The 72,089-nt window shown below is 37.7% G+C and overlaps 2 protein-coding genes across 4 annotated transcripts; both read left to right on the top strand.

Moving 5' to 3' along the window:
- The first annotated feature begins 468 nt into the window (after window positions 1-468).
- LOC107762189 (COBRA-like protein 10) lies at window positions 469-3,075 on the top strand. Its single transcript, XM_016580526.2, has 2 exons — window positions 469-1,123; window positions 1,205-3,075. The coding sequence occupies exons 1-2, from the start codon at window positions 580-582 to the stop codon at window positions 2,614-2,616; spliced, it is 1,956 nt and encodes a 651-aa protein (XP_016436012.2). The 5' UTR covers window positions 469-579; the 3' UTR covers window positions 2,617-3,075.
- Window positions 3,076-46,082: 43,007 nt separating this feature from the next.
- Window positions 46,083-52,320, top strand: LOC107785796 (homeobox-leucine zipper protein MERISTEM L1). 3 transcript variants are annotated; one of them, XM_016607168.2, is made up of 12 exons: window positions 46,083-46,458; window positions 47,630-47,902; window positions 48,047-48,164; window positions 48,328-48,516; window positions 49,211-49,651; window positions 49,753-49,854; window positions 50,062-50,262; window positions 50,382-50,556; window positions 50,649-50,920; window positions 51,270-51,365; window positions 51,460-51,843; window positions 51,991-52,320. In XM_016607168.2, the coding sequence occupies exons 2-11, from the start codon at window positions 47,670-47,672 to the stop codon at window positions 51,829-51,831; spliced, it is 2,199 nt and encodes a 732-aa protein (XP_016462654.1). In that variant the 5' UTR covers window positions 46,083-46,458; window positions 47,630-47,669; the 3' UTR covers window positions 51,832-51,843; window positions 51,991-52,320. The 3 variants fall into 3 exon arrangements, with proteins under 3 accessions (XP_016462654.1, XP_016462656.1, XP_016462655.1); XM_016607170.2 differs by lacking the exon at window positions 46,083-46,458 and adding an exon at window positions 46,799-47,032; XM_016607169.2 differs by lacking the exon at window positions 46,083-46,458 and adding an exon at window positions 46,875-47,097.
- Window positions 52,321-72,089: the final 19,769 nt, after the last annotated feature.

Genomic DNA, 72,089 nt, shown 5'->3' with positions numbered 1-72,089 from the left:
CCGTAAATCTTTCATTTTTGTTTATTTTTCGCTCTAGTTTTTTTAAGAATCCAACTGGAAAAGGGTAAGAGAAACATAATTTCGACACTTATTCAATATCATTATCTCATGACGAAGTCAATTCTTAATATGATTTAGGCCTAATTCCAACAACAAAGAAGTTAAAACTCGTACCTTTCACTGTCAGCAGATCTGATTAGTTTTAGACAATTAAAAAAATCAAGGATGGAGGAAAAAAAACAGAAACGAAATTAAGGGCTGTATATTTTATGTAAGAATCAATACTGCTAAGTGATATAAGGGAAAAATAGTCAAGTTATTTATAACCAAAATACAAAAAAAAAAAAAAAAAAAAAAAAAAAAAAAAAAAAGTAAAAAGATTGAATAACCGTTGGTAGTTTGGTCCCGCCATTTCAGTCGTAGCTTACATGGAGGAAAAACTTTCATCTGACTAAGTCTTCACTTAATTCAAGATTATCATCCCAAATGTCTCTTTCTCCTCTCTTTTTCCCCCTTTTTTTCTCCTTGTTTCCCAAATCTTGAAATCTGATTGACACTTTTGAAAGTTGGAAAAACAGAATGAAGATGGTCTCAAAAACCACAATCTTTTACATAATCTTGTTTTCTGTCACTATTAAGGCACAAGATTATGATGGTAATTCACCACCTGCACCTCCCCCTGCAGAAAATGAATGCAATGGAATTTTCTTATCCTATGTATTCATCTCTAGAACCAAAGAGCTTCCCCACTTAAAGAATGCAAGTGCACAAGCCTGGGCCTTTAAAGCTATGGCAACAGTACTTAATGCTGGTATATATGAGCTCAAGAACTGGAAAATCTTCATCGGGTTTCAAAATCGCGAACTTTTAGTCTCAGCTAGTAATGCTGTGTTAGTAAATGGTGATGATTTCCCAGCTCCTGTTGGTAATGGAACTTACTTAGCTGGCTATCCTCAGACAGATTTGAAAACGTCGATTGATACTGCTGGTGATTATACACAAATTCAAGCCGAGATTGAGTTAACAGGTACTCAGTTTGGAATCAGGCCACCGGGTTATCCCATGCCTAAAACTATTAAGCTTGTCAATGATGGATACAAATGTCCAGCAGCAATTCGAAAATGTAAGTACGAAATTAGCTATGTGAATGAACATTTTTGTTTGTTTGAATTTTGAATCTTCAATTTTGTTTGTTGTGTGACAGCAACGACACTGCACGTTTGCTGTGTGAAAGATCCAAAATTTAAGGCGAAGAATTTCACAACCAAGTATTTCCCACGCCAAAATGGTGATCTTTTGATCTCTTATGATGTTATGCAAGCCTATCCGAATAACTATCAAGCGCAAGTGACTATACAAAATAATAATCCTTTGGGACGCCTTGATCAGTGGAACTTAACTTGGGAATGGATGCGAGGAGAATTCATCTACTCAATGAGGGGTGCATATACTCGCAAAAAGGACTACTCGGATTGTGTCTATGGTGCTGCAGGACAGTACTATCAAGATTTTGATTTTTCTAAAGTACTGAACTGTGAAAAGAAGCCAACTATAGCTGATTTGCCTCCGGATAGAGCTCAAGATAAAGATGTTGGGATGTTACCATTCTGCTGCAGAAATGGTAGCATCATGCCAAGTGTAATGAATGAAACCAATTCAAAGTCTGTTTTTCAGTTACAGGTATATAAGCTTCCACCAGATTTGAATCTAACAGCTCTTTACCCTCCTGAGAAATGGAAAATCAACGGTGTTCTTAATCCGGATTATAAATGTGGACAAGCCTTAAGAGTAGACGAGACACAATTCTCGGATCCAAGTGGACTTCAAGCTACTGTCACAGCTATTGCAAGTTGGCAAGTAGTCTGCAATATTACCAAGCCAAAGGAAAGAGCCAACCGGTGCTGTGTTTCGTACACTGCCTATTACAATGACTCTGTTATACCCTGCGGCACTTGTGCATGTGGCTGTGATAGTTCTGTTAAATGCAATCAAAAAGCACCAGCACTTCTTCTTCCCCCAGAAACACTGCTGGTTCCATTCGCAAACAGAACAGAGAAATCCGTGTATTGGGCTAAACTAAAGAACTATCATGTTCCTAGGCCTTTACCTTGTGGTGACAACTGCGGAGTTAGCATAAATTGGCATGTTGATTCAAACTATAAAACAGGATGGACTGCTCGGATTACTATATTCAATTGGGAAGAAATCAATTTCGTGGACTGGTTCGTTGGAGTCCAGTTCAAGAAAACTGGTTCTGGCTTTGCGCAAGCTTACTCTTTCAATGGAACTTTACTTCGAAATATGAATGACACAGTTTTCTTGACAGGATTACCTGGTTTAAATTACTTGATAGCAGAAACAGATGGACAAAAACCTGGAGACCCTAGAGTACCTGGAAAACAACAATCCGTCCTTAAATTTGAGAAGAAACGTTTAGGAGTTATTGATATAGTAAATGGGGATGGATTTCCAACTAAGTTGCTATTCAATGGGGAAGAATGTGCACTTCCCACTCATCTCTTGACAGCGGATGGAAGAAAACGGCGTGTAAATTCTTGGCTAATCGCCATCATAACGTTGTTAACCTTCTTGCTGATTCTAAAAGACCTGCAATGATTGAAAGCTGATCATGGTTTTGGCTGTACATTTCAAGGAAATGGAAGGAGATTCTCAAGTGAAACTTAGAACTGACAGTCTATCTTTGGAAATTTTCCGTTTCTAACCTCACATTAGTATACCACCATATTCAAATATGATAAATGGATTGATATTCTCAGTGTTAAGAACACTAGAGTCACGAATTGCAGAGTGATTCTTGAGGCTGCTGGAAATTAATGCAAATTGAAGGACTGCTAAGGGAAAATGAAGAAAGAACTGAGTTGCTTCATCCAAGAGCATGATCTAATTTGTGTCAAATTTGAAGATCATAAGCAGGCCAAGTTGTATTGGTACCCTTATATTTGTTCCTTCCTAGTCTCAATTGTGTTCAGTGCTTGGATTTTAAGGATCAAAGCTTCTCCTAAAAGAGAGTTTTCAGTTTGTAAGCTAAGCTCCATCTATCATATGCCTTTTTCCAGATTGTGTGAGCAAGATTTTCTTATTTCATGGCAAAGGTAAACTTTTTTTTGAAAAGGAAGTTTGTAATATAAAATGTAAGTAACGTTTCTCTTAACCAAAATAGCAACAAACAAACAAAAAAAAGGAGACAAACAAAATTGTACTTCATCAGTTAACTTATGTAGTTGATGCTAATGGGCTAATTCAATTAAGAAGAGGTTTTTTTCACTTTTAGCACGCGCCAGAAATTATTTACATTTGGTCGCTCATGTACAGAAGATGAAGGTAGCAGAGATGAGGATGTTGAGATGGGTGTGGGGTACACCAGGTTAGATAGGATCAGAAATGAGGTTATTCGCGACAAGGTGGGTGTGGTCCCTATTGAGGACAAGATGCGGGAAACGCGGCTTAGGTGGTTTGGTCACGTGAGGAGGAGGAGCACAGACGCCCCGGTGAGGAGGTGTGAGAGGAGTAAAGGTAGGCCTAAGAAGAGGTGGGGAGAGGTGATTAGGCAAGACATGGCGCAACTTCAGCTAACCGAGGACATGACCCTTGATAGGAAGGTATGAAGGTCGAGGATTAGGGTAGTAAAGTAGGTAGTCTAGAGTGTTCATAACAGTAGTATTGGCACACAGTCTTGCTTTCTGTTGGTAATAGGTTTTTATGACTAACCGTTGTTTTCTTTCATTGTTGATCACCTTATTATCTTGTTGTTTTTATTCTGCTTTTGTATGGATTTTTGGTACTATCCTTCTTATCTATATTTTCATTAATTTGGTGCTTATGCTTTCTTGAGCGGAGGATCTATTAGAAACAACCTCTCTATCCTCACAATGTAGGGATAAGGTCTGCGTACACACTACCCTCCTCAGACCCCATGGTATGGGATAATACTGGGTATATTGTTGTTGTTAGAAGCCGAAAAAGTGTATAATTTTTGTATATAACGTACAGAATGCATATATACAAAAAAAAATATACAAACAATATACATTGTTTGGCTATTATTCTGAGAGCGGCTACACGGTGTAATTTTTCCATTAAGAAGACTAAAGTCCAAAAACACAGTTTGGGCTTATTCTCTGGCCGGTCCAGGCTCGCATTAGACACAATCCGATGGGAGTGGAGTGAAATTTAAAAATAGCCAGATTTACAAGTGGTAATTGAAAAATAGCCACAGTTTCAAAAGTAATCGAATTTTAGCCACTTTTTATGTAAAGATAAATCTAAACGAAAACATTGTTCAAAATCCGAAAATAATTCCAGCACAATATACTAGAGTTCGAATTTTTTACATGTGAACTTCCAGCATAATATACTAGAGTTCCAGCATAATATACTGGTCCATCATAATATACTAGAAACATATACATAGGTGCTCCAATATCTAGTATATTGTGCTGGAACTTTCCGTGTGCTGAGTTCCACTTTAATATGCTGGAAGTTCATACATAGGTGCACCAATATCTAGTATATTATGCTGGAACTTTCCGTGGTGCAGCAAAATAGTGATTATTTTTCAATGACTTTACAAACGCTGGCTATTTTTCAATTACCAGTCCGAAAACTGACTAGCCCGTGCTATTTTTACACTAAAAACAAAATTGTACTTCATCAGTTAACTTATGTAGTTGGTGCTAATGGGCTAATTCAATGAAGAAGACTAAAGTCCAAAAACATAGGTTGGGCCTTTTCTCTGGCCAGTCCAGGCCCGCATTAGACACAATCCGGTGGGAGTTGTATCTTGTTGCATTTATGCTTGTGAGAGGGCAACATGACCATTGACCAACTATCTTAATGAAAATATAGTTGAAAAAAATAAAAAATAAAAATGCCCTACATACATTTTTCAAAAATAAAACATATCCCTGTTCAACAACACAACTATGCATTAAATAAATGAAGCTTTGCATTAATATTTTTAGTGATGATTTAATTAACACTTAGTTTGCGCTTGATCATTAATTATAATAAGCTTTATGTTTACCTTTCAACAACAAAGAAATGAAAGACATTGTTTCACAGTAAATATCAATGTAACACTCCAAATCTCGCAATTGTTGCTGTAGGAATTTAGATCGGATAGAAAAGAGGCTTTTGGAGGAGAGTTTAAGAGCCAAAGAATGAAGTTATGAAAACTCAAATGATTATTTTCTATCGTGGTGGATGGATATTCATGCGAATATAGTATCTTTTGCATAAATTTCTATATATATATTAAGAAATTTATTAAATTCAAAAATATTTGATTGTGAACATAATTACTATCGTATATTATCTTTGATGTTAATATAGGAATCTATAAACTACAAATATCTTCTGGTGAGATAGGCATTTATAGAAATCAGAGTATGAAAATAACTTCTGATCATCCTAAGTAGTCCTAATTAATAACAAAGTCAGCAGGCCACAAAAAGAATAAATGGGAAGGAAGGAAGGTTAATTTCAATATATAAGTATTTAAATATAATATATCCGAATTCCAAAGAAATGTGGTTGTGACTATGAAGTGCAGTTGGGATTTGGGAAAAAAGTAGGCAAAAGCTGATTTTAATTAATGCTACACATTCCAATTTCCATGCTTACTATGGGGAACTTTAATTTGAAGGTGACTTGCATACATTTCTCCGTTGGAAATGTCTTAATTGACATCTACTACAACTAATTATTTTAATGTACTCTATCATTAAATATACATTACCATTTTTTATTCACCACATAGCTATCCTTATTTTAAAAATTTCTTTTCACATAATTAATAGAGTGTAGGAAAGTCCGTTGGACACCAATGATTCAAAGGCAATAGGTGTTTGACTCAAAGCATATTGGAACCTTTTGGACAAATTAATTAAAAAATGAAGGGGTAAATCTTAGTTAGACATAATAAGTTCCAGATTAATGAGCTAATTGAAAGTATAGTATACGAGATAAAATAGAAGTAATCGATCTTTATTGAATCTCTTCATTGTGGCTCCCATTGATTAATGGGAGGGGTAGTTTTACATGTTTTTCTGGAGATTACTCCTTTCTTCTTCTTCATTGCAAAGATTACAAGGAGAGAACTCAGGAGAGAGGATGAAGAGAAGGTCCCGCCCAACTTAGGTTTTTCCCTTAGGGGTGGTTTGGTAGGATGTACAAGAATAATGCGGAATAATGCATGGATTAGTAATGCATGGATTAGTAATGCATGTGTTAGTAATGCAAGTATTAGTTGTGCATATATTATTTCTTATCTACTGTTTGGTGTGGTGTATTAAAATTATAATGCATTGCATAATTTTTAAGAAAAATAATTGTTTACAAAAATGCCCTCCATATTCTCTAGCTTTAAAGGACTTTAAGAATAATTTTATCTATAAACATACTAATGCATGCATTAATAGCCTTGGTATTACTAATGCCATGGTTTTGTATGCATTACTAATGCATAGGATAATACCAAGTATGATGTATAACTAATACAGGTATTAGTTATACACATGTTGAAAAAATGTACCAAGCAAGGTATTGATAATGCATAGAGCTAATGCTTGCATTGTTTTTCTAATACCTCCTACCAAACGCCCCTTACTATATAGAGTCAAGGGACCTTTGTTGTTTACTTGGTCTGACGCTCTCTCACACCAAGTCTGCCTTAGTCGTCCTCTAGACGTTGTTTCTCCTTGCTCGACAAGTATCGAGAGTGCCGGATATAGAGTAGGCCATGTCGTCTTTTGTTGTCTTGCTGCCTGGACGAGATGTTGGCCGGTTTAACCGCAACGGTCAGATTTTGACCAATACATTTAGTCCCTTCGTCTGTCGAGGTCGTCCCCTGTCGGGCCAGACAGACGGATCATGAGCGCTATAACTTCGAGAGAAATTTGACTTCTCATTCCTTGGCTATGCTTCTTGGGTTTCAAGTGAGGTGACGGTGTTCTTTTGATATCCTTAGACCGTTGCGGCTGTTTCGGAACCTAAACTTCATTTGGTATTAAAGCGTTGTTTCGTGATTGCCACCATTATGACACACGTTCCCGGGGAACCGAAACGTTCGTGCCCTATCAAATTCGATTGGTGACTCTTGGATTTCGTGCTTGGGGGGATTTATGTCTCTTATAAATAGGAGGAATACATCATTCGATTGACACACTTCTATGCCTTGTGTTTGAAAGAATTTTGTGAATATACTCTCTTCCCGATACTTCGAATTTTCATTCGCCCCCATTTAACTGAAAACTTTCATCCTTCCTTTCCGTTGTCTTTTTGCCACACCATCTTGGCGAAATGGGTGGTGATTCTTCTCGCATTGATCTTCCTGTTACAATTCCGACACCAGAGAATGATGCTCTGGCTACCGAAGGAGTAGAAGTGATGGAAAATGAAGAGGTACCATCGGTAGTCGAGATCTTACCTCGTCCTGGGAGAAAATAGAACGATTTCAACGATTGCACCGAGGTGGAGACGGAACCTGTCCCTTCTGTTATGAAAGAAGAAGACATTGCATAGTTGAAAGCTAGGTGGGGGATCCCCGGTTATATTGACATGCAACCGGCGATAGGGAATGACATAGTTCATTTTGACCGTCCTGGGTACTGCGTGTTTTACGTCTACCCCTTTCTTATTGGGTACACACTTCCTCTCCCTCTCCTGATGGTAGATTTCTGCCGCTTTTATGAGGTATGCCCCGCCCAACTTTCAATGTACCTGTACAAGCTATTTCTTATGTTTCTCAAGTTTGTGGAACTCGCCGGCCGTGAGATCACTCTGGGTCACATGCTCAATATCTTCGCCCCTCAACTCATTCGCGACACGATGCTTCACATGCGTCCTCGGGGGTCGAAAAGTCTGGTGGTGAAGATGGACGACAGGGCTAACCGTCATTTCTACGAGAATAACTTCTATGTACAGACCGAGCACATTGTGGCGGATCCAACGGGGTTCCCTGAGAAGTGGAACTTTGCACGTAAGTTTCTTATGTTTTTAGTCGAATAGATATCCGACCGCTTTCTGTTACAATACTAAACCTTGTTATGTCTCTGCAGCCAAGAAATTGCCCCCTCAATCATCCTTCTCCATACGGCGAGGGTTCGCACTTGGTCGACCTTTTATGAAATATTTGGATGCAGGCCCCTTACAGGTGAGGTGTAGTTTCTGTTTGCTATTTTTCCTCTCTTTCTACTAAGTGTAATATATGTTGTTTGTCGATGACAGGAAGAGTGTGGAGAGTGACGGCTCCTTCTTTAGCTTTTCGTCAGCCGACATCGTTTGCTCGTTCGGTGATAGTGCCTACCGCCCGGTCTTCATCGAGGGCTGCTTCAGTTGAGTCAGCGGCCATGGTTATTCATGTGGAAGCCACTTCTCAGACTGAGGTCCCAACTCGTGTTGCTCGTCTGACGGGTGCATCTCCCCGTGCTGAGGAAGAAGAAGGGTCGTCCAAGAGGCAGCAAGTGGAATTCGAGGCAGACCCTCCGACTGTAATTCACCTGGACGACACTCCCTTGGCAGAATCTGGGGAAGGGGTTGATATCTCTCCGCCCATAGAGATGGAGACAGCCGTCATATCTACCCCGTCAACGGAGGTTCCTACTACTGTCGATGATCAACAACCTGCCGCGATGGGGGGCCAGATTTCTAAGGTTGTCGTTGTGGGTTTAGACGCACCCTCAACCTCCATACCTAGTCGTGCTTCCTTCTCAGCTGCCGAAAGAGGAAAAGGCGTTGTGGTTGACGATTACGAATCTGAGTCGGACCTCGATCCTGATGATGTTAGGATGTTTGAGGAGGGTATTACCCACTCGGTAGTTCATGCGGGAGGACCGACCCATATTCTTGAGATTTCTTTGGATGTTAATCTCTTGGGGGACATGGAGGATCTGGTGCCGCAGTTTGACATTTTGTGTTATGCTACCGAGAATGAGGCTCTCCAGAACGTTCCTGATATCGATTTGATGAATGAGGTGGCCGCTATGGGCTTGAGAGTACGTTGCGCTTTTCTTTTATACTTCTCTCATTTTTCTTGTTGATTTGGCTTTAACTCCTCTTCTTGCTTTTCAGACGTACATGGTGGAGGTAGAGAGTATGCGTAGGGCCGACATTCGGGCCAAGATTTTCTTGAAGATGTTGGAAAAGTATTGACGCTATCGCAACAAGTGTCATGAAATGCACGAATGACTGAGGGAGAATCCTGGTGCTCGATCCCTCGGCGAGGAATTGGAGAAGAGAGACCACTAGTTGATGGAGGCCATTCGCAGGAACAGTGTGCTCGAAGAGCAACTTCGCGCGAAGGATGAAGAGCTCGAGGTGGGAAGGAGGTGGCCGCGGAGTGTGACTATCTGCACGGGAGACTGAAGTTAATACAGACCTAGATGGATCAGAATCTCATCAAGGTCGAGGCGATGATATGGATGGGAAAGATGGTCGAGTTATAGATAAAGGTCGCCGGATTGGAGAGTATCAAGAGTGCCTGGTCTGCGGCTTCAACAAGAGCGGTGGCCCTAGAGAACACTGTTTGCTTCCTCCAGTCCGAGTAAGAGTCAGAGAGAGCGATGGCAACGCTAATGGAGGCGAGGCTTGAGGAGCGCATCGGTGAGATCGACCGAGAAGCTTCGACCTTAGGAGATCGGGTCTCCGCTTTTGAGGTTGAAAAGGAGCGGTTGTAGGCTCAGATTGAGTCTTCCTCCACCACTGTTCCCCGCCGCTTACACGAGCTTTGGGTTCATGCTGAAGCTCAGTAGGATATATACAAGAGCCTATGGGAGGAGAGAAATGTTACGGAGGCCATATATGAAGGAGCACGGGCAAAGGCGCAAGAGACTCGTGTCAACTGTAGTTATGACTCTGTGACTCCGGAGGACAAAGAGGGCGCGGATAATGAGGGAGAGCTTCCTGGAGATGGTGGTGATGATGGTGGCGGTGATGACACCGAGTGAAGAATGTTGTCTTAGTCTATTTTCTGTTTGTTTTTTATTATTATTCATCGTCGGTTGTCGTTGTTCCTTTATTCTTATTTTTTTATTGTTGGATTGGACCATGTGTAATCTGCGACCGTTAGCGCAGTGACTTTGTATATAGAAGAATGTTTCATTGTTATTTTCCTTGTACTTTATCTTTGTTTCCGCTTTTTGTGATTTTGGTGCGGGGTAGATTCCCGCATGGCGAGTCCCAGTCTTTCCTTCCCTTTTTGCTTACTGATGGCCCATGGCCTTAGATATATTTCAAACTTTTCTCTTTGGTGAAGGCCTTTGGCCTTAAAGGGTGTTATTTTGAACTTATCAAAATAGTAGCCCATCATCATTTGATCAAGGTCGAACTCTTCTTTTTGGCGAAGGCCGTCAATCGATCGAGATCGAACTCTTCTTTTTTGGCGAAGGCCCTTGGCCATTAAGGGTGTTATTTCGAACAGATCAAAATAGTAGCCCGTCGTCGTTCGATCGAGGTCGAACTCTTATTTTTGGCAAAGGCCCTTGGACTTAAAGGGTGTCATTTCAAACCTAGCAAAGTAATAACCCGTCGTCGTTCGATCGAGGTCGAACTCTTATTTTTAGCGAAGGCCCTTGGCCTTAAAGGGTGTTATTTCGAACTTATCGAAATAATAGACTGTCATCATTCGATCGAGGTCGAACTCTTCTTTTTGGCGAAGACCCTTGGCCTTAAAGGGTCTTATTTCGAACTTATCGAAATAACAAACTGTCGTCGTTCGATCGAGGTCGAACTCTTCTTTTTGGCGAAGGCTCTTGGCCTTAAAGGGTGTTATTTTGAACTTATTGAAATAGTAGCCCATCGTTATTCGATCAAGGTCAAACTCTTCTTTTTGGCAAAGGCCATTGGCCTTAAAGGGTGTTATTTCGAACTTATCAAAGTACTGACCCATTGTCGTTCGATCAAGGTCAAACTCTTTTTTTTGGCGAAGGCCCTTGGCCTTAAAGGGTGTTATTTCGAACTTGTCGAAATATTAACCCGTCGTTGTTCGATCGAGGTCGAACTCTTCTTTTTGGCGAAGGCTCTTGGCCTTACAGGGTGTTATTTCGAACTTATCGAAATAATAGCCCGTCGTCGTTTGATCGAGGTCGAACTCTTCATTTTCGCGAAGGCCCTTGGCCTTAAAAGGTGTTATTTCAAACTTATCTAAATAATATCCCGTCATTGTTCGATCGAGGTCGAACTCTTCTTTTTGGCGAAGGCCCTTGGCCTTAAAGGGTGTTATTTTTAACTTATTGAAATAGTAGCCCGTCATCAGTCGATAGAGGTCGAACTCTTCTTTTGGCGAAGGCCCTTGGCCTTAAAGGGTGTTATTTCGAATTTATCGAAATAATAACCCGTCGTCGTTCGATTGAGGTCGAAATCTTCTTTTTGTCGAAGGCCCTTGGCCTTAAAGGGTATTATTTCGAACTTATCGAAATAGTAGCCCGTCGTCGTTCGATCGTAGTCGAACTCTTCTTTTTGGCGAAGGCCCTTGGCCTTAAAGGGTGTTATATCGAACTTATCGAAATAGTAGTCCGTCGTCGTTCGATTGAGGTCGAACTCTTCTTTTTGGTGAAGGCCCTTGGCCTTAAAGGGTGTTATTTCAAACTTATCGAAATAGTATCCTGTCGTCGTTCGATCGAGGTCGAACTCTTCTTTTTGGCGAAGGCCCGTGGCCTTAAAGGGTGTTATTTCAAACTTATCAAAATAATAACCCTTCGTCGTTCGATCGAGGTCGAACTCTTCTTTTTGGCGAAGGCCCTTGGCCTTAAAAGGTGTTATTTCGAACTTATCGAAATAGTAACCTGTTGTCAGTCGCAGCTTTTGGAGAGTTAGGCATCCTCCGGGGGAGTCTTGGTTTGCTTGATATTATTGGCATCGGATGGCGTAATATCGGGGAGTATGAAATGTTGTTGTTTCGCTTATGTTCATTTTGTGCCCATATTGAAGTTTCTTTGCCTGATTCCGGCCTTCCGACCTGAAGATGTTATCGGCGGGCGATATTTCGGTTGTCTAGTAGTAGTTTCTCATTCTTTAATTGAGATGTTTATTTGCTCACTCGCCCGCGTGGCATTTGTGTTACTGCTTGAGCAAAGAGCAGAAGGTGAGTTAAAATGATACTTTCCTTACCCCCATCCGATGGACTGGTGAATGAGAGTAGGTTTGTGACATTGCTCGTTTTTGCTTGGCATTTCGATGATGGGTTGAGGATTTCTAAATTCGGTGACTCAATTCAGCTCTCCTTCCCCTTCTATGTTGCGCCTTTGTCCTGCGTAGGTTGGGTTTTGCCTTAGCGCTCTTTTTGGTGGGTACTTATATTTTTTGTCTTTGATCTGGAAGAGACTAGGAAATTTCACTAAGAAATCCCCATAGACGGCGCCAAATTGTTTGACTCAAAAGATATTGGAACTTTTTTGGACAAATCGATTAAAGAAAATGAAAGGGTAAATCTTAGTTAGACATAATAAGTTCCAGATCAATGAGCTAATTGAAATATAGTATACGAGATAAAATAGAAGTGATCGATCTTTGTTGAAACTCTTCATTGTGGCTCTCATTGATTAATGGGAGGGGTAGTTTTACATGTTTTTCTGGATATTAATCCTTTCTTCTTCTTCATTGCAAAGATTACAAGGAGAGAACTCATGAGAGAGGATGGAGAGAAGGTCCCGCCTGTCACACCTCCTTTTTCCGCCCCCGCGAGGGTAAATGAGTTTTTCCAATTAAAGGACAATTGAAACGGGATTTGTTTATTTATTTCAGAGTCGCCACTTGGGAGATTTAGGGTGTCCCAAGTCACCAATTTAATCCCGAATCGAGGAATAGAATGACCCTATTTAACATGTCTGCGCACCAGAAATCCGGATAAGGAATTCTGTTAACCCGAGAGAAGCTGTTAGGCATTCCCGAGTTCCGTGGTTCTAGCACGGTCGCTCAACTGTCACATTCGGCTTGATTATCTGATTTTATACAAATATGAACTTATGTGCATATTTCAACTCTTTACCGCTTTCATTATTATTATTATTATTATTATTATTATTATTATTATTATTATTATTATTATTATTATTATTATTATTATTATTATTATTATTATTATTATTATTATCTTACAGGGAATTGCAACGTTGTGAAAATGTATCTCGAACTGCATCACAATCAATGTACCCGTGGTCGTCGACACACTTTGACTCCGTTGAGATTTGGATTCGGGTCACATAAATGTGCACCCGAGTTTAAGAAGATAAATTTATTAAAGGCGCGCCTAAAGTGGCTAGCGTATCATTTACTTTGGGTAGGGTCGTGGAATTTTGCTAAACGGTCCATCCTGAAGTCTAAGCAATTTTAAAACAAATATTTACTTAGGGCCCCGCAATTTTGTATTTTTATTTGGCAAGGCTCGTCTCATTTTTATTTAAAAGGTCGTCATATAGCGGCTACGTTTTCTATTTTTGTTTGCATCTAAAATACTTGAAAAGGTCCTAACTTATTTACATACCTATGAGTTATTATAGTTAAGTTTCGAACGTGTTTTGTTAAAAGAGGGACGTGATTCGAGCAGTCCATTTGGCAGTTATGGGCCCAGGCCCAGCGCACACTGTGTGGACTGGACCTAGGCCATTCCTTTTTCGATGAGGGCCTGTTTAATTTATTTGACTTAGGCCCAACATTTATAAGGCTGAAATGGGAACCGGTGTTATTTTATTCTAACGGTATTGTGACAATTTATGACGAGGCAGCCTACTAAATGAAATGAGATTAACTAGCAATGGATAGTTCAGCACTTAACATGCGTTAGAAGATATGCTAACTAACAAACATAGCTAAAATTCAAGATATTGCTTACTACACTATCACCCCTTTTTATCTACCAGCCTATATACACAGTATGATATTAAGTTGCCATATATGACGTTTAGTTATACATGATGGCTACCTTCATTATCCTAATAGAAGATGCGGACTATTATACATAACTTAATGTTCAATATACAGACTACGTATAAAAATAAAACAACTTCAACTCTTCCTTTTTGTATTCATGTTTCAACTTTCAGCTCACATTGATAGTATATCAGTGGTGTACCTGGTATTGAGAAAAGCAAAAGAAGAAGAGGAATGATCAGTGGAAGCAGTAGCATACACATCAACAGAAAACAGCAACAGAAAACAGCAACACAACCCCAGCAGTCAGATTTTTAGTTTCCAACAGCAAACCCAGTAGGAGAGACCAACAACAGATTTAAGCCAAACAGAAGTCCAGTGAACTCAGAAAACCCAAAACACTCAAATGAAACAGTGTTGTACCAGCAGGGAAACCAAGAAAACTAAGCTGAAAACTCAGCAGTGTCCCAACAATTACAGGCTAAGCAAAGAAGGAAACAGATGCAGAAAACAATAGCCTCTGATTTGTTATGTTCAAAAATCCAGCACCCTCCTAACTCTCTATTACTCTGAATTTAGGCTGACCTATTCAAGTTTTGGAAAGTCCAGCCTTGTTTTTGGCTTCTTCTTTTTTTTATCTCTTGGCACTCAAAAAAAAACCTCCCCCTTCTTCTAAAACTGTCCAGCCTATTTATAAGACAGAAATGGCAAGCCCCCAGGCTGCCTTTCCCCTCTGCCCATATCCCCTTAAACTAAACAAATATGCCCATGATATTCCTGACAGACTCCCCATACCGCATGCTTTTCTCTTTTTTAATCAAAATTATGGGTGTTTAACTTATTTTAATTAACCTCCCCCATGTCATTTAATCTTGTTCCCCACTATTGCATTAGTTTAAACCTATTTCAGTACCCTATTGTCAGCCCAACTTAAACTAAACATTTCAGATCTTTTCAAACCCCCAAACTAACACTGCTAAACCCTGATTATTACTGTATTACCTTACTCCAGCAGTAGGACATTTTGAACTCTTGAAAGTTCAAATTCAAAGCTGCCCTAAACTGAGTTCAGCTATTGCACTGTAGTTACAAACTATTCACAGATAATGTCAAACAATCCGCTAAACGACAATGATTCGATCCATCATAAGAAGTTATATGAATCAGAATATTTGCACATTCAGTCCTATAAAACTAATCGACGACATTTATCTAATCGACTGCACTAATTATAACATAGAACAATCAGTCGATCAAACAAACAAATGAAGAGGGCATCAACTGCCTTCAATAATTTTGCACGACACAGGGAACCCATATGAATTATCTGTTCGACGATGTTAATCAAATTGAATATGCATCTTATCATACGTATTCAAACATAAATAGAAGAACAATCGACCAAATAAAAGGTCTTGCGAAGACGGAGAACAAATTGGAAGGAAACATCAGAAATACCAAACAAACTAATCAAACACGCTGACAAACTAAAACAACATTTAAACAAAAATAGAAAAGAAAGAGGGAACTCACTCTGAAAAGCTTAAACACAGACGACCCCAGCTTTGACCGTATTTGCCCATTTTGAGGTCGAACAAACTTTAATCGGGGTGTTCTCAACCGAGAACACTTTGATTAAGGTCTATTAGACCCCAACCCTCTATTAAACTGGCCGGATTCCATGGTTCTTGTGTTCTAGGGTTCGAACCAGTCCGATTTGGGGCTTGAGGATTTGTGAGTAGATTCGGACCAAACCAAGCTTGGTTTGGTCACGAGTGAGGCCAGGGTGGTGACTGGTGTGAAAATGGGGTGGGTTGGTGTTGGTCAGGGTTGGGCTCGAACCTTCAAATTAAGATTCGAGATGATGGGGGATGATTCGAAGCAAGGGGTAGCAGATCCGTGTTCAGGGTGGTGAGGTGCATTAGGGGTGTTACTTTGGTGGTAACCGGCGTCGTTGCCGCCGGGTTCATGGTGAGAGTGTATGGGGGCGACTAGGGTTTGGAACGGGGGTCTTGGGTTTGTGTTTGGGACGATGGTGTACAGTGGTGAAGGGTGGGGTTTGGTTTGGGGGCGTGGGGTGTGATGGGGAGCTTATATACGGAACGGGGCAATTGATTTGAGCCGTTAGATCAGATGATCTCAACGGCTAGGATCAACTAGTGAGGGACAGGACGGGGTCGTTTGGTATAGAAACGGGGTTGTTTGGTTTTAATGAAGGGCTGGGTTGACCCGAGTAAATAGGTCGGGTTACGGGCGTGAGCGTGGACCGTTGGATGAGTATGGATGAATGGCTCAGATCAAACGCCCTATGCGGCGTCGTTTTGGGGCGTGCCTGGAGGGCCTGGTTTTGGACTGGGTCGTGGGGTTGGTTTGGGCCCAATTTTTAATTGAATTTTTGGCCCAAATCCGGTATCTTCTTTCCTTATAATTAAACAAAAATTCCTAAAAACCAAAATTAAACTACACAAATATTAATTAACACCTAACAACAATTAACACATGAATTAAAACATTTAATAAAATTACCATGACAACAAATAGAATAAAAATGCATATTTTTGTGATTTTCTCTTTTAAAACCAAATTATGGTTAATTAATTCCTAAATGTACCGATTATTCCTAAATGCAATGCGACATGTATTTTTGTATTTTAACTATAGCAAGGCGAGCATTTACGGACAGAACAATTATCAAAATGTCATGCAAATTCTCAAAATTGTACTCGAAGGCAACTTGTTTTATTTATTTTTCGATTTCTTTTGGAGTAGTTTCCGTGAAGCAAAAATCACGTGCTCACAGCTGCCCCTCTTTGTCCGAAAACACAAAGAGCTTTCGTGCAATGATAAAGTGAGTGGATACGAGCGATTTTTGTCCGTTGGGATACTCCGCGTGAAGCATTTTTTGAGAAAAAGATTTAACCAAACCTTTGCTTCAAAGTTTTCCTACATATCCCTGGCTAAAGGGGAATTAGGTTAATGTAGTTCAGGTAGTTTTGGTAGCTGGGACTACCATGGGACTGCAATGTTACTGTTGTTGCATGCTGTTATCACTGCTTACCGATCTCCTCGTTACACTGTGCTTAAAAGAAAACAAGAAGCTAGGCTAGACTACGGATCATAAGATCTCATCTATCTTCAATTTGTTCTTGTTGCCTTGCTTTCTGGTCGGCTTGTATTTCTTCCGGTGATTGTCTTCCGTGAATTTGGAGACGACACTGGCCTTTTGCCTTTCTAAATACCAGTTTTCCTCATTTTGTTCGGTCCGCTGGGGATATGGCTTCCTTCATTATGCTTTTCGATGGTTCCTCTGGGGGGATAAGGCTTTCTTCATTAGATTTGTTGTGCTGGGCATAATTTAATGTTCACAGGCCGCTTCTTTCAAGACGCATCTTTTCTTCCTTTTTACCCATGCGCTTGAATTTGTGCTGGGACCTCTTGTTACAACATTCTGCTTTTCGGTGCTGGGGATTCCTGTGGTAACCCTCTACCTTCCGGTGGGTTACTGATTTCAAGATCTGCAGCATAAGACTGAAAAGTATTCCTCTTGTTATACAGGTGGGCGCCTATTTAACTAAGACATGAAAATATTCCTCTCATTATACAGGTGAGCGCCTATTTAACTAAGACATGAAAATATACCTCTCATTATACAGGTGGGCGCCTATTTAACTAAGACATGAAAATATTCCTCTCATTATACAGGTGGGTGCCTATTGAACTAGGACATGAAAATATTCCTCTCATTATACAGGTGGGCGCCTATTTGACTAAGACATGAAAATATTCCTCTCATTATACAGGTGGGCGCCTATTTAACTAAGACATGAAAATATTCCTCTCATTATACAGGTGGGCGCCTATTGAACTAAGACATGAAAATATTCCTCTCATTATACAGGTGGGCGCCTATTGAACTAAGACATGAAAATATTCCTCTCATTATACAGGTGGGCGCCTATTGAACTAAGACATGAAAATATTCCTCTCATTATACAGGTGGGCGCCTATTGAACTAAGACATGAAAATATTCCTCTCATTATACAGGTGGGCGCCTATTGAACTAAGACATGAAAATATTCCTCTCATTATACAGGTGGGCGCCTATTGAACTAAGACATGAAAATATTCCTCTCATTATACAGGTGGGCGCCTATTGAACTAAGACATGAAAATATTCCTCTCATTATACAGGTGGGCGCCTATTGAACTAAGACATGAAAATATTCCTCTCATTATACAGGTGGGTGCCTATTGAACTAGGACATGAAAATATTCCTCTCATTATACAGGTGGGCGCCTATTGAACTAAGACATGAAAATATTCCTCTCATTATACAGGTGGGCGCTTATTGAACTAAGACATGAAAATATTCCTCTCATTATACAGGTGGGCGCCTATTGAACTACAAAAATGAAAATATTTGAATTTATTTCCTCGTTCCTCAGAGAAAAATTTTGACAACGGCAGAAAATTTTCTGCCCCGGTTTTGGTGACATTTCTTGTGGCGTGTCTTTCTGCCATCATCAACCTTTATTTTCCTGTAGCAAACAAAGAAAATTTTGTTAGTTTTAACATGGTGAATGGCCATGTCACTTCTGCTGGGGGATGATTTTTCCTTTCCCTTTCTGTGCTTCCCAAAACTTGTTGGGGATAAAGTTGCTTGTTGGGGATGTTATGTCTGCTGGGGATGGTTTTCCATTTATCCCTTCCCCGCTTTCTTGTTTCAGAACAAGATGTGGGAGTCCTCTTTAATTCCAAAACTACTCTCTTAAAAGTTTTATTCCCTCCCAGAATTGGGGATAGGACTGTTAGGGTTATCTTGCGGCGAATTAATTCTCCCTGCCTCCTTCCCCCTTTCTGTGGTGTCTGACCACCTCGGACCTTGGTCCGTGATCTATCGACATTCTGCTGGGAGATCTTCTTGGAACTTGGTCCATAAGTCCCTCAACCGTCGTTTTTCGCTTTTCTTCACGTCCCTCTTAACTTTCTAAGCCAATTTGTCCTTTGGTTTTGCAACAAACGCCTTTTGTCTTATTGCCTCAGCTTTGGCCTGTCCCATTCGCATTTTGCTTTGTACCATTTTGGCCCCTGGTAGTAAACTTTGAAAAATCCTTTTCAAAACAAATTTCCGGAAAGAAATGAAAAAAGATAGAAAAAGAGAAAAATCTTTATGAACCAATGCTGGGGGAGAAGAAAAGGAAAGAACTTATCTGGAGGGTAGGTCCGGTCCCAATGATCATGTCGTGCATTACGGATTAATCGACCCAGTCTATTTGTATCAATCAATATTCCTGGCGGCCTTACTTGCCGGGGATAAATAGGTGCCCACCTTTTCGCACATGCGGATCCTTTTGCCAATCTGTCTTGTCACCTTATAGTGTCGTTCGAGGGGTTTTCACTAATAAGATTCTCTCTTTTCTCTCAGCTCCCGTCGCCTTACGGTGCCTTTGAAGATTTTCACCGATAAGACTCTCTCATTTTATTTCTCATCTTTCGTCGCCTTACGGTGCCTGCGAAGGTTTTCACCGATCAAGACTCTCTCATTTTATCTTTCAACGGGGGATTGGAGTGTTGCTGATATGACTCTCTCTTTCGGAGATTCTTTTCGGCCATCAATTCATTTCTAGTTCATAACCCTTTTTTTGCTGGAGATCAGCGTATTATTCTCGACTTCCACTGGCCTGACTTGGCACCTCTCAGATATTGATCGGTAGGTCTTTTTGGACATTGATGTTGGTTTAATTTCTTTTCTTTTTTTTTTCTTCTTCTTTTTTTCATATCTTTTTCCCATTAGTGATTCCAAAAGAGGGGTATGAAAGAACAACTAAGGCTCAAAGGGGGAAGCAAAAGTTAAAAGTGTTTGGATAGAAGAAAGAATTGCCTCCGTCATTTCATTATCCAATAAGTACCAAATACAAACAAACGAACCAATAACTACCATAATCAAAGAAATTACGCGTAATATCTTTTGACTGCATTAGAATTGATAGCCATGTTGACACATCTTCCCTCGACATCTGTTAGACACAAAGCACCGTTGGACAACACTCTGGTCACGATATAAGGCCCTTGCCAATTTGGGGCAAACTTGCCTTTTGCTTCGACCTGATGCGGGAGGATCCGTTTCAATACTTGCTGTCCTACTTCAAATTTTCTGGGGCGTACCTTCTTATTGTATGCTCTTGCCATTCTTTTCTGATATAACTGGCCATGACATACTGCTGCCAATCTTTTTTCATCTATTAAGTTCAGCTGCTCTAGTCGAGCTTTGACCCATCCATCGTCGTCAATCCCGGCTTCAGCGACAATTCGGAGGGATGGAATTTCAATCTCCGCTGGTATTACTGCTTCAGTTCCGTATACCAACAAATAAGGAGTTGCACCTATGGAAGTCCGGAATGTAATGCGATAACCCAACAAAGCAAAGGGTAGTTTCTCGTGCCATTGTCTAGATCCTTCCACCATCTTCTGCAGTATCTTCTTGATGTTCTTATTGGCTGCTTCAACCGCTCCATTCGCCTTGGGACGATATGGGGTGGAATTGCGGTGTGTAATCTTAAACTGTTGGCATACCTCTCTCATCAAATTGCTGTTAAGATTTTCACCATTATCCGTGATGATCACTTTTGGGACCCCAAATCTGCAGATGATATGGGAGTGAACAAAATCCACCACTGCCTTCTTGGTTACCGACCTGAAGGTTTTAGCTTCAACCCACTTGGTGAAGTAGTCGATGGTCACCAGAATGAACCTATGGTCATTGGCTGCTGCCGACTCGATAGGTCCAATAACATCCATGCCCCATGCGACAAATGGCCAGGGCGCTGACATCGTATGCAACTCTGTCGGCAGAGAATGAATCAGATCCCCATGTATCTGACACTGATAGCATTTCCTCACGAAAGTGATACAGTCATGCTCCATAGTGAGCCAATAGTACCCTGCTCGAAGAATCTTCTTTGCCAATACATATCCGCTCATATGTGGCCCACAGACTCCAGCATGCACTTCTGCCATAACTGTCGTGGATTGACCGGCGTCTATACATATTAGCAATCCCAAGTCTGGGGTTCTTCTGTACAACACTCTTCCACTGAGGAAGAAACCATTTGACAAACGCCGAAGGGCTCTTTTTTGGTCCCCAGTGGTCTGCTCTGGGTATATCCCCATCTTGAGGTACTCCTTTATGTCATAAAACCATGGCTCGCCATCCACTTCCTCTTCTACCATGCTGCAATAAGCATGCTGATCACGAACCTGGATGTGCAACGGGTCAACATACATTTTGTCGGGGTGGTGTAGCATTGATGCTAAGGTGGCCAATGCATCGGCAACCTCGTTATGAACTCTCGGGATATGTTTGAATTCCACTGATCGAAATTGCTTGCTTAGATCGTGCAAACATTGTCGATAAGGTATGAGTTTCAAATCCCGTGTTTCCCACTCACCCTGAATATGATGCACCAGGAGGTCCGAGTCTCCCAAGACCAAAACGTCCTGGACATCCATGTCTGCAGCTAGTCGCAGACCCAAAATGCATGCTTCATACTCTGCCATGTTGTTGGTACAATAAAAGCGTAGCTGAGCTGTAACAGGGTAGTGACGTCCTGTTTCAGAAATGAGTACTGCTCCTATTCCAACCCCTTTTGCGTTTGCGGCTCCTTCAAAGAAAAGCTTCCAGCTTGGTTCCTCGGGTAATTCCAGCTCACCTGTGTACATTACTTCCTCGTCTGGGAAATACGTCCTCAATGGCTCGTATTCTTCATCAACGGGATTCTCAGCCAAGTGATCGGCCAGCGCTTGGGCTTTCATGGCCGTCTTCGTCACGTAGACGATATCAAACTCTGTGAGAAAAATTTGCCATTTTGCTAACCTTCCTGTAGGCATAGGTTTCTGGAAAATATACTTTAATGGGTCCAAACGGGAGATGAGATAAGTAGTATACGAAGACAAGTAGTGCTTCAACTTCTGAGCCACCCAAGTTAGGGCGCAACATGTCCTCTCGAGTTGAGTGTACTTGACCTCATACACTGTGAACTTCTTGCTAAGATAATAAATGGCCTGCTCTTTCCTTCCTGCGACGTCGTGTTGCCCCAGCACGCAACCAAACGAATTCTCCAGGACCGTCAGATAAAGAATCAAGGGCCTCCCTGGCTCAGGTGGAACCAACACAGGTGGATTGGAAAGATACCCTTTAATCTGGTCGAAAGCCTCTTGACACTCCGTCGTCCAGTCTACCGCAGCGTCTTTCTTCAGCAGCCGAAATATGGGTTCACAAGTCGCCGTGAGTTGAGCGATGAACCTGCTGATGTAATTTAGTCTCCCTAACAGACTCATTACCTCTGTTTTGTTCTTTGGCGGTGGTAAATATTGGATAGATCCAATTCAATACCCCGTCGACTGACGATGAATCCTAACAGCTTTCCTGATGGAACCCCAAAGGCGCATTTGGCCGGGTTGAGCTTAATATCATACCTTCGAAGTCTTTAAAAAATCTCCTTAGGTCTGCTACATGGTCTTCCTAACACCAAGACTTTATGATCACATCATCTACGTACACTTCAATTTCTTTGTGTATCATGTCGTGAAACACAGTAGTCATTGCTCGCATGTACGTTGCCCCAACATTCTTCAGTCCGAATGGCATGACCCGATAGCAGTAAGTTTCCCATGGTGTAATGAAAGCTGTCTTTTCCGCATCTTCTTCGTCCACTAAGATCTGATGATATCCTGCATAGCAGTCCACAAAGGATCCGATCTCGCGCCCAGCGCAATTATCGATCAGGATATGGATGCTGGGCAATGGAAAATTATCCTTAGGACTTGCTTTGTTGAGATTGCGGTAGTCGACGCATACCCTGATTTTACCATCCTTCTTTGGCACTGGTACCACATTGGCCAACCACTCAGGATATCGAGTGACCCGAATGACCTTCGCCTACAACTGCTTAATCACCTCTTCTTTGATCTTCACACTCATCTCTATTTTAAATTTCCTTAGCTTTTGCTTGACCGGAGAGTATGCCGGGTCAGTGGGCAATTTGTGAACCACTAGATTGGTGCTTAATCCCGGCATATCATCATATGACCATGCAAAAACATCTTTGAATTCCATGAGGGTTTTGATCAATTCCTCCTTAACGTTTGGCTCAATGTGGATGCTGATTTTGGTTTCTCTGACATTATCTACATCCCCTAGATTTATAGCCTCAGTGTCATTCAGATTAGGCTTGGGTTTATCTTTAAATTGGCACAGTTCTCGGTTTATTTCTTCGAAGGCTTCATCCTCATCATATTCAGACTCATCGTCGCAATCGACCTCTTGTATCATTAAGTCGGAGTCAGATTGATTTATTAGACTAGGTCGAAGATCCGCTGTGCATGCCATGTCATTATAACCAGTAAAAAGAGAACTGTTCAGAAAGAAAAAGAACAAAACAAAATTAAAACGAGACAAAAGAAGAGAATTTTATTAAAATTGCGGGGTAACAGGGTTCACACTTTTACAAAACAAAATGAGATTTGGATTACACCCTGGAATAATCCGAAACAAGAAAGCAAAAATCAAAGCCTACTACCAGGACTCCCCCCGGATAGGAAGAGGAGTGACCGTCCAATTGTTGGTTTTGGCCTCAGGCCCCACAAACTGTATGTCCGCTCCGCTGGAACTCTCCCCAACTTATACCATATTGACATCAGCGAATAGCCTCTCGAAACTCTGATTCAAGTCCCCATCCATCCCAATCAATGGTCCGAGAATTTTTGGGACCGGTGACCCCTTGGCACTTGCTCTAATAAAGGATCTTGAGAGACGCGGTATCGGTTTGGGAAGAAACCAAACTTTCTTCTTCATTTTCCGTGCTCTCTTTACATCTGCCGCAGTCGGTTTGAACCCCAACCCAAAGGTCTCCAAATTCTTGGGCAGGGAGATAGGTTGGACAATCCCCTGAAGCTCAGCCCCCAGGCCTTTTCCGGGCACAAACCCATTACCCAACATTTCTGAAACCATCATGACCGTTGCGGAAGCTACCCTAGGGTGCTGAATGATCTCACCCTCGGAAATCTTGTTTGCCGACATTGCATCAAAAATTTGGTAAACCCAGGGGCTCTTGTCATCATTGGTCTCTATGAAGGGCACAATGGCGCCACCCATGGTGCAGGCAGTATCCTCGCCGTGCAGTATGACCTCTTGTCTAACCCACTCGAACTTGACCATTTGATGCAAGGTGGAAGGCACTGCTTTAGCTGTGTGGATCCACGGTCATCCCAACAGAAGGTTATAAGATACCGCGGCATCTAATACCTAGAACTCTATGGTAAACTGGACCGGACCGATGGTCAACTCAAGTATAATATCCCCCTCGGTGGCTGTTCCATTTCCGTCAAATCCTCGGACGCAAATGTTGTTCTTGTGGATTCTTCCGTGGTCAATCTTCAACTGGTTCAGGGTGGATAATGGACAAATATTGGCACTTGAGCCATTATCCACCAATGCCCGAGTAACTGCCGAATCTTCACATTTGACAGTTAGGTAGAGAGCTTTATTGTGCTCCGTGCCCTCCACTGGCAAATCATCATCTGAGAATGTTACCCTGTTCACCTCGAAAATTTTGTTGGAAATCGTTTCCAGGTGATTTACAGAAATCTCATTGGGCACATGAGCTTCATTCAGTATCTTCATCAGGGCCCGACGATGTTCATCCGAATAGATTAGTAATGATAGCAACGAGATCTGGGCCGATGTTTTCTTCAACTGTTCGACCACGGAGTAATTATGCACTTTCATCTTCTTCAAGAATTCCTCAGCTTCTTCTTCTGACACAGGTTTCTTTATTGCAACTAGGTTGGGTTTTCTCAAGTCCACCGGAGCAAAACACCGTCCTGATAGAGTCAGTCCCTGCGCCTCACAACTATCCTCCTCCACTTGTTTTCCCTTGTACATCATCATTGCCTTCTCATACTTCCAAGGCATCGCCTTGCAATCAATCATTGACAATTGGACTACCGGCTTTATGGTGACCAGTTCCTTGTATACCCCTTTCAACACAACTGCGGGTGTGGGTGGTGTCCCTGATATTACCAATTTTGCTGGCTCTAGCTTCTTTGTTGCGGTGGATGGACTCTTTCCCAATATCACTACTGGCTTGACACCTTCCCCTGCAACTGTACCACTGGTCTTACACCGGTCGATTCTTCTTTCGGAGCGGCTTGGATTGTCATCACTGTCTGTGATGGTTTTATTGGCTCTCCTCCCTCGTATACCAACTCGATCATGTGATCTTCGTGGTGTACTGGCAATGGGTTCTGATTGATGTTGGGCGCCTCCGGCGCCTGGACCTCGATTTTGTTGGCATCAATAAGATCTTGTATTGCCTGTCTCAGCCTCCAACATTTTTCAGTATCATGCCCCAGCATTCCTGAGCAGTACTCGCAGCTTATCAATCTGCCAAAATTTTGGGGCGGGGGGTTTTGCTCTCTAGGTTTGACAGGACTCACCAAATCTAGCCGCCTCAATTTGTGGAATACGACAGTATAGGTCTCTCCCAACTCATTAAAGGCTCTATGTCTCTGTAGCCTGTCATTTCTAGCAGCTTGACTCCCTCAAAAGCCCGCCCCCAGAGGGTTACTGTATGCTCTTGGTGGAGGATAGGCACTTTGTGGTACAGGGTATGTGTTTTGTGGTGGTGCATATGTGTTCTGGGGAGTCGGTGTGCGCCATTGCGGGCGAACCGGTGGCTGGGTGTATGTTTGGGCTTGGTGCACGGAGAAGTGGGGTTCTTGAGGCGGATAGTAATGATGTGGTGAGCTGTATGGGTAGTTTGGCCTGTGGGGTCTGGGTTGGTTGTAGTATGGTTTGCCGGACCTGGACCAACTGCTTGCCTCAACCGTGGCGATTTCTTCTTTCTTCCTCCTTCCCAGCGCACCTCCCGTGCCGCTCTGAATAGCCTGGGTCGTTGCCTTGAGCGCTGAGTAATTCAGGATTTTGTCAGACCTCAGACCCTCCTCTATCATGACCCCTATCTTGACTACTTCATTGAAGGATTTTCCAACCGTCGTTACCAAGTGACCAAAGTAAGTTGGGTCCAGTGTCTGCAATAAGTAGTCCACCATTTCTCCCTCTCTCATGGGAGGATCAACTCTGGCTGCCTGTTCTCTCCAGCGGAAACCAAACTCACGAAAGCTTTCCCTAGGCTTCTTTCCGGTCCTCAGCAATGTGAGACGGTCAGGGACTATCTCGAGATTGTATTGAAAATGACCCGCGAAAGCCTGCGCTAGATCATCCCAAGTGTACCATCTGCTGGAATCCTGCCTGGTATACCATTCCAGTGCCGATCCACTCAAGCTTTGACTGAAATAAGCTATCAGTAGATCATCTTTGCCGCCTGCCCCTTTCATTTTGCTACAAAAGCCCCGCAAATGTGCCATGGGATCACCGTTCCCTTCATACAAATCAAACTTAGGCATCTTGAACCCAGCCGGGAGTTGGACGTCCGGGAAAGGGCATAGATCCTTGTAGGCCGCGCTGACCTGGTTGCCCAATCTATGCAGATTCCTGAAGGATTGCTCCAGGATTTTGAACTTCTTCATTACCTCATCTTGCTCTAGGACCTTGACCGGCTTTTCAATCTTCCCCGGTACCTCCAAGTGCGGATTGTAGGTATGGGGTTCTGGCGCATTGAATGTGGGTTCAGGGGGATAGTATTGCATATCGTGAGCCTGAAACAACGGCTCGCTGGTTGATCTTTGCAGGGTGACTGATGTGGGTCCCATAAAAGTGGGAACATTTGGTGTTGGGAGAGGTTGATGGGGTGGTGGAGCTTGAGAATCATGGGGGCTTCTCTCTTGAAGATAGCGGTGATTCGGGAGGCTTGTTGAAGGACCAGAGTGAAGGTATTTCGGCATATGCCCTAGTGGTTCAGGGCTCTTTTGTGCTTTGTCCAGAGTTAACTGCATTGCATTCATCTCTAGTCCCATCCTTTCTATCTTCTCCATCGCTTCTTTTAACAATTGGCTCAACGACCTTTCTTCCTCGGTACTATTTTCTGAAGTAGTCATGCTCATTGCTACCGGTCCTTTGGATCTGGTTTGGTAAGGGTGTGTTGCCAGAATGTTTTAACAACTAACTGTCTGGTATTTGTGGAAAACAACAAACTTGTTAGCGTTAGAGTTTAACAGACTTGATAATAGTACGTTGGGGATGCAATGCTCCTAGGCAGTAAACCATTTCTAACATGCTTTGCTTCAAACACATGTGTCATCCCGGCTTGCTTATTTGCCCTTTTAAAGTACTTTGGGAACCCCTGTATTTTATTTTTATTTTTATATTTTCTTCTTCTTCTTCTTTTTTTTCTCTTTTTTTTTCTTTCTTTTTAATGGAGGTCGAATCTTATGTGGATTGCCTACGTATCACGTCCCCGCGTGAATCAGACCTTGCGTAGTTCGGACACAAAGTAAAGACACAAAAATTTCTTTTGGAATCATTCATTTCATCACCAAAATTTGCTATTACAAGTCACCTATCTCAAACAAAGAACAACAATAGTACAGATTCCGAAGTTCTTAACCTGACTCGATGAAAAGAAAAAGAAAACAACATATGGGAAGACAACAAAGCCAATTAAACAAGACTCGAAAAAGGGATTAAAATTCCAACTTAGGGGCCCGCGAGGCATCGTTCGGCCTTTCCGCAGACTTTGGTGTAAGGCCTTTCTGCAAGCTCTTCAACTCATTCATGATCCGTTGGACGTAGCCTATGATGGAAGCAAGGAGGGTATCCCGAGGTGTTTGCTCACATGCTAGCCATCTCATGTAGATGTAGTGCCCAATCTCATCAATCCTACCTCGAATGTAGTTCCTTTCAACGAACAATTGCTCTATTTGTCGGTTCTTTAATCCCAGTGCTTGAGCATTGTCGGCGAGTCGATCCTGGAACTTATTCATTTGTCTTTCCATACTAGTCATCACATCGTAATAGCGTCATCTGTCAGCTTGGGCCTCTCGTGCTTGTTTGAAGATCCGCTCCTGAAGAGTGGAGTTCGTTTTCCTTAATATCCCGATGCTCATTTCAGAATCCCTTATGACTTGTTGCAGACGCTTCCTCCGGGCCATTGTACCTTTTGCCCATCTGACCTTTATTCTTTCTATGCAAGCTTTCGATCTTTCTAATTCTTCTAGGCTTTTGCTGACTTGATCTCTCAACTCTGCTATCAATCTTTCGTCGGAGCGACGTTTCTGCCGGTCGCTGTTACTCTTACTGACTTGGCGAATGCGGGCTTTCAGTGTCTGGTTTTCTTTGGCTAATTTGTTCTTTTCACCCCGCTCGGAGGCGACTTGCACGTTGTTCTCAAATATAAGCCTTTCAACTTGTTGCTTTAGCTTCTCGATTTCATCCCGGTAGCCTTCCTCCCTCCTTAACCAGCCCCACTGTGCATGCGACGATTCTGCAAAGTCTTGGACGTGAGCTCTCTTAGTTGGTCTCTGGTGCTCAAGCTCTCTTCTGTACCACGTGAGGTATTTTGGCGACACTTAGCCCTTGGCCCGATCTTGTACACACGTATCTCCTTTCAGGGTTTGACATTCATTCCAGATTCTCCGAACGACTGCTTCAGGGAACTGCCCCCTAGGCCCGATTTCGACCACCTGGCTACTGAGATCCTCTTCCTTCGGGATTATGTGACATCGCCCCAACTGCCTCAATACTCTGTTGGGCGCATAAGGCTGGATACTTTGGAGACCCATCAACAATAAATGAGACTCGACGACTGACATGTGTATGACCTCATCTATGGGTAGCCACTCAAATGCCCATTCTATCTGGTTTGCCGAAACAGAGAGCAGCAACGTGACCCATTCGGCGACCCCTTCTGGCAGGCTGAACCCGTCGACCCTGGTGGGAAACTCTTCTATACAAGTCTTTTGTGATGACCCATATTTCAGAAACTGAGGGTGATGACATAAATGCTCTATCATCCACATTTGCAGTAGTATATTACATCCCTCAAAGAAACCTCCTCCGGTTTTGCAAACAGTGAGTGCGCGGAAAATGTCTGCTATTATCATTGGTGCCAGAGTGCTGTTGTCTTGCTTGAGCAAAGTGCTGACGACCCCAGCGATTTGTATGTTAATTTTCCCATCCTTTCTAGGGAACACCAGAAAACCCAGAAAGGCTATCATAAAAGCAATACACCTATGCCTCTCCCATTTCAACCGGCTTTCCCCACTGCAGATCTTACTCTCGGGATTGTTGAACCCTCCAAGATGACCGTACCTGTCGTACAAAAATGCCAAACTACAAAACCCTTGTGACAACTCTGGGTTGTGTACCGTTCTGTGGATCTTTACGGTGTCTAGGAACCTGTGTATGGTCACAGTCCTTGGTGCAATGAGATACTGTTCTCTCATAGGGATTTTAGGACATCCGATGTACCATGCCAGCTCCTCTAGCATCGGGGTGAGCTCAAAGTACGAGAAATGAAATACATTGTGTGCCGAGTCCCAAAATGAAATTAAAGCCCTTATAATGTCCCCTCGCGGATCGATGTCCAGCAATCCGACCAAATTTCCTAAGAATATTTTGACTGTATCTCGCCCTGATTCTTCCAAGTCGTTCCACCACATGCGTAAGCCCAAAGGGACTCTGTTTATAATGGCCTCAGATGAACTCTTACTCGTGCTCATTCTGCACATTTATTAAGGTGATTTTAGACGAAAGCAAACATCTTTATTTTGACTCAAAAACCATTTTTCTGTTTTCCTTAATTTTGAGAAAAGCAAGACTGACTTTCCCAATATGACCTTTCAGCTCTTCAGGGGTGAAGATTTTGAGGCAGTGGGATTTTAACCGGCCAAAAGGTAAGGAAAATGGCCAAAGGCGGCCGTTTGTGCAAAGACAGCCTTCCGACGTCCCTTTCGGGAACATTCGGCTATTTCCGCAAAATGGCCTCACCCGACTCTTTTATGAAAGAAATAATATATGTATATATATATATATATATATATATATATATATATATATATATATATATATATATATATATTATATTATTATTTGCAAAAATAGGAAGTTGGACCCGATAAGGGTTGCCTACGTATCCCACATCCGGTGAGAATCAAACCGACGTAGTTCGGGTAAGAAAAATTAGCTAAATCACGGATCCAATTCTCTTTCCTCAAAAATCAAAATTATTTGGACATTGGTTTTTCTCAAATGAGCAGCTCTTAATTTTTCAAAATTCCCGTTATCACCCACCGGTCCACATGCAAATTCGAAGCAAATTAAATGCGCCAATAGACAAGATGCCATAAGATGGTCTTTTTGTTCCAGGTTGCTATTCCTAGATGGGCCCAACCCTTGTGTTGAGCCCCCTAAGTCAGATGCAACGTGATGCAAATAAGCGTTTTCCTACTAGAGATCCGGCATGAAGTCATGTTTTACTAAGTTTCACACTGGGCTTTGTTCTAGACCTGGCTTACCCGAGTGGACAACTCGAGTCGAGGAGGGGGCTACGTACCGGGGACCCGTGGGGTCGTCCGGCTTTGTAACTTATCCGAGCCTCTTTCTACTTGGACATGACACTAACAGAATAGGGAGTCTCAAACCAGTGAATCGCATCCCCGAAGGTAAGAAGAGAAGGGTTTCGGCGCAATTTATATATACGGTCAAATAATATCAAAGCGGTAACACATATTATTTTGCACATGAAGCACATATCTCATAAAAATATCAGATAAAGCTGAACATAACAATTTATTCTTAGCTCGATTTCTAACCCTGAACCAGTGGTTCTGGGACATATCATCCCCAGCAGAGTCGCCAGAGCTGTCACACCTCCTTTTTTGCCCTCGCGAGGGTGAAGGATTTTTTTCAATTAAAGGACAATCGAAACGGGATTTGTTTATTTATTTCAGAGTCGCCACTTGGGAGATTTAGGGTGTCCCAAGTCACCAATTTAATCCCGAATCGAGGAATAGAATGACCCTATTTAACATGTCTGCGCACCAGAAATCCGGATAAGGAATTTTGTTAACCCGGGAGAAGGTGTTAGGCATTCCCGAGTTCCGTGGTTCTAGCACGGTCGCTCAACTGTCACATTCGGCTTGATTATCTGATTTTATACAAATATGAACTTATGTGCAGATTTCAACTCTTTATTGCTTTCATTATTATTATTATTATTATTATTATTATTATTATTATTATTATTATTATTATTATTATTATTATTATTATTATTATTATTATTATTATTATTATTATTATTATTATTATTATTATCTTACAGGGAATTGCAACGTTGTGAAAATGTATCTCGAACTGCGTCACAATCAATGTACTCGTGGTCGTCGACACACTTTGACTCCGTTGAGATTTGGATTCGGGTCACATAAATGTGCACCCGAGTTTAAGAAGATAAATTTATTAAAGGCGTGCCTAAAGTGGCTAGCGTATCATTTACTTTGGGTAGGGCCGTGGAATTTTGCTAAACGGTCCATCCCGAAGTCTAAGTAATTTTAAAGCAAATATTTACTGAGGGCCCCGCAATTTTGTATTTTTATTTGGCGAGGCTCGTCTCATTTTTATTTAAAAGGTCGTCCTATAGCGGCTACGTTTTCTATTTTTGTTTGCATCTAAAATAAATGAAAAGGTCCTAACTTATTTACATACCTATGAGTTATTATAGTTAAGTTTCGAACGTGTTTTGTTGAAAGAGGGACGTGATTCGAGCAGTCCATTTGGCAGTTATGGGCCCAGGCCCAGCGCACACTATGTGGACTGGACCTGGGCCATTCCTTTTTCGATGAGGGCCTGTTTAATTTATTTGACTTAGGCCCAGCATTTATAAGGCTGAAATGGGAACCAGTGTTATTTTATTCTAACGGTATTGTGGCAATTTATGACGAGGCAGTCTACTAAATGAAATGAGATTAACTAGCAATGGATAGTTCAACACTTAACATGCGTTAGAAGATATGCTAACCAACAAACATAGCTAAAATTCAAGATATTGCTTACTACACTATCACCCCTTTTTATCTACCAGCCTATATACACAGTATGATATTAAGTTGTCATACATGACGTTTAGTTATACATGATGACTACCTTCATTATCCTAATAGAAGATGCGGACTATTATACACAACTTAATGTTCAATATACAGACTACGTATAAAAATAAAACAACTTCAACTCTTCCTTTTTGTATTCATGTTTCAACTTTCAGCTCACATTGACAGTGTATCAGTGGTGTACCTGGTATTGAGAAAAGCAAAAGAAGAAGAGGAGTGATCAGTGGAAGCAGTAGCATACACAGCAACATAAAACAGCAATAGAAAACAGCAACACAACCCTAGCAGTCAGGTTTTTAGTTTCCAACAGCAAACCCAGCAAAACGAAATCCAACAAAACCCAGTAGGAGAGACCAGCAATAGATTTAAGCCAAACAGAAGTCCAGTGAACTCAGAAAACCCAAAACACTCAAATGAAATAGTGTTGTACCAGCTGGGAAACCAAGAAAACTAAGCTGAAAACTCAGCAGTGTCCCAACAATTACAGGCTAAGCAAAGAAGGAAACAGATGCAGAAAACAATAGCCTCTGATTTGTTATGTTCAAAAATCCAGCACCCTCCTAACTCTCTATTACTCTGAATTTAGGCTGACCTATTCAAGTTTTGGAAAGTCCAGCCTTGTTTTTGGCTTCTTCTTTTTTTTATCTCTTGGCACTCAAAAAAAAAACCTCCCCTTCTTCTAAAACTGTCCAGCCTATTTATAAGCCAGAAATGGCAAGCCCCAAGGCTGCCTTTCCCCTCTGCCCATACCCCCTTAAACTAAACAAATATGCCTATGATATTCCTGACAGACTCCTCATACCGCATGCTTTTCTCTTTTTTAATCAAAATTATGGGTGTTTAACTTATTTTAATTAACCTCCCCCATGCCATTTAATCTTGTTCCCCACTATTGCATTAGTTTAAACCTATTTCAGTACCCTATTATCAGCCCAACTTAAACTAAACATTTCAGATCTTTTCAAACCCCCAAACTAACCCTGCTAAACCCTGATTATTACTGTATTACTGCAGCAGTAGGACATTTTGAACTCTTGAAAGTTCAAATTCAAAGCTGCCCTAAACTGAGTTCAGTTATTGCACTGCAGTTACAAACCATTCACAGATAATGTCAAACAATCCGCTAAACGACAATGATTCGATCCATCATAAAAAGTCATATGAATCAGAATATTTGCACATTCAGTCCTATAAAACTAATCGACGACATTTATCTAATCGACTGCACTAATTATAACATAGAACAATTAGTCGATCAAACAAACAAACGAATAGGGCATCAACTGCCTTCAACAATTTTGCACGACATAGGGAACCCATATGAATTATCTGTTCAACTATGTTAATCAAATTGAATATGCATCTTATCATACGTATTCAAACATAAACAGAAGAACAATCGACCAAATAAAAGGTCTTGCGAAGACGGAGAACAAATTGGAAAGAAACATCAGAAATACCAAACAAACTAATCAAACACGCTGACAAACTAAAACAACATTTAAACAAAAATCGAAAAGAAAGAGGGAACTCACTCTGAAAAGCTTAAACACAGACGACCCCAGCTTTGACCGTATTTGCCCATTTTGAGGTCGAACAAACTTTAATCGGGGTGTTCTCAACCGAGAACACTTTAATTAAGGTCTATTAGACCCCAACCCTCTGTTAAACTAGCTGGATTCCAAGGTTCTTGTGTTCTAGGGTTCGAACCAGTCCGATTTGGGGCTTGAGGATTTGTGGGTAGATTCGGACCAAACCAAGCTTGGTTTGGTCACGAGTGAGGCCAGGGTGGTGACTGGTGTGAAAATGGGGTGGGTTGGTGTTGGTCAGGGTTGGGCTCGAACCTTCAAATTAAGATTCGAGATGATGGGGGATGATTCGAAGCAAGGGGGTAGCAGATCCGTGTTCAGGGTGGTGAGGTGCATCAGGGGTGTTACTTTGGTGGTCACCGGCGTCGTTGCCGCCGGGTTCATAGTGAGAGTGTATGGGGGCGGCTAGGGTTTGGAACGGGGGCTTGGGTTTGTGTTTGGGACGATGGTGTACAGTGGTGAAGGGTGGGGTTTGGTTTGGGGGCGTGGGGTGTGATGGAGAGCTTATATACGGAACGAGGCAATTGATTTGAGCCGTTAGATTAGATGATCTCAACGGCTTGGATCAACTGGTGAGGGACAGGACGGGGTCGTTTGGTATAGAAACGGGGTCGTTTAGTTTTAATGAAGGGCTGGGTTGACCCGAGTAAACAGGTCGGGTTACGGGCGTGAGCGTGGACCGTTGGATGAGTATGTATGAATGGCTCAGATCAAACGCCCTATGCGGCGTCGTTTTGGGGCGTGCCTGGAGGGCCTGGTTTTGGACTGGGTCGTGGGGTTGGTTTGGGCCCGATTTTTAATTGAATTTTTGGCCCAAATCCGGTATCTTCTTTCCTTATAATTAAACAAAAATTCCTAAAAACCAAAATTAAACTACACAAATATTAATTAACACCTAACAACAATTAACACACGAATTAAAACATTTAATAAAATTACCATGACAACAAATAGAATAAAAATGCATATTTTTGTGATTTTCGCTTTTAAAACCAATTATGGTTAATTAATTCCTAAATGTACCATTTATTCCTAAATGCAATGCAACATGTATTTTTGTATTTTTAACTATAGCAAGGCGAGCATTTACGGACAGAACAATTATCAAAATGTCATGCAAATTCTCAAAATTGTACCCGAAGGCAACTTGTTTTATTTATTTTTCGATTTCTTTTGGAGTAGTTTCCGTGAATCAAAAATCACGTGCTCACACCGCCCATCGAAGGTTTTTCCCTTACTATATATAGTCAAGGGACCTTTGCTGTTTACTTGGTCCGACGCTCTCTCACACCAAGTCTGCCTTAGTCGTCCTCTAGATGTTGTTTCTCCTGGCTCGACAAGTATCGAGAGTGCCGGATGTAGAGTAGGCCATGTCGTCTTTTGTTGTCTTGCCGCCTGGCATGGATGTTGGTCGGTTTAACTGCAGCGGTCAAATTTTGACCAATACAATAGGTATTCGAACTCATACATGTTGTTTGTGTTACGATCTAGTCACTCATTATTCGAATTTAAACAATAGCTTAAGTTTGAGGCAGATTAAAATTTGAAATTTATGAGTTCTTGCGTACATCGATCTCAGATTAATATGTAATAATAAATGAGTTTTCAGTTAAATATTTATAGATATTTAGTATATTTCTCAATATATATAAGAGATACGAACAAAAAACTATTGTGTTCACGTAAACTCATAAATAATACTCCGGCTTAAGTTGTAGTGACCTAATTCTAGTCACTTAACTTTTGCCCTGTATAAAGGCGAATTTTTATCTTTTTATCAATAAATCTTCGTGTAAATGGTTAATAAATCTTCATTCTTTTTCAGTTGCATTATTATTTTCCGTTATTTGTTTCAGTGTAAAATTCCTTTGTGATAATGCATGATACGAAACAATAATGATAGTAAGCTCTCTATGTAAATACGCTTTTATAGCAGGTACCATATTAAGATATGGAAATCTAATATTTCGAGAGCTTCGAGTACAACATATTAATTTCGTGTTTTATTATTACATTCAAAGCAAACCAACGATGTGTCTGTGATTAATATCTGAGCTATACCGCAGCAGAAAAGAAAAAAAAGAAGACATGGTATATAGCATGGTCCAACCTCAATTATAGGGATGTATTCCTTGTCTTTAATGCATTGAGTCACTTCTTCAAAGTTTGTTCGTCGTAAACTTATTAATCTGACCTAAATTATTAAATTTTGGTAAACGTCAAATTATTTCATACCGGCGGATTCTAACATGTCCTTATTTGGTAAAGCATGAATAAGCTCTCTTATAGCTCTTCTTGCAATTAGCCAATCAAGGATAGGATATATACTATCTTATTTGAAATTAAAACCAAAAATTAATTGCGTAATGGCATGCAATCGTGCATGTTTGACTCTAACAACAACTGAATGCTAGGACGATTTCTAAGTTATATAACACTAAAGGTGTGTTTGGTACGAGAGTTTTCAATTTTCTCATGTTTGGTTGACTTAAATATTTTGAAAAATATTTTTCTCATGAACTCATTTTCCTCTAATCGGAGGAAAATGTTTTTCCTATCAAGAAAAGGGAACACATTTTTCAAAACTCTTTTTCAATCTTGCCCACCCTATTCTCCATCCTCACTAACCCACCCCCACCCCCCACCTACCCACCCCACCCCCGCACCCACCCACCCTACCCTCTACCTTATACTTCTTCCTTCACCCTCACCCCCACCCACCCTAAATAAGAATATTATTAATAGTACTTTCTTTTCATGTTATAGATAGATGTTTTTTTCATTTTAACAAAAAATACTTTTTTTCATGATGTAGAAAAGTATTTTCTTTCATTTCAACGAAATGAGTATTTTCTTTTCATGATGTAGAAAAAGTATTTTCTTTCATTTTAACAAACAAAGTATTTTTTTTTCATGATGTAGAAAAAGTATTTTATTTTATTTCAATAAAATGATTACTTTATTTTCATGTTGTAGAAAGAGTACTTTCTTTTTCAACCAAAAAAAGAGTATTTTCTTTATAGTTATGAAGCATAAATTTCAACGTTATTTTGCGTAAAAAGGTAAAGCATCACATTAATTCCTTTGAGTTTGTGTGAATTTTTAGAAGAATAATTAAATTGTTGAAGAAAATAGAGTTCTGAAAACATTGGGTATTTGGGGAGGGGGGGGGGAGAGGGGGTTTCCATGGAAACATTTTTCTTCATACCAAACACACCCTAAGCTTTCGTAAGTTCCATCTTAAAAAAGCCATGCATGCTAATTTGTAGATGAATATGGAATATGGAGTAAATTTCATAAGTGATCATATAATTATGACTCTTTTTAATCAAAGTCATATAATTTTATTTTTTCTCACACAAAAATTATAAAACTTTCAATAATTCACACAAAAATCATAGTAACTGAGAAAATATAACTTTTCAATAGTATTTTCTAATCTTATGATTTTTTATTTTTTTTATTTCAGTTTAATAAATAATAACCCAATTAAAATAGGAGAAATACATATCTTAGTATGTGTGTGTATATATATATATATATATATATTCTATTTTTTAGCGAATGCACTTCGTTTCAGTTTAGGTTAATTTTGTATTTTTCCCTTAAAATAGAAATGGCCCAACTCAACCTACCCAATACCTATATGCATAACCAAAATAATAATAAAAGTGAATCCTTTCCCCACAATTGTTTTTGTTCAGAATGCCTGAGATTCTAACAAAAACAAAGAAGAAGAAGAAGGTATAATTAGAGAGCACTTGAACAAAAATGTTGTCACTTTAAATAAATCTTGAAAATAAAATAAAAGATAGATGTATCGTGTTTTGACGGATTTATTTTTAGTATTATTTAAATTTTTATATACGGATTTTGGGTTGGGCTGGTTTGGGTCATTCCTACTTTAATTGGATTATTATTAGACTGAAAATAAAAAATAAAAACCGTGGGATAAGAAAATACTATTGAAAAGTTATATTTTTCGGTTCCGCCAGGTGCGTACTAGAAAAGACGGGGTCAAGGTCAAAAGCACATGTGCGGATTGTACTGGTCAGTCTAGAAAAGGATTTTCCTTCTCTAAAACCGTCGAAAAGGGCTCTACCAGGATAGATTGTCAAAGAGGAGCAATCATCCACTTTGGGGGAACGAATTTGCCTCATAGGATGGCGCTTGTCTTCCAGCCTGATTTTTGTATGAGTTAATGAAAATTTTATATGATTTTTATGTCAGAAAATTAAGTTATATAACTTTAGCAAAAAAAAAAATCATAATTATATGACCATTCACAGGAACTTGAGAGGTGATTAATAAAATTTTCTAACAGTAATGAAGTGAATCAACTTAATGGAACCTAAAGATTTTCTTATATATAATTTTGCAGAAAAAAAAATAATAGTACCCCAGTAGTCATTATCTTTTTATACCGTTGTCAGTATTTTGAAATAAAAATATTTCAGACTAATTATTTCCATAATTTGGTTGCTATAATGGTTGATGCATGGTTACATCATTTTCACATTTTCAGCAAAATAGACACTTTGAATTTGATACCACCTAACTTGTTAACCAATCATTATTTCTTCTGTGCTATATGCTTCCAACAATTTATTTGTGATACAAAAATAAATTGCAATCACAATATAAATATGAAGAAACATAATTTTATTGATAAAATAATACAAGTACAATTTTATTTGTTCTCTTGATCGTTCATTTCTCGAATTCCAACAAAAACAGTAAACATGAAAATACATAGCACTGGAGTACTTAATATCATAGAGAAGTTAAGAGTAATTCAAATTCCAACAAAAATTTGTGTCCCCACTTAAATTCCCAAAGTCGTCTACATTGTACCCCTGTTATTAGTAGTAGCTTCCAATTCACTTTTTATATATGTAAATTTGAATTAGAATTCAGTAGATTTATACTATTATTTATTCACATTTGGTATATTTATTATAATTCCTATTATAAATGAAGACGATGACTCTGGAATGAATTTCGACTCTAGGCTATTGAAACTTGAAAAAAGAGTTTTTGAAGTTGTATTTAAAAATATTTTTTGAAAATTAAAGTTGTGCTTGGACATGCATTTTATTTGAAAAAAACTTCGAGTTTTGTGAGTGGAAGAAACAATTCCACCCAAAAATTGCCAAACCAATTTCTGGTGGAACTTGAAATTTTTTAATTTTTTTTCCCCAAAACATGATCATATTTCATAAACAATATTTTTAAAAAAAAATTAAAAATGAAGAAACAATCTATGGCCAAACGAGAGCTACATAATCGGACACATGAAAAAAGAATGAAGAGACATAACGTTAAAGAATAGTAGGAAAAAAAGATGTAAAGGTAGAAGATTTTAAAAAAAGAACGGGCCAGAAGATAGAGTCTGGAACCAAAATGTGGTTTTTTTTACTCAAACTACACAAATAGGTGGTAAAAAAAAATTACATTTTTATATATAGCGCCATAATACCTGGCGCTATACATTAACAGTAACGGAACCGTTAATGTATAGCGTCAGGTATTGTGGCGCTATACTGTAAAAGCTGACATGACCAGGTATAGCGCCACAATACCTGGCGCTATACATAGCGCATTAATATATAGCGCCAGGTATTGTGGCGCTATACATAGATTTTTTATACCCCTCCGTCTTCTTCTCCGATTCCATCCATCCCCCATTTTTTTAAAACTCTTCCCCACTTCTTGGTCCCCCCCCCGTTTCTGCCATTTTTTTTTAAAATTTTTTTTTTGGGTCTCCCCGACACATAAAACTCGAAGAAAAAGAGTCCCACATTCGAGTAGAGTTTCGTGCTATTGTTGATTCACAATTCCGGAGTCAAAATTTCAATCTTTTTGCTTTGCTAAAATTCTAAATCGAGGTATTTCGATTTATTTTAAGTTGAAACATTTATAATAATGTATATTATTTGATTTGTATGTGTTCTATTTCGGTTTGTGTTTTTTTTTTCCGAAACTAGCATGTTAAATTTATCCGAATTTAATATTAGTGTTTTCTAATAAAATATAAATTAGTAAAATAAATTTGTTTGTTAATATCCTGATTTATATATATGTTTTTTATTCCGTTTTGTATTTTATTTGCAATTAAATTTATTTGTTGTTTATGCTTAGTTTAGATTATTTTTAGCATAGTAAAATCCAGACCTTTTTAGCTAGTAAAACGTAGACCCTTATAGCGTAGTAAAATTTAGAGCCTTGTAGCGTAGTAATGTATAGTATTTTAGCTTAGAATTCTTTTTATTTAAGTATCTTATATTGGTATTTGAAAATGCAAACTTTGTACAATTAAGTTAATAATTGTATCAACACACATAATTAGTAATTTGTACAATTAAGTTATTAAAAAATATGAATTTAAATTATAATAAAAATACATAATTATTAATGATATTTTATATATATATATATATATAATTTGTACAATTAAGTTATTAAAAAATAATAATTTAAATTATAATAAACACACACACACACACACACACACACACACACACATATATATATATATATATATATATAATTTGTACAATTAAGTTATTAAAAATAATAATTTAAATTATAATAAAAACACACACACACACACACACACATAATATATATATATATATATATATATATATATATATATATATATATATAATTTGTACAATTAAGTTATTAAAAAATATGAATTTAAATTATAATAAAAAACACATAATTATTAATGATAGTTTAATGATAGTTTACAGTTGACGACATGGACGCGACTATACATCCCGGCCCTCGGACGTTGGATCTATTAGCCCTACAGCCCCAGCATAGATCCGAGTATATATGGGATGGACAGTTGCTTACGCAGACTTTCCGGGCTAGGAGAGTGGATCTATTGTGGAGTTTTTGAGTCCTCCCCGCGTTCTACATCCCCGCGTGGTCCATTACCTGGAGGAAATGAGATTATATAGGATTATTAGGATTGGTCGGATACAGCTCGACTATGCTTTGATCACGGCCTTGATTGAGCACTAGCGACCGAAGACGCACACTTTCCATTTGCCAATCGGCGAGGCCACCATCACACTGCAGGACGCTGAGATTTTATATGGCTTGTCCGCTGATGGCTTGCCAGTTTTACTGCCTGCGACCATGAGATATTATTCGCGGCAGGCATATTGGGATATGCTGCACATGCTCATGGGTTTCATGCCGGAGGACGAGGAGGTAGCGTCTGGGTCCAATCGTATACAGTTGGTCCTCATTAGAGACCACCTGGTGCAGATCCACCATACTATCACCGACGAGTCAGCGGAGGTGGATGTACAGCGATATACGAGGTTGCTGTTGCTTCTTCTATTTGGGGGGGTTTTGTTCCCGAACACTTCGGGAAACCTAGTGAGCCTCCGTTTTTTGCATCATATTGCCCGGTTCGAGGATACAACCATCTACAGCTGGGGTGGTGCTATCATCTCATACCTGTACAGGTATATGTGTCGGGATTGCATCGGCACACAGAGAGACGTTTGTGGCTTTCTGCTGCTTCTACAGGTGACAACCGAGAAATGCCTTTCTTTTCGTAATGGTATGGCCATATTCCTGGTGGACTGATGTAATGCACTCTTTGATTGTATACCTTATGGATGCTTCGAGGTGCGGAATAAGTACAAGAGATATCAAGTCAATATCCAAGTTGAAGTGATTACCGTTGAATGTGTCCATTTCGCATGTGTGGGTGGGAATATATTTACCCACTTTCCACATACCTGTCTTCTTCTTGGTCGCACGCAACATCCAATTACATAGCCAAAACCACCTGCGACAAACAACCTTGTATACCATCGGACTTGACTCTCATACCTGCATCTCACGACATTCTTTTACGTTGTGCATTTTACAAGCCCTGCTTAAGCGTGCTTTATCAGGAAAAGGCATCCCCTTTGCAAGCACCGTTGGTCTAGACTCATCCCACATTGCTGTCCGGATTTCATCAAAATCCCTTGTGAGAGCTTCCACATCCGGCACGGTTGGCAAGTTATCAATGTAAGGAATCTCCCTTGAATGAAACGACACTTCGAACTCGTACACTCTTCGTCTAGGTGGGTCTCTCTTCAAATCAGGTCCTTCCTCCTTATCCTGTTCATCACCATCCTCACGAAAAAGGGTGTCTCGTCTCCGGATTCATCGGCATTGTTATCGTAATCACTGTTCTGTTCCTCACTCTGTGCATCTGCCAGATTCCGATGTAATACGTCGTTTTTCGTCAATTGAGTGAGTACAGGTGGTTCAACTTGCTCGTTTTCACTGCACAACCAACAAAAATATAAGCTACTGAATTAATAAATGATATCCATATGGTTTTATATCACTTCACTTACAAGTCGTAATGTGATGAAATTCCATGATGGACGTTTTCAATTAGGTGATGACTACCGGATGGGCCACTTGTAAAATTCATATCCGGCCGGTACCCCCTATTAAATATATGAGCGTTAATACAAATTCAAGTATGCCAAAAATATACATAATTAACACAAATATAAATTAAAGCTTACCACTCGTCTTGTGAATTATGGAAAGCATGGTATAAATTATTTTCTCGTTGCTCATTCGCCGCCAGTGATAAGTTTAAATCAATGAAAACTCTTTCATCCGGAACTTGTCCGGCAAAAACTGCTACAGAATAACCACCCGATAACTGAGGGTTATCTCTGCTACGCACAACCTCGTTTTTGGGAACGTCTTCGACCTTCACGTACATCTCCAACATTGTGATTACAGGAAATTCCCGACATTCGTCCGGAGTCCTCAAAAAATCACTCAAAGTTTCATCATCGTCGATGTTAAACTCCGAGTAAAAAACAACCCCTTGCGGAGTGACGGAATACGGATATCTTCCGGTTACTTTAACTATAACTGAACGTTTCTTCACACTCAGTTTTTTGCATAATAACGATATCAATTATCGTACTCTATTGTAAGTGGCAATTTAACATGACACTGAGCAGGTAAACTGTAGCCCACAGAATTATTCTCCATCACAACCTCACCCCCCAATATAATGAAACTCTTATTGTACGCTTGTCAGACATAATGAAAAACTGTTGGAGAATTTAAGAACAATAAAAGTTTCAACAAGAGTTAACAAATTTTTTTGGATGAATTTCTATACAATCCTAACCTCTTTATATAGGAAATGGCTAGCCAGATTTTTTTTTTATATGTATAGCGCCAAAAACGTTGGCACTATACGCTTTTGAATTATTGAAGTCCGAAATTATTGGTGGGGCCAGGAAAATCTGTTATAGCGCCACAATACTTGACGCTATACATTAACAGTAACGGAACCGTTAATGTATAGCGCCAGGTATTGTGGCGCTATACCTGACCATGTCAGCTTTTACAGTATAGCGCCACAATACCTGGCGCTATACATTAACGGTTCCGTTACTGTTAATGTATAGCGCCAGATATTGTGACGCTATATATAAAAATGTAACTTTTTTTTTACCACCTATTTGTGTAGTTTGAGTAAAAAAAACACATTTTGATTCCGGGCTCATGGTGTGTGTCAGAAGATAAATGCAATAATTTAGGGATAATTATTATATATAGTAGCAGTACATCCCAGTTTGTTTAATATAGCTTGAATTTTTATTTGTACATATGTATTTAAGCCATGGATTGATTTCTTGCTCAGTCATGGGCATAGGGTTCAATTCGTGTACTTGTGAAACGGGGCAAGCGAATAGTTTCATAGCCTGTGCTCTAAGTTTTTGTTTGAAATTGAGACAAGTTAGTTTACTAAGATTCCTACATATTAGTACCTTAAAAATAATAACAATAATTTAATACTTTAGGGAAGGATTAAAGACCCACTCATAGTGTACGTTTTATCAAAGATAGCCTCCTCCGATCCGTACGAAATGCAACTATCCAGAAATGGGACCACGAGATAGATACCGATGCTAAAGAGAAAGCTGTCGCTGCTGTCCAAATTTGGTACCCATAAATTATAATTAGGAGTGGCAAAAGGACGGGTTGGGTCGGATATGGTAAAATGGACCAATTATGTTGGACCAATTATTCGACCCGACCTATATTTAATACGGATAAAAATCGGGTTAACCAACGGATAATATGAGTTACCCATATTATCCATGACTTCGATCACTTTTGGGAGAATTCTTAATCTCTCTAACTTGAGGAACCCTCAATTTGAGGCTTTACAAATGTAAAAATTATATCCATTGGTTACTCATTGGTTATCCATTTTCTAAATGGATAATATGGTTCTTATCCATATTTAACTCGTTTTTAAAAAGTTCATTATCCAACCCATTTTTTAGTGGATAATATGGGTGGTTAACTGTTTTCTTTGAACCATTTTGCCACCCCTATATATGGCTACCAAAATTTTGAAGAGATTGAGTACATGGCATTAGAGCATACATATGAGGATATATATGTGTGTGTGTGAAGAAGAGATCGAGGGAGAGAGCATAAGAGTACTGTACACATCGATATTGTGCGAAGCAAAATGAACCTTGAGTCAGATAAGAATAACACCAGACTATATAAGGGAAGCAGCGGCTTATTTCTGTATTGTGGAACCTTTTTACTCCATATTATATAAGGAAAACAATGACTTTAATCAATGTGGAATATTTTAACAATCTCGGCATGCCTAGAGCAAGAGATTTAGAGCTTTAACAATATAATAGGAGTGTCCAATATTTGGTAAATTGAGAATAGAGAATGGTCTAACTCTAATACGAGATGACAAGTTATTTTTTCAACGAATACGTACGGACATTCTAATATGATCATATTTGAACATCAAAATCTGATAGCTAGGTGTGTGATTTCATGTATGAGATGCTGATACAGTATTTATCTTGTTACTTAAAGTTAAGAATGCAAGTAAACAAAGAAATGACCATTAGATTTACAGAATTAGAAAGTAGTTATCATCCATTAATGATGTGTTCATTGCGATTTCAAGGATAGGATTGCGAAAATATGAGGCAGGCTCTACCCTTTTGAGTGCTTTTACTCATTGACTGTTAGTATACTGGTAGGGCCCGCCAAACACTAGCTTTCATTAAAAGAAATAATAATAAATTATTATTATTATTATTATTTCGAAATTAACTTGGTACCGGTAAAAGCAAACAAGAGTCATCTTTCTCTTTTGATCTTCTTTGCATTTGCAGTGGATAAGAAATAATGAAATTGAAGAGTTTCATTCTTTTCTTTTTAAACGACGATGTGCTCGGATCACAACAAAGGAAAATTATAAAGCTGAATTAATCAAGGTTAATTTTAAGAAATTCATTAATATTTCTTAGTCATGATTTCATTATTCATATGCCAATGGAATTGAGATATTAAGACGTTCATAATTTTGTAAGGAGATCAAAATTAGAATATCCATTAGAATGTCCTATAAAACAACTTACACCTAACTGCACTAATATATCGATATTAATATACATAGAGGAGTACTGGATACTTTTTGTGGAGTATATATACTCGTGCCCTCTGAGAAGAATGGAGTGAGTCAAATATACAGTTTAACTTCTATTACACTAATCGTATACAATAAATTTAAATATAATCATCTAAAAGATAACTACGGGTAATCATTTATAATGTGAGATTAATATCCTCAAATAAACTATATAACATGTCAGCGTGTCTAAGTTATTAAAAAACAATATATGTAAGTTTGAGAAAGATCATCATAATTAGAGTTATTTGATGTTAAATAACTCTATTTTGGAACTTTTCCCCTTTACTGGAACCCAATTATCCAGATTAGTTCTTGTTTGTATTGAACCAGTTCAATTTCCTTTACTTCCTTTAGTAAAATGCATCTTTATTCAGCCAAAAAAGAAGAAGAAGAAATGATAACAAATTTAAAGAAGAAAAACAGATATACTTTCCTTATATCCGTTTTTCTTCTATTAATTAGCTACCATCAAATAACTCTAATTTAATGATCCTTCTCATACTTACATAATCAACAAGAAGATTCATAGGTAATAAAAGATTAGTAGGGAGGCAATTAATTAAATTAAAACAGAATAAAGTATGCAGAGAAAAATAAGTGAATAATCAGAGGCGGATTCATGGTTTGAATTTTATGGGTTCAACCTCTAAAAGTTTTAGTATTGAACTCATTATATTGTTAAAGTTATAGATTCATATCTACTATTTATTTTTATTTTAGATAACTTTTACATATAAATTTATATTTCATGCCGAAATTATTGAGTTTAATTGAACCTAGCACTGCTAGGCTGGATCCAACCCCTGTGAATAATAGGTTGTTAATTCTCTTTTCTTTTTTATCCCTTGTTTAATTTACAAAGAATTTTTTTTTACTGTACTCTATAATAATAAGCTTAGAGGAAATGAAGGAATGGGAAGAGATAGTGTTGAGAGTTGAGACTCTTGAATCCAGTAAGAATTGAGCTGTGTGCATGAGGTGTCTGCTGTTGTTAATAAGAAACCATAATAAGTCTGTTTCACCATACCCCTATAGTGGAAATTTAAACATCAACATGAGCTGCCAATTCTCTCTCTCTCTCTCTCTCAACAATAACATTAACACCTCCACCAGCCATTAATGCTATTTCATCCTCTCTATACGCTCTGCATTAACTCCTTCTACTGCATCATCTTCTTCACCTGTTCCCTTCCCCCATTTTTCCTTCTCCAAATCCTCTTTCATTCCTTAAATTCCCTTCACAAGAAAAGTTGTTCTTTCTTGTCCGTCCATGAAAAAAAAAACACAAGTTTTCATCCTCCAAAAAGTGGTTTAATACTTTGTCCTGAAAACCAGATCTAAACCCTTGGGGTTTATTTGCTTCTCTTCTTGCTTTTGTCCAAGGCTCATCATACAGACAGTAAGTTAAAGTTCCATCATTCTCTTCTTTTTTTCTTCTCTTGCATTTTTCAAAGGCTTACTAGCTTGTTTCAGAAAACTACTATAGGTTTAGTATAAGCGGTAGGTTTTAGTTTTACTTGTTGTTCTTGCTTTGACTTCTATTCCTTCTCCGTTATACCATTACAGAAAGAGGTTGTTGGAGTACTCTACCAAGGTATTCGTTGACGTTATAACATAAGTTTTGCCTAAGTTATAGAAAAAGGAAGAAATATAGGCATTGTCCGTGTTCACACCTTGTCAACTCTGTCTTTTGTTCTTATACTACTATAATTTTCCCATTTTATTCTTTTGGCACTGTCGAAAAGAACTTCTTTTCTTTGTCACGTCAAGACAGAGAAAATAATATAGAATAAAAATGAAGTCTTTGTTTGACATCCCAAAACCGAGGTCATTTCTTCCCCTCAAATATTTGTAGCCAGTCAAAACAAAAAAAAAACCTAAGCTATCTACGCATAGAGACAAGAGAGTCAGTAGAGAGAGAGAGAAAGAAAGAGAAAGACGTCATTCTAGGGTTTGAAGGGCTATATCATATGGTGAGTGTAATAATTCTGCCGCAAGATGTCTTTTGAATTATTTTGAGAAGCTCAATTCTAGAAAAGTAAGTCGTTTGAACTACCTCTTTTGACTATCCACCTCTTTATTTGTTGCTTTTACGTGTATGCCTTTCTCTTCACTTTCCTTTGATACTTCTTTTTCCACTCTTGAGATCTGTTTTGGATCTTGAGCTAGGAAAAGTATAATTTCTTAATAACAAAAATCCATAATTTTCTGTTCTTAAACGCCGTGAAGCAGCAAATAAAGAAAACCTAGAACAAAAATAGAAGTTTTAAGTCTTCACATCCCAAACTGTAAAATCATCAGTTGGAGTATTGTTTTTTTACAGAATGAGCATTATGAAGGCGAAACAAAAATAAAAACCAATTAAAGTATTAGTCTTAGCTTTTTCTTCCTTTATCTATTAAAAAATGGCAAGTTTTTCAGCTTGTGATTATACGTACATGGTTTTGTGAAAAAATTAAATTATTTCTTCCTTTTGAATCTTGAACTTTTGCCTTTTGTCCACACTTCCGTATAATCTAGCATGTGTATGGTTTGTTCACAGAGATGGGCTTTTGCTTCTTCTTTTGCAGATGAAAAATATTTAGCTTTAAGAGAAAGGATAAAGTCAAGATGTTTAAGGGAAACATGTTTGATAGCCACCATCATTTGCTAGATATGTCTGCCCATAATAAAACACCAGAAAATGAGATGGACTTTATTCGAGATGAAGAATTCGAGAGCAATTCAGGTACTGATATCATGGAAGCTCCTAATTCAGGTGATGATCAAGATCCAAATCAACGTCCAAATAAGAAGAAGCGTTACCACCGCCATACTCAGCATCAAATCCAAGAAATGGAATCGTAAGTCTATACTTATCGTAGTACACTTTTAGTGTATATAACTTAAATTCATATGGAAATCGTCGCAAGTACTAAATGTAAAGCAAATGATCAATAGACCATTACATTGGTTATTTGAACTAACTTTCGTCAGTGTTTAATCAGGTTTTTCAAAGAATGCCCTCACCCTGACGATAAACAAAGAAAAGAATTGGGAAAACGACTAGCGTTGGAGCCTTTGCAAGTGAAGTTTTGGTTCCAAAACAAGCGCACCCAAATGAAGGTGAGCCTCTCTTTTCTTTTTTTGGGAGGAGGGTTTAATAGTCACTTTTCTTAATATCTAGGAGTAATATCAAGCTATGTAAATGCTTGAGAAAAATTCAAACATTTTGGGAATCCATTAATTCTTGCTGCAAATTAAGGTAGTTTGGTGTTAATTATTGCAGGCTCAACATGAACGATCTGAGAACACACAGTTGAGGAATGAAAATGAGAAGCTACGAGCTGAGAACGTAAGATATAAAGAAGCACTCAGCAATGCAGCATGCCCAAATTGTGGAGGGCCTGCAGCCATAGGCGAGATGTCCTTTGATGAGCAGCACTTGAGGATTGAAAATGCTCGTCTTAGAGAAGAGGTAATCATATGTCCATTTTGTCCTATATTTGCTTGAAGCGAATACTCACAGTACAATAACAACAAAAACCCCGTTGAAATCCCACAAGTGAGTCTGAGGAAGGTAAAATATACGCATACTTTACCCTTATCTAATGACGGTAGAGAGGTTATTTTCTAAAAGACCCTCGGCTCCTAGCGAATACTCACAATGTTAAAAAAAAAGTGTATCTTGATATTTTATAAATGTTGTTTGTCGCATTTTTCAGGTTACTATTTTTACTTATTATGGATTATTACACTATAGGTATTGAGTTTCATGACCATTTTTTAAAAGCTATGTTGTAGAATGTTATTTGCCTCATATTTCAGTTTTCTAATGCAACTTATTATTATTATTATTATTTTCATTTTAAAACCAATGCAACTTATTATAGACTACTATATCTGTATTGAATTGCGTGATCATTTGTTTTAAATAAAAGCTTAACATGCTGTTTAACCTGCTTTCTCATCTTTTTTCAATAGACCAAGCACGTAAGAAATTCTTTTTATAATGATATGATATTGATAGTTGAACCCACATGACCTTGCTTTGGTATCATATTAAATTGTGTGATTGTTTCACCTAACATATAAATAAATTTGCTTACTGCAACTATATAAAAATATGCTTTGGCGGAAGTATAAAAGTTAAATTTGTATTTATCCTACAGATTGACAGGATATCTGGAATTGCTGCGAAATATGTTGGAGGGAAACCACTGCTTAATTTTCCTCAAATTCCTCCTCCGGAAGCATCTTGCTCACTGGATCTTGGTTTTAGGCCTCAATCAAGCCTTCTTGGAGAAATGTACAGTGCTGGTGACCTTCTTAGAACTGCAATATCAGGCCTTACAGATTCTGAGAAGCCCATTGTTATTGAACTTGCTGTTGCTGCAATGGAGGAACTTATTAGAATGGCTCAATCTGGAGAACCCTTATGGATGCCAACCTCAAACATCAATTCTACTGAGATTTTAAGTGAGGAGGAATATGTTAGAAATTTCCCTCGAGGGATTGGCCCAAAACCATTGGCACTAAAATCTGAAGCCTCACGAGAATCAGCAGTTGTTATCATGAACCATATTAATTTAGTTGAAATTTTGATGGATGTGGTAGGAATTATATTTTTTATTGTGGTTTTGCTTATTCTTCATTCTTGTTTTTTCATTGCTGAATTTTTCTGTTTTGTTAATTATTATTGTATTGATTTCAGAACCAATGGACAAATGTTTTTGCTGGCCTAGTATCAAAAGCAATGACCCTTGAAGTTTTGTCAACTGGCGTAGCAGGAAATTATAATGGAGCATTGCAAGTGGTATTGTTATACTACTATAGATATGCTTCTTGTACTACTCTTTGTTTTATACATTATATACATATATGTTTGTATGTATATATCTATAATGATATTATTATCATTATTTGAAAATGTGAAGCTAGTACTGCAAACTCTTTCATTCTTTTTTAAACGGATGGAATATATTCTAATGGATATTTCTGTTGTTATGTTTTAACTTTTCAGATGACAGCTGAGTTTCAGGTTCCTTCTCCACTTGTTCCAACTCGAGAGAACTATTTTGTGAGATATTGTAAGCAACATGCTGATGGAACTTGGGCAGTGGTTGATGTTTCCCTTGACAATTTACGCCCTACTTCTGTGTCGCGCTGCAGAAGAAGGCCATCCGGTTGTTTAATTCAAGAATTGCCAAATGGTTATTCCAAGGTAATGCCATTTTTGAAAGTATAAACTATTACCTGATAATGTAAGAAAACCTATAATTATTGTCACTGCATAAAAGTTAAACTCTCTATTATGTACTTTAACACTTTGTTATTCTCTAGGTTACGTGGGTTGAACACGTTGAAGTGGATGAAAAAGCTGTCCACAGCATCTACAAACCTCTTGTCAATTCAGGTCTTGCATTTGGAGCAAAACGCTGGGTAGCAATATTAGATAGACAATGTGAACGGCTTGCAAGTGCAATGGCTAATAACATCCCAACAGGAGATGTTGGAAGTAATACAAATAAATCTCTTGATTTAGTTTTCAACCTTGTTATAATGGTAAATTCATTGTGAATCTCTATTAATGTTAACAATAATTTGCAGTCATCACAAGTCCAGCCGGACGAAAGAGTATGTTGAAACTGGCTGAGAGAATGGTGATGAGTTTTTGTGCTGGTGTTGGTGCCTCGACAACTCACACGTGGACAACGTTGTCTGGAAGTGGTGCCGATGATGTTAGAGTCATGACTAGGAAGAGTATAGATGATCCAGGGAGACCTCCTGGTATAGTCTTGAGTGCTGCAACATCTTTTTGGCTTCCGGTTTCTCCTAAGAGAGTTTTTGACTTTCTCCGGGATGAAAACTCTAGAAGTGAGGTAAATCATTAAGTCAAATTATCTATGTTGTGATGCATATTATTAATAGTGATATTATACTATCTTTTCAACCAAAAAAGTTAAACTGATCATCTGATATAAGTCAAATTTTACATATTGTGTCACCAAATTTAAATGGTAATAGGTCTACTTAACTTTTATTGAACTTGTACCGACGTCATGTGATATATTACACCACTATCACATTGATGATAAATGATACTCCATCACATCATTGCATATGGATTTTCCTTTTTTGGTTGATTTGGCCGAATGCATCAAAAGTTATTAATGTCCATGTAATTTAGATCAATTTTATGTCATCTGACCATCTGCTAACTATGTACAGTGGGATATTCTTTCAAATGGAGGGCTTGTTCAGGAAATGGCACATATTGCAAATGGTCGTGATCCTGGAAACTGCGTATCTCTACTCCGTGTTAATGTATGGTCTTCTTATTTATCTACCTCATTATATTCGTTTGTGTTTACTCTTGCTAGTACGTAGAAAATTAAAGCAAGCTTCTCTGTTTCTGTAGAGTGGAAACTCAAACCAGAGTAATATGTTGATACTCCAAGAGAGCTCCACTGATTCAACAGGCTCTTATGTTATTTATGCACCAGTCGATATCGTTGCCATGAATGTGGTGCTAAGTGGTGGTGACCCTGACTATGTTGCTCTCCTACCATCTGGTTTTGCTATCCTTCCAGACGGATCGACAAATCATAGTGGAGATAATCCAGAGGTTATTGGTAATGTTGGTGGATCTTTATTAACTGTTGCATTTCAGATATTGGTTGATTCAGTCCCTACTGCAAAACTTTCTCTTGGATCTGTGGCGACTGTCAATAGTCTCATCAAGTGCACCGTTGAAAGGATTAAAACAGCTGTAACATGCGAAAATGCTTGATCCAAATTTAAGGTAACACTTCTTTTAACTTACTACACCAATTATTTATTGCAATTACCAAATTAGTGAAATTGTACACTGTCAGTGCATACAAGTTAAACGCTTATTATGAATTTACAGTCTAAAATTTTGAACTTATCGTAGTGTTTTTGTGATCAGTGGCAGACCTTGAAGAGAAAGGAGTTAAAAGAAAGTTGCATTATACACATGCATTTGCGAGACAAAGGGAAGGAGTCGAGAGCGCACCTCAAGGAAATCCTTGCAATGTGGTGAGATTGTTGTTTTGGTTAAAAATTAGATAAGCAGTAGGCATTTCACCACCCTGCAAGGGTTTGTAGGTTCGGGTATTGACTTCACCAGTAATGAACTTTTGATATGTAAACCAGGAACTTATTACTTATCAGCATATAGTATAAACTAGAAACAAAGCTTTTGTATGGACTTTTTAATTTGCTTTAACAGTTGGTATATTTATTTGTGTTTTTGAAAGAAGTTTAGTTTTACTTCTGAGACTTTATGTTTGCTAACAAATTCGTGTATTCGTTTTTCACAAGTTGTTGCATTTGAAATATTTTGATTTTGAAATATATGGCATCACTTTCCTGCTGAGAGGTATAAACTAACTAAAGTCTAGACCATCTGTTGAATGAAAATTGTAAAATGATTCTTCTTAAAGCCGTATGTCATGCATGGCTTCCAACTTATCATATTCTTGGCGAAAAACCAAAATCAGTTTAATTTGGAAACTTTTTTTCTTTAACTATACGAGTTAATTAAGTTTAATGATGATAAGAAATGGATAAATGGGAACATGAGGAAGCAACTAGAAGAGAACAGGAGTAAAAACAAACTGTTTTTCATACTAGGTTTGATAAAGAAAGAAAATGAGGTCATACTTTTTGTTTAATAGAGTATAGTATATGTTATCTGTTTTCAAATCATAACATAATTGTACATGAATACGCCACTGCATATTTCTGGCAATTTTACTACCTAATATATCCCAGAAAATCAACCAATTGTTCAAAATGAACATCATATATCTACTCAAGTACGTATTTTACATTTGTTGCAAGCATTTCCATCTGAAATAGACCTATATTGAGAAAGGAAATAGAAAAATATTTCTATAGTGTGTAGGATAAAAGAACCACACTAAATTTAATGGCATCAACTTTTGGAGTTGTTGCATATCACATAAATGAGCCGTGCGAGACTTTGGTAAAAGTTCAATAATGCCACTTCTCCTGGTGGTTCCCATTTCTGGCACTAAATGCAAATCCGATTGCTGTACAATAGAGCAATATCATTGCTAAAAATATTGAACACCTTAATTAGTCCTTATAATACTTAGTACTTAATATACCTTAAAAGGAAAATTAAAGCAGTGCATATTTGAAAGGTTCTTTCATTTCTTGACTCAAGTTTGAAACTTCTAATTAAAACCGAAGGAGAATATTCATTCTACCATATAGATAACACAAATTTTCACATTTTACTACTCTAGCGTACCTGTACGCGTGGATCATCACTACAAGAAAAGGCTCATTTTGTGGGGTATTTTTAAGTTTTGTGGCGGTTTCAAAAAACGCCACAGTTACCTTCGCCACTAGCATTTCTGTGGCAATTTTGTAAAACCTCCACGACGACCGCCACAATATAAATTTTTAATTTGTGGCGGTTTCTAAAGGCAATTGGCGACGGTTTGTAACACCCAAAATATGATCTCAGTGTTTTTTAAAAAAATAGTGTAAGAGGGTTATAAACCCCCACAATTTGATCTCAATCTTTAAAAAAAAAATAATCATTGGCAGCTTATAACTGCCACAATAGTGGAAAATTTTAATTCAAGGATTCAAAAAATAAACTCAACAACTCATACAACATAAATCCAATTCCATTAAGAATATCTATAGTAACAAACATCAACACATTCAAATTCATATCACACTAAAGTTATAAAAACACATATTTGATAATTTAAACATTATACATTCTACAGTTGCCCATAATAAGTAAATATGCAGATGTGCTAAGTATTTGCTTGGCGATTTGTATTGCTGCCACCTGATCATATTCTCACATCCACCGAATAAAGCAGGCTCACTTTACACATCACATGCTGAAACAAAAAATTTTGATCAAAAACTTATAAAGGAATAAAATTTTGCCAACAAGTTAAAAGGAAGATCTTGGTATATAAATAAACGAAAGGTCTGATTCTTCTTACAAATAAATCTGTTACTTGATCCAACAATAGCATTGAACTGAAGTTGTTAGATACTCGTATGAATAAAAGCTAAAGTACAAAGCTATTTCCTTGGATATCATCACAACACTTACATCCACAAACTATTTACTTGATAGCATAAATTCTTGCCATATATTCATGAAAATCATAATGTAACTAATAAATCATAAGTTAAACACTATAAGCTTTCTAATATTTAGAATAAAACAAATAAATTATAAGTTGTAATTTATCCTAATGATTAACAAACTTGCATCAAAACTGAAGGCTAATAACACTAGGAAATTGAAGCAGAAGAAATGAACTGAATAAAATAGGAATGGTCTGATAGGAGTAGTTAGTTAAACAAACCAAGCATGTTAAAATCTGTTGGATCCAACTTCAAACAAAAGAAGCAACAAATTAAAACGCGCAAAACTTTTTCTAAGGCATGAATTCCACTAGTATCTATATTATCAGTAAAAACTACAAGAGAATATATCACAAATTACTCTTAGTTACTTAATGTAACCTGGAGAAAAGATGTGAAAAGATTTAGGAGATGAGTTAACAAGCATCACTTACCACTCAATGCCATCATAACAACATATCAATCTGTTAAACCAAAATATGCATAAATTAGCATTCAATCAATTTGGCTTCATCAAAGTTTTTGTCCCTAGAATTACTCCACAGTAAGAGATCCTCTTATGGGAACACATACCAATGCAAGATATAAAAAATAAGGTGAATCAAATGTGAATACCATTTCTGAACATAGCTTTAAACCAAATATGAATACCATCTCTAAACATACCTATAAATGAAATAAATAAGCACTACTTAAAGATGCAATATTGTTACCTTTAGATAAAACACCATATTGAATAAAAAATTTATTCGAATTTATATGCATTTGTTGCTAAATAAGTAGCAGTATTTGCCTCGACTACATCATCAATTAGATGGTCTGTAGCTAGCTATATCCCAACTCTTAGTATGGCTCATTCTCATGACCTTCATCTTTCACAACTTCTTCTGTATCATATAAATCTCTTAGCTTTAGGTTTACTAAAAATACTTCATCTTTAATTGAAAACATCATCTACACAGTACACCATATTTATGCTTGAAATACTTCGATGTAAGGCTCATATTCTTCACCCTCAATCTCGAATAATTATATAGAAAGTTGGAGTTCATTTTCTTTTTTCCAAATAAATAAAACATTAGTAGCATACAAATAATTTACCTGCCTAATGATCTTTGTATGCTAGAATTATTCAAATTTGAAGGCATATATAAAATATGCTCAAACACTTATGCGAGCCGTACATAAACTAGTTTTTACAACAAAATGAGTCAACTTACCTGATAGCGGGTTTGAAGTTACACCATGTCCAGTACTCTTAGAAACGCGCACATCTGCAATAATGATATGATGCAAGACATATTACTAGAGGAAGTTTTTATTTGCAGTAATTCATTTTCTAAGGAAAGTGAAAAACTAAACTATTAAAGTATGAGCTAGAGAAGGAAAAATTTGTCACCATAGCAAGTAAAATATATGCATTCATTAAAGACCTTGTACTGTCTTGATATTCCTCAATATAGAAGTGAGAAAAATATTAGGAAGTTCCCTGATTGAATAATCGACAGAATAAAATGCATTTATGCTCTCCCATCAACACCAGCTCTAATGTGATTAGGGGTAAGGCATGGGCCTTAGGCCCGCAAATTTGGGGGCCCCCATTTTTTAAAACGAATAGGCTTATAGGTATTTTAAAAATGATATTTAGTATTTTTAATACAAAATTAGAGTTTTTAATATAAGAGGAAATAGAGCTCTTTAGATATGTAAATAAAGTAATAATTTGACATATTCAAAATGGATAGATGAATAGTTTTCTCAATGTTTCAGTTTTACTCCTTCATTAGATAATGTATAAAAAAATTCACGCTCCCTTTCTTATTATGTCCAAGTCAATCTTTCCTTTCTCCAATATCTTTATATTTCAGAAACCCCTATATATTTTCTTTCTTTCTTTTTAATATTCTTACTCACTTGCTTTCTCCAATATTTTATTACTCACTTTCTTTCTACAAGATTTCATTAGCTCCACTGTTCAACAATACTTTTAAGCTTCCAATAATTCTATACTTCTATTGCTCTATAAAATATTATCTAATATCAACAATATCTCAAGAAAAATTAAATGAGCTGGCTATATTATCAATTGAATAAAGATAATTAGAGAAAATCGATTATAAAAAAGATTATTAACAACTTTGTATCTCAAAAAGTTAGAAGAATATACTTCAAATAAAAACGTATGCTATAACTTTCTTTTAAAAAATTAGGCCTCATATTAAACTTTGGCCTTAGGCTCTGCATATACTTGAGCCGCCCATGTCTCCCATATTATATTAATTTGTGGGTCAATCAATTTCAACATCACACAACATAACTAAATTCTAATTGGAATCTAGAAAAGCTTTGCCTTAAATAAAGGAGCTTCTTACTACAACACTGAGTAGTCTGTAGCCTGAAGCAAAACATCTAATGGTCTTCCCTCGAATGTCAATACTCTTTAAAAAGGAGAATAAATTTTAAGCTAGATTGTCCATAAGGGTTTCATTACTGGCTCAAGCAATAACTACAACTGGAAAACCCAAATTCTAGTGCTACTGAGATAAAGAAAATAAATGAAATTAAGAGGAAAAGTAAAAAAGAAAAAACATCACCTTTAGACGAGCAGTGACATTCTGAAGTTGATTCGCCCAAATGGATACTTCACTTCAGAAATTCCCAAGACACAATGCAATACCAATAAATCGTATTCCTAGCCTGAAAACACCTTAATAAAAAAACTACTTAAATTGAAACAATGGAACAACACAAAAGACATAATCCGTGATTCAAAAATCAGAGCAGGGGCCATAAATTGAGAAGAAGAATAATACTTACAAAATGTAACTAATATGGACAGAAAATTGCGAGAGAGTGCATCTGAAGGGAAGCAATGCACTAGAGAAGAAGTAGTTCAGCCGAAGTGTTGAAAAGGAAAAACCTAGGGCTAGAGGCATAATGGAATTAAAAGAGGGAAAGATTCGGGAAATATTTTTGGAAGAGGAGGAAGAACTTACCGCGTTTACTTTTCGAGCAAAAACAAGGGAAATTTAAGGTAACAAATAAGTTTTTGAAAAAATTAATTATTTTTCCAACAATAAAAATAATATTTTTGAACATAATAAAATTGCTAAAATCCCAAGATAAAATAAAAGTAACAACTAGTTACAGATGTATTGATATCGTACTAATTATTTAAAATTTTAATTAATGAAATATGAATATCTTTTGAGATGTTAAATCTAAATATATTTTTATCTTTTAAATATAAAAAAATTGAAAAAACTATTTTTGGGTAATTTTGTTTATAACAACCAAATAAGATCTAAATTTTAAATGTTAATATAGGTGTATAACAACTAGTCGTTAATATAGGCCAAAAAATACGGACATATGAGGTTGTTATAAAGAGGTTTAACAATTTTTTTTTCATTCTACTATTTAGCTACTGGTGTCATATTCTTAAAAATTGTGAAAAAAGTTCATCCACAATAAAATCAATATCTTAATATTGATAAGTGACAAATAAAGAGAGGAAAAAAAGCCTTCGAGTTTTTAGAAGTTGAAAATTAAACTAAGATTAATTAGTATTCCTAAATTGTCTATGCTATTTGTTACTCCCTATGTTCCAATTTATGTGAACTCGTTTCCTTTTTGGTCTGTCAAAAAAGAATGACCACTTTCTAAATTTGGTAACAATTTAGCTTAAACTTACAATTCTACCCTTAATGTGAAGCTTTTATAACTACACAAGTATCCTAGGCCTCTTTCTGACTTGTTTAGGACCACAAATTTCAAAAGTCTTCATTTTTTCTTAAATTTTGTGCCCAGTCAAATAAGTTCACATAAATTGAAACGGATGGAGTAGTTCATTTAATTCTGTCTAATTAGGATTCACAGTCGGAATCATGTAGGAATAGGTTTTCAAAATTCCAGTCAAATTTGGTTTTTAGTATTATAAATAGTGGTGTAGCTACATAATTTTCTAGGTGGAGAGATAGCATCGATGTAGAGAGATTCAAGAGTTTATAAATAAATAAAAAAGCCTCCTACCATGCTTGGTCTCTAGTATGATAAATTTCTTCCGTATAGCCTTTGTTGAATTTTTTGCTTGTGCTTAAATTATTTTTTGGGGTATTTCAATCCTTTAAATTGGTATCGAAGCCTATGTGAGATCTGTCAAAACAGGTATGAGATCCTAAAAATATATGGATATTCTATCACTTAGTTGTCTCATTTTATTGTGTTTGATGGTAAAAATAATTTTGAAACTTGGTATCAACAGATAAAGAATTTTTTAAATATTGTTGGATTATGGTCCATTATTAACGAAGGATTTGAAAACTCTAGAAGGCACAACATTGATTAGTAACACAACAACGTAATTGGAAAAAAAAAAGACAATTGGATTGTGAGTGCGATATTATCTTGCCATCAAGGTCAAACTGCATGTATCTAACAAATCTTGCATGCAAAGTAATTAAATGAGGCCTGGACAATGTCATATGTTACCACCTAGAATCCACCATAATACGGACCTGCTTGAGGCCTCAAATCACATTAAACAACGCTAAAATCACGAATCACACTTCATTTCGAACTTGATAAACTTTAGAACTTCGAATTTTTTCACTCGATGTCGAAACCTATCAAATCACGTCTGATTGACCTTAAATTTTGCACACAAGTCATATTTGACATTACGGACCTACTCTAACTTTCGGAATCAGAATCCGACCCCAATATCAAAAAGTCCACTTCCGGTCAAACTTCTCCAAAAACCTTCAAATTTCTAACTTAAGCCAAATGACCCCAAAATGACCTACGGGCCTCCAAATCCACTTCCGATCACGCTCCTAATACCAGAATTACCATACGGAGCTATTCCTAGAATCGGAATCCCAATCGGACATCGATAGCATTGAAACGCACTTCAACCCAAATTTATGGAATTCTTCCAAAATGCCAACTTCCACAATAGGCGCCGAAACGCCCCCGGGTCATCCAAAACCCGATCCGAAAATATGCCCAAGTCTAAAATCATCATACGAACCTGTTAGAATCTTTAAATCCCGATTCCGAGGTCGTTTACTTATAATCAACCCTTACTTAATTCTTTCAACTTTAAGCTTCCAAAATGGGAATTTTCTTTCCAAATCCACTCTGAACTTCCCGAAATTCAATTCCGACCACGCGTATGAGTCATAATACCTGAAGTGAAGCTGCTCATAACCTCAAACTACCAAACGATACGCTAGATCTCAAAACAACCGGTCGGGTCGTTACACTTAGCACCATAAGACTTGATGATTTAGAATGTGATTTCACGACATATTAGATGTCCCTTAATCAACAGAGATATAAAATAGGGAGGAGGTATTGCTATCGAAGGAGATCAATGATCAACCTACAAAAAAAAAGACAACAAATTTTGCGAAAATAAATCAAGAAGGTCAGGATTCAAAAATAGATGAAAAAGAATCAGAGGAAAAGTTAAAATAGATGAATTAATTGCAAGTGGTGCACCACTGAAAGAGGATGGTGTTTTACAAGAAAAATTACTGGATAGTCAAGATGAGCCTAGTAATAAAGAAGTATAATGATACACCAAGAGAAAGTTTCTGGTCATCTACTCAAGATTGAGGCGGAACTAGCTTGGGATCCAGAACCACAATAACTCATGATTACAGATATCGAAAATGGAATAAATTTTGTGCCATTATTCGAGATTGCATGTTTCAAGGAGTATGATGAAATATTTATTGATGTCATTACTCTAAAACCTATAGGACGACTAATTGGAATTGAATGGGTGTACAAGGTCAACCACAAGGCAAATGGAGAAGTAGATGATTTCATAGTAAAAGAAAAATATGTTATTGATATTTTGAAAAGATGTATCATAGGGAAAGCCAAATCAATTATGATCAATTTTGTTGATACAATATATTTTAGAAAATTAATGAGAGCCTAAAGTATTTGATTTCTACAAGGTTTGATGTTACTCGTGGCATGCTCAAGTTTGAAGATCTTGGTTTAAGGAAGACTGTTGGAAACTAAACCAAGATTAATTAGTATTCCTAAGCTCTCTAGATTTGGTATTTGTTACTCTATTTAATTCTATCTAATTAGGATTCACATTCGAATCCATGTAGGAGTAAATTTTCTAAATTCTAGTCAAGTTTGATTTGTAGTATTATAAATGAAGAAATAATCCAAATAGTCGCTCACCAATTATTTAAACTAAAAATAGCTGGTGAAGGTATAACATATGCATAATATATGTATTATGTGTATAATAAATGTATAATCTATGTATATGGCTAGGAAAAAAGTAAACAGAGAATATGAATGGCTATTTGTATAAAAAGGGGTGTAGCTATATGGTTTCTAAGGTGGAGAGGTAACTTCGATGTAGAGATATTCAAGAATTTATAAGTGAATAAAAAATTCCCGTTCTCTATCTAGTTTGTTAAATTTTTTCTATATAGCCTTTATTGAATTTTTTACTTGTGGCTAAATTATTTATCGGGGTATTTCAATCCTTCATTAGCTAAAGATAATATACAAAAAAAAATATCTGAAGACAATAAAAGAAAAACTAACAACTAATATATGGAGATAATGGAAAATCTCAGTTTTTGTGTCTACTTTTTGTAGGGGTAGAATGTTGGGGAAAAGACAAAAAATAACAAGGGTTAAAATTGGCATAAATTGCATCAATTTGTAGAAATTTAACTAAAATGTGCAATTTGATTAAATTTTCAAAAGATGGTAAAAAAATGACTAAATATTGCATGAGTTAGTGGCCTCCAATTTGTATCGAATGGCAAAGATTTTGCAGACAATTAAATTTGTATTTCTGGAGGTTATCAGAAACTTCCACAATAAAACTGTCACAATATGAATAATTTTGTGAAATTTAGAACCAAAAAGAATTATTTTGTAGGGGTTGACGCAAACACCACAAAACAAAGGTATAGTGGGAGTTTCTTATAGCTCCATAAATTAACCGCCACAATTTAACAATTTTTTTGTAGTGTCAGTTCCAAAATCCTTCACCCTGGTTATTCCTATCCTTTCTAACCAGGCACATTAACTCCATACCTATCTATACCAAAATAAAATGTAAATAAACACTGACTATTCGTGAATATAGTAAGATTTCCACATTGCATAAAGCAGAGCCTCTAATGCCAGAACATATGGACCATTTCAACTTGGTAGTAAACACTGTACTATTTCTGCTTGGTAGTAAAATGTACGTGGTTCTGCATAAACATTGTACATTTCATACCTATAGTAAGATTTCGACATAATATAAGCAGAGTCTTTAATTTGATGCCAACCACTTCAGCTTGGTAGTAATTGGTGCTCCACAAACATTGTACTCTTCGTACTTATAGTAAGGATTTGCTAATGACATGAGCAGCTAGCATTCCAGCTTAATTGGTATTATAATCGAGTAACATCGTGGTTTATGTTTTAATTATGATTTTGATGATGCATGTAAGTGTAACCCGGCAGATAGTTGCGGAAGATGATAACGAAGACGATTAAAAGTAAATACTGTTACATTAAATATATATATGATGCTCTTTCTTTTTTAGCCAGTATATATTAATGTCGTTCTATATTTGGAGACTGTTTTAACTTTAAAAGATTTTAATTCTTCCCTCAATGACATGCTCATGCCTCATATATAGTAATAGAAATGCCATGGCATATATTAGACCAGAACACAAGTTCTAAGAATATGTCTCAGAAGTATTCAATTTTTAAACTCGATATTCATTTAAAATACTGCTATACAAAATGAAGCTGAGTAGCGTATAATTTGAAAGTGGATGGTTGTTAAGCATATTTGAGAAAGAAATGATTTTACCAGAATATCTGAATGTTGTCGAAAGAAAATTTAAGGTAAACAGTGTAACTTTTTCGTCTGTTTGAGCTAATTAATTGCCAGACAAAGGAAGCAGTCACCCAGAAAGACACAGTTGGTACAAATCCATTAATCAACACTATACGCAGACTTAATTAACAGAAGAACAATTAATAGCTAGATGGTCTATTTCTGATACTAATAAAGTACATTCCACTTCATATAGTACAACTAGTTTTGTTTTGGTTCTTGATCTCTTCCTCCTCTAGAGTTCGAATTTTTGTGGTCATGAGGAGGCACAAAATATTTAACATGGTGAAAGGAAAGTGGTTCAGACCACTATGCTTGAGTTATTAATTTAATAATCAATTAATATAAGTTTTAATTAATTATTAAATAAAATAATTAGTCAATACCTTCGTAACCGAATATTATTTGTGACGATTCGGGCCGCTACCAAAATAACATTTGTCGGCGACTATAGTTGCCGCAAATAACAAGGAAAAGAAAAGAAATTCAAAAAATGCACTTTACCTTTAGTGGCGACTTTTAAACTTTTAGTGGGGACTTGAGTCGCCAGTAAAAATGTTAACTTGGTATACCGGAGGCAAAATGGTTAAAAGCAAACAGTTAACTACCCACATTATCCACATGTTGGATAATAAACTTTTTAAAAACGGGTCAAATATAGATAAGAACCATATTATCCATTTTAGAAAATAATTAACCAATAGGTAACCAATGGATAACCAATGAGTTTATCTTTTACATTTGTGAAGCCTCAAAATTGGAAGTTCCTCAAGTTTGAGAGACTAAGAGTTCTCCCAAAAGTGACCATATTCAAAAAGTCATGGATAATATGGTTACCATACTATTTGTTGCTATCTCCGATCTAGTTTTCTAATTATTGTTTTGTTATTGCTTGCTACCAGAGCTTCTCTCACCTTCTTTAGCCGAGGGTCTATCAGAAACAGTCTCTCTACCCTTCCAGGGTAGGGGTAAGACTGCGTACATCCTACCCTTCTCAGACCCCATTGTGGGACCACACTGGATTGTTGTTGTTGTATATTATTCACCGGCTAACCCACTTTTTATCCGTATTAAATATGGATCGGGTCGAATAATTTATCCATTTTTATTACCCGTTTTCGATCTGAACCATATCCACGCGCCCCTCTCCGCCCGTTTGTCACTCCTAGTCGCTACTATGTTAGGGGATCTAGTAGTACAATGGCAGCGACAACTTTAATTTTGGTGGCGACTAAACCGCTGGTAACTCATATTTTTAAGTAAATCTTACTACTAATTGCTCAAATAAATAACGGTAATCAATTTAAAAATACAATGAGGGTACCAAATACATTTCTTAATAAAATTAGTAAAAAATTTTATCACCGTAATATAAATTAAGCAATTCAAAAGAACATTTCAATTTTCAAGGTATTTACACATGGAAAAAAAAAAAAGAATCGTCAAAATATTTTTAAACTCTTGCTTGTCAAAAATCCCCATAAAAGGATTCTAAAATCCTAAAAAAGAGAGCAAAACTTAACTCGATAACTTGATTTCAAGGAGGAAAAGAATTAAGAAAATATAATATTTTTTTATTTATAATTTTCACACATGATGCATTAATTTGAACTGCAACTATAATTTTACCATCTATCATTAAATCTTAAAATTAAGAAGAGTGTAGATATTCGGTGCGGAAAATTTTTTATCTTATATATTTTACCTGTTAGGCGAAGAGATTAAATAAAAGTTAATTAATCCTCACCGTGAAGTTATGACACTGACATGAGTTGTTAGTTCGATTACATAATATAATATTTTGTTGTTTTAAAGTGAATTAATAAAAATGAAGCTCTCTTCTATCTTTAAATAAAATAATTAGTCAATACTTTGTAATGATATTATTTGTGATGATTCGGGGTAGTCGCTACCAAAATGAACATTTGGCGGCGACTATAGTTGCAGCAAATAGCATATTTTACTTTAGCTTTGGCGGCGACTAAAACTCTTAGTTCTAATGGGGAAAGCAAACCATAAAACTTGCTCCACAATTCGTAATGGTCTTGATTTTTTTGTGAAATATCTGGACAAAATATCAACTATAATAAATTAAGAATTGTTTTTTCCAAAAATTGTACCAAAACATGTGTTACTAACATCTCCTCCTGCCTGGGCATCAAAAGTAATAATCCTTTGGCAGATACCTAGGTTTTTCAATAATTAATGGAAAGTCTTATTATAAGGACTACCAACACATTATTGATAACATACCTTCAAAACTCTCAAACTGGAAAACAAACTGCATGAACTTAGCTAGGAGAGCCACACTTATATCATCGATCCTATCAAGTAACCGGCCTACTACATGCAATATAGTCTCCTACCTTCAAAAACTCAAAAAATAATTGATAAAATACAAAGAAGTTTCCTTTGGGGGTACTAATGAGACTAAAAAGAAATTACATCTTATTAGTTGGGATGTTGTCAAAAATATTTAAAAAAAGAATGGTGGATTGGGCATAAAGAAAGTTAGATCAAAAAACTTAGGACTACTGGGTCGCCTAGCCTAGCGATTAGCTAATAATCCGTTGAACCTATGGGAAAACATTTTTATCAAAAAATACATTAATCATTCCAAATATAACACTTCCTTTATTTGGAAGAGTATTCTCAAAGGAGGGTCAATCTACCAACAAGGTGTAGCATGGTCTATCCACCAAAAATCACCCCTAAATATTTGGGAAACAAAGTGGATTCCTAACGATAATAGTTTTAGAAGTTATGTGACGGGACCTCTCAACAAATATGAGCTAGCTCTCACAATTAGAAATATTAGAGCAAACAATATGTGGAACCCAGGAAAAATCTCCTTAAATATCCCAACTGAAATACAAGAAAGGATTACATCCATTATCTTCTCTCTAGAAGGTAATAAGGATACTTTAATATGGGATATTAGCAATAAAGGTACATTCACAACAAATTTGTGCTACGATGTCACGATCCAAAATCACATGTATCGTGATGGCGCCTATCACGATATTAGGAAAGCCGACAACTCACAAATAACATGCATCTTTAATTTGAAGCATACTGAAATAGGCTTAAGTAAATGAAATCTCATAATAACTGAAAGAATACATCGTAACTCAATATAGAATTTCCCAAAATTCGGTCACTGAGTACATGAGCATCTATACAATAACATGGTCTGACGGTGAAAACACTGTCTAGGAAGGAAGAACAATATAAATGAAACAAAGAGGAAAAAGAGGAGAGTCAAGGTCTGCATGCGCCAAGGCAGCTACCTCGATAGTCTCCAAACTGAACAAGCTCCAACGCTAACTACCTCCATGCCCGGAAGTATCTAGATTTGCACGCGAAATGCGAAGTGTGGTATGAGTACAACCGACCCAATGTACTCAATAAGTATCGTAAATAAATATGGCAAGGTAAAAGAAGCATAAATTATTAATGATACTGGCTATCACCTGTGTAGTTCCGTCTTTTAAACCGGTACAGAACAATACTAAAAATTAACTCATAAAGTTTCGTAAGAAAACATTCGTATGTGCATGTGTATAGTTTCTCAAATACTCTGCTCAGACAATATCATGGCATGTAGAGGTGATAAGCAGTTAAATAAGATAAATGATCAAGGAAATGCAAAATCCACAGATCACTAGCCGAATTCTCTCAACTTTCCATATCCGTTCCAAATCACTAATCAGTATTCTTAATAACCGTGTGTACACCATCAAGAGAGAAACATGAAAGGGTGACCCTAGGGGATGAATCCTTATCCACACACTGCACGGACAACTCACGTGCTAATAATAGAACCCGCACGGACAACTCACCTAATGCATGGATAACTCACGTACCAATAACATCAATATATGGATTCGCACGAATAACTCACGTGCTGAACGAACACCTCACGTGCTAATAACACAATCTGCCCGGTATGGTCACAAGCCTCCAATCCAAACATATCATACAGGAGCAATAAAATAAGTATACATATATGTGATGAATGAATAACAATTCGTATGCTCCTGGACTGGTATAAATGATATGCTAATGTGTAGGCATGTGCAAAGTGTGTTATCATAGCTCAAATCGGGGATTTCATCATTGAAAAGCATTTATTAAGTTCGTTCAGGGATTAAACCTCTATATAGCCTCAACATGGCTCAAATAGATCACATAAACTGTTACAAATATGAAAAATATCATAGTTTAAAGTTTAACAGTCAATTCTAGGCTTATAAGAACCCAAGCACAACCCGAACATGAATAAATAATCTTGGTGCCCGCACATGGGTTCATCCTCACGTATGTGATCACCCGATAACACGCAGTTATCACAACAATTCATGCAACTAGTTCCTCAACCGAGTTTAAATAAGATACTTACCTCAAGCAAATCAAATCACTCCGCTAGCAAGACCTTCCACGTGTATCGACCTCCAGAAGGATCGAATCTAGCCAAAAATAACGTAATACTATCAATAAAAGCTGTAGGAATTGATTCCAATTAATAAAGCAACGATCTTTAATTAAGGTCAAAAAGTCAACTCAAAAAACCAACCCTGGGCCCTCTCATAATCTAAAAAAAGTTACAAAATTCGAACACTCAATAAACCACGACTCTAACCATACAAAATTTACCAAATTTCGATATCCAATCGTCACTCAAATCCCAAAATCTTACTCTCCAATACATCCGTCAAAAATTCCCCAAATTCCAATTTAGATTCATGATAAATAGGTGAAATAATCAATTGGTAATCAAAATACATGGATAAAAGTGATAAATATTCACTTACCTTTCAATCTTGGTGAAGACCTCTCAAAACAATCTCCTAAGTTCGCACCCTAAAACTCTCAAAATGAGAAGAATACTCAAACCCTCGATTTTTAAATCGCTGCCCAGCCCTTTTCGCTCTTGTGGACTCACCTGCCGCACATGCGGCTCTGCTTCTGCGGAGAAGAGCCCGCTTCGGCGGAAATCACTTAAGCACCAACCAGTCGCACATAGGACTGGGCATATATCGGGTAAAACCGATAACCCGAACCGTTAATTATTTATTGGGTTATCGGTATCGGGTTATTGGGTTAACGGTTCGATAATGGTTTAGAATTTTTTCACTATTGGGTTATCGGTTCAGGCCTCGATTTTCCAATTTTATTAATGGGTTAACCAATAACCCAATAAGAATTAATAAAATTACGACTTTACCCTTAAATATATACAAATGCTAGGGCTTCAATTCACTCTCTTCTATTCTTTCTCAACCGCACTCTTCAGTTGCTTCATCTTCATTCTTCATAGACCTTACTAGTTACTCCTAGCGTAAGTCTTTAGTATATTATATGTGAATTCTTCTCTTTTTTGCTTAACTCCAGTGAATTGTCTTCTCTTTTTTGCTTAAATCTAGATTGAGTTATCTTATCGGGTAAACAGATAACCGAACCGATAATGATCGATAACCGATTAACCGATACCCGATAACTGATTAACCGATACTCGATAACCGATATCTGTGAGCACGTGATTTTTGCTTCACGAAAACTACTCCAAAAGAAATCAAAAATAAAACAAATTTCATCTGTGTACAATTTTGAGAATTTGCGTGACATTTTGGTAATTTTGTCCGTAAATGTTTACCCTTGTTATAGTTAATTGAAAAATACAAAAAAATACATGTTGCATGCATATCTATGATTTAATTATGCATTAATTAATTAAACCATCATTTTGCTCTAAAAGGAAAATCACAAAAAATATACCTTTTTATTCTATTCGTTGTCATTGTGTGATTTTAATTTAAGGTTTTAATTTGTGTGTTAATTGTTGTAAGTGTTAATTAATATTTGTGTAGTTTTGTTTTTGATTTTACAATTTAATTAGGAATTGTGTTTAAATTAGAGAATTAAAAGAAGAAAAAGAGAAGTTGAAAAAATGAAAACTCGGATTGGGCCAAAAAAAATCAAATAGAAATCAGGCCCAAAATCGATACATAGACCCAGTCCAAACGCCCTTGTGCCCGGTCCATTCCCACGGTCACTGAAACGACGTAGTTTCAGCGGCAATCAATCCCAGCCATTGACCCTACATGATCCAACGGCTCAAAATCTGTCTCTTTTACCCATTCCCTGGCCCGACCCGTTACCCGGTTCGAACCAACCCCCAATTAAAACCAAACGACACTGTTCCCTTTAAGTGTATTGATCCGGGCCCTAGATCTCATCAAATCGAACGGCCCAGGATCAATTCCCTTCCCCGTATAAAAGCTGCAATCTCTCACCCCATGCCCCCCAAACCAAACCCCCCCTCTCTCACTCTTTCGTCTCTCTCAACTCAGAGACCGATCCCCTTGAAAACCCTAGCCGCCACCCCGCCCATTCGCCTGAAATCCGACGGCAACGGCGCCGCTGGCCATGAAAAATTACACCCCTGAACCACCATGATCCCCTCTCTCCAAATCCACACTCAGCTTACCTCGAATCTTCCCCGAACGTCTCGAATCTTCATTTGAAGGTTCGAGCAAAAACCTGATCTACACCAACCGATCCCAGATTCACACCAGTCACTCCCCTGGCCTCACTCGTAACCAAACCAAGCTTGGTTTGGTTCGAATCTAGGTAGAGACCTTCGAGCCCCAAATCGGACCGTGTGAAAAAACCATGGGGGTCTATCCAGTTTAAAGGAAGAATTGGGGTCTAATGGACCTTAATTGAGGTGCTCTCAGTTGAGGACACTTCAATTAAAGTCCGTTCGACCTCAAAGAGGTTGAGTCCAGTTCAAGTATGGGTCATTTTTGTTCTTAAGCTTCTGAGGTAATTTTTCCTTTCCTATTTGTTCCATTGGTATTTGTTTATATCTGTTTTTTGTTTGTTTAAGGTGGTTTTAGTAATCTTTCAAGTTTTGTCAATTGATCCCTGTGTCTATCAATATGAAATCACCTCTATACTTGTTCGAGTTTAATTATTTGCCATCGACTGTATGTGTTGTAATTCGCGTAGTCGATTCGATATATGTCGTCGATTAGTTTTACAGTCTTGAATGGTAATAATTTGACCCATCCTGTTTAATTCTGATTAAGCCATTTGTCTGAATTCAGATGCGAACTGGTTATAGGTTGTAGTTTGTTGGATAGTTAGGGTCCAATTGTTAGTTGGCTAAGTTTGAATTGGTTATAGCTGAAGGGATTAATACAGATTGAAACAGGGGGTAGGGCAGCAATTTCAGGGACTTTTAATAAGGTATTATGGATTTAAAGGAGTCTGAAAATAGTTTAATTTGAATGGCTATCAATAGGGTATTAAAATACCATTAAACTGATACATTGTTTAAGAATAGTGGGGAACAAGACTTAATGGCATGGGAAGGTTGATTAAAATAAGTTAAAATACCCATAATTTTGATTAAAAAGAGAAAAACATGTGGTATGGGGGGGCTGTCAGGAATATCATGGGTATTTTCTGATTAGTTTTAGTATGTTTAAGGGGTATGGGCAGAATTAAGGAAAAGAGATCAAGGCAGCCTGGTGCTGGCCTATTTTGCCTATAAATAGGCTCATTTAGAACAAAAGAAGGGGCTGGTTTTCTTTGGATCATGAGAAGCCAGAGAAAAAGAAGAGTGTGGAAGCTGGAGATTTAACCTAAAACTCTAGAGAAATAGAGGGAGTAGGCTAAAAATTTTACACTAAAGTTCAGTGGGTTTGAGATTTAAAGAAGAAAAATCTTCTTCCCTTTTACTGTTGAAATTAGTATTTACCTCTGTTACTCTTTCATTGAGAGCTGTGGGAATCTTCTGAAAAGTCTGCTGGTCTATCTCTTGTTGCAAACTCAAGTTTTGTGGGGTGTTTATATTGTTGTTGGTATTTGGGTTGCATTCTTGGATTTTCTGGTGCATTTGGTGCTGTTGTTTGGTGTTTCTGAAGTTACTGCTGGGTTTTAATCTGTTGCTGGGCTATTTTAGCTACTTTTGTTGCTGTTTTGTTGTTTGCTACTGCCGCTGATCCTCACCTTCCTCTGTTCTTGTTTCCAATACCAGGTACACGACTTTAACATGGTTGTTGTAAGCTGAAAGTGTGAAGCATGAATTCATGTGAAAGTTGAAGTTGAAATGAAAACCAGAAAAGCAATCTGTTTGTTTGAAACTTGTTGTTACTATTTTATTAAGTTCCTTAAAGCATTATTGATTCTATAATTTGTAAAAAGTAGTTTTGTCATTTTAGTTGTTTGTAACGGGCCGCAGAAAACTGCTATGCGTTAGATCATGTTATTGGAATAACGTAGTTTAGCTCGTATTCAATCAGAACTTGACCATGTAATGGATGTTGGATATAACTTCCGATAATTTGTAAAGTAGCACTTGTGGTTTGATCCCTGAAATAGCTAGTAGGTTGTTAACTAATCTTGGATTATAGCATGATTGTTTGAGTTCTTGGTCAACTAGATCTTAACATTAATCTTACCATCAATGGTTACTTAAAAAAAAAAAGGTACTGCAACGTTTTAAGGAAAAAGAAGCATAGTTGTAAGTCTAAGGTTGTTAGTTAAAGTAACAAGTAAGGATAGGCAGGCGTGATTTGGTGAGTTAGCGATTTCTTTTGGCTCGAATCATGCCAGGATTCCTGTATGTTTTTTACTTTGTAACGACATTTCGGAACTAATCAAATATGCAAAAATTATTAAAAGGCCCGGACTTTTCAAGCATGTAAACTAATTAGGACTTTGTCTTCTTTCATGTTTAGAGACAAATTTCATAGAAAACCATAGTCACTTTTAGGATTGCCCTTTTAATAATAAGAACGAGATGAGCCTCGCCGAGTAAAACGCAAAGATTGCTGGGCCCTCACAAATGTATATATATTAATTACTTAGATTCCGGGATGGGACGTTTAGCAAATTTCAAGGCCCTACCCAAAATAATGATATGCTAGTCGCTTTAGGCGCGTATTTAATAATGTTATCTTCTTAAACTCGGGTGCACATTTATGTGACCCAAATCCAAATCTCAACGGCGTCGAAATGTGTCGCTAATCACGAGTGCATTGATTGTGACGTGGTTCGAGATGCATGTCCATGACGTTGCAAAGTCCTTTAAAAAAATGAATGAGACGAGCCTCGACAAACAAGAATACACAAATTGCGGGGCTCTCAACGGATAATTATTTCGAATGCTTAGATTTCGAGACAGGCCGCATAGCGAACATTACGGTTTTTCTCAAAATAACAATGCGTTAGTCTTTAGGCGCGTATTTAATAATGTTATTTTCCTAAACTCGGGTTCACATTTATGTGACCCAAATCCAAATCTCAATGAAGTTGGAACGTATCAAAAATTACGGGTACATTTATGTGGCGCAATTCGAGATGCATTCTCACGACGTTGCAATTCTTTGAATAAATAATAACCAAAGCGGTAAACAGTTAAAATTGGCACGTAGGTTCATAATTGTATAAAATCAGATAATCAAGCCGAATATGATAGTTGAGCGACTGTGCTAGAACCACGGAACTCGGGAATGCCTAACACCTTCTCCCGGGTTAACAAAATTCCTTATCCGAATTTCTGGTGCGCAGACTGTTAAACAGAGTCAATATTTTCCTCGATTCGGGATTCAACCGGTGACTTGGGACACCATAAATCTCCCAAATGGCGACTCTAAAATAAATAAATAAATCCCGTTTCGATTGTCCTTTAATTGGAAAAACTCCCTTCTACGCCCCTTCTTGCGGGGGTGCGGGTGAAAAAGGAGGTGTGACAGCTCTGGCGACTCTACTGGGGAAGTAAACCCAGAATCTCTGGTTCAGGGTTCAGAATTCGAGCTTAAATGAATTGTTATATTTGGCTTTGTTTATTATCTGATTTTTACATGTTTGGGCCTAAGGTGCTAAATGCTGCTCTTACCGCTTTGATATTATCTGAACTGTATATAAACTATGCCGAAACCTTTCTCTTCTCACCTCCGGGGAGGAGCTCGCTG

The sequence above is a fragment of the Nicotiana tabacum genome, chromosome 3, assembly GCF_000715075.1.
Source record: "Nicotiana tabacum cultivar K326 chromosome 3, ASM71507v2, whole genome shotgun sequence".
Taxonomy (NCBI): Eukaryota; Viridiplantae; Streptophyta; class Magnoliopsida; order Solanales; family Solanaceae; genus Nicotiana; species Nicotiana tabacum.
Note: the sequence above shows the minus strand (reverse complement) of the source record. Positions and strands in the feature narration are given on the sequence as shown.

What these genes read in the sequence shown, in the direction of transcription:
- LOC107762189 (XM_016580526.2), top strand. Translation starts at nt 580, where the DNA reads ATGAAGATGGTCTCAAAAACCACAATCTTTTACATAATCTTGTTTTCT. An exon ending in TCCAGCAGCAATTCGAAAAT is followed by an intron (nt 1,124 to 1,204) that starts GTAAGTACGAAA and finishes GTTGTGTGACAG; the next exon opens with CAACGACACTGCACGTTTGC.
- LOC107785796 (XM_016607168.2), top strand. Translation starts at nt 47,670, where the DNA reads ATGTTTAAGGGAAACATGTTTGATAGCCACCATCATTTGCTAGATATG. An exon ending in CAAATCCAAGAAATGGAATC is followed by an intron (nt 47,903 to 48,046) that starts GTAAGTCTATAC and finishes GTGTTTAATCAG; the next exon opens with GTTTTTCAAAGAATGCCCTC. An exon ending in ACAAGCGCACCCAAATGAAG is followed by an intron (nt 48,165 to 48,327) that starts GTGAGCCTCTCT and finishes TAATTATTGCAG; the next exon opens with GCTCAACATGAACGATCTGA.